The following is a 60,948-nucleotide window of genomic DNA, read 5'->3' as shown; positions in this document are numbered from 1 at the left end:
CCCCTGGGCCTGAGGGGCATCCTTTGAACTTGACCAACCACACGACACCTTGCTGGAATGTTAAGCCTGATTGACAGGACTCACTCAGCATGGGGGCAAGGGGGAAGGGAGAGAGGTATAGGCACACCTGGGGAAGTGACCTGGAAGTCTAAAATGGGACATTACAGCACATCACAACAATATAGGTTTTCAACCTAATTGTTTTGGGGTTTTTTTTGTGTGTTGTCTCTCTTTCATGCATACTCATGCACAACACTCTATGGACAAATGTTTAATGTTGGGAATTCTGGAAATTACATGCTGTGTGAAACTGCTTTGGTTTTCAGGTGATATCTAAGAGAAGAAAATAGTTCCTGACCAGAAAAGACTATCTGGGTTTTTTTTTTTTTGGTTTTGGTTTTTTAAGTCAATTCTGCATATTTTGTACTTACAGAAAGTGCTGTCATCATGTACTTCACAGCAGTTCCCATGGAAACTAGAGTAATTTGTTTCGACATCTTATGTGGTGGAAACAAATTTTAGGGCAAAGTGCATTTACAGATTGAATTTTGGGGTGATAAAAAGGCACTAAATTATTTTTTTTAAGAAAAAAAGGCATTAAATTAAAATTTTAAGAGAAAAATAAAATCCGAAGCAACTCCCAGCAAAGCACTTAACCACTGTTTAGAGTTAGCATTTATTACAATTGCCAGACCATTTGAGTTCCTTGTTAGACAATCAAAACTTTATGCTTTCAATTTTTATGTAACCATTTGCTCTATGTAGATAAAGACATACTGGGATTCATGGTTGTGGAGAGGCAAATAGAATACATGAATTACGAAATAATACCTTTCCCCCAACTATTTACTATATTAGCCCTACTCCTTGTATATAATCTGACAGCTTTGCATGTTATTAATATTTTCCAGAAATATTTGCCATGACTTTGTATTTCTTCAGTACTCCAAAGGCACATAGCTAAAGCAAAAACATTTGGCTTGTTAGACAGTAGTTATCGTTCACCATAAAAGTGCAGATGAAGCACAGAACCAAACCTCTTGTAAGAAATATGCATCTTTAAGAAACTGTCACTAGGAAGATCATACAACTTGCATACTATTTACAGAATTGATAACAGCACCTTTTTCTTTATTTCTTCAAATTGTATGCAGATGATGTCTATCTGCCTCACATTTTACAGAACCTTCCCACAGAAAATAGAAGTGCCGGACTGAAAATGGAAATGCAGTAAAAATGTGAAAAGACAAGCTCATAGCAGTGAAGAAAGGGAAAAGACAGGGCTGTTTTTTTTTTTTCATAATCTAGGTGTTTCAATCTCTTTTAGGGTAAAATGTCTCTGTAGCATCCACAATACATGTCTGTTCTACTGTCATTACCCACTCGTAGGGACAAACGGAGGGTGTCTCTGCTTAGCTAACAATGGAGATTGTATGCAGCACACACATGCAATCCTACAGTCCAGGATGCTAAAATGCATCTATGCCTTAGCAACAAACAGCTCCTACTCCCAGATGTCCAATTCCCCCTTCTATCAAGGATTTAACTTTTAGTTCATATCCATGATAATTTCCTTGTGTTTTAAGAGTCAGGCTTGTAAAACAGCAGAGCCAATCTTAGTAATTGAGAATTAAGGATACCCTATGCAAACTCTTTAAAATCTTCATTTCTATGGACTAATTGCATTGAAAAATACAGGAGGTACCGTGGAATTGTATTTTTTTATGAAGGGGGACTTCTAGCTGATTTCCTGGTTCTCATGCATTCCTGTTAGACTGTGTTTGGTTTTTCTCAACCGCTCTTTCATGACCATTGTTTTTTTTTTCTACAGATTCCATCCACTTTGCTACCTAAGGAATATGTGCAAGAATATATACAGAGGCAGCAGATTTCTTTCTTCTTACATGTGTTCTGGAACAGAAGAAATGGTCTCTTAGACCAATGCTTTGGCTATATACTTTTCACAAAATATTGCTACTGCTAATAATGTAAAGGTTCAAGTGCTCTGAGACTACCTTGTAGGTGTAAGGGTACTGATGATCTTACTGATGTTTTTTTTTAAAGCCTTTCGTTTTCTTTACTGGGTACAGAGTACAGTATCCTATTCAAAATAGATACCTTGATGTATCTCAAAATATTGCAAGGTTCTATGAGGTATCAGGCTAGGAATTTTTTATGGTTTCATAGCTGAAAAAAAAAAAGTAGAAAATAACAAATATATGTGGGTATACAGGTTGTAAGAGAATAGTAGATGTTTCTTTAAAAGTCAGTCCCTCTGGTGGAAATGTTTGCTTGGGTGAAAAACTGTTGGCATATTTTTAAGTACTTCAACAGGATTTTCCTCACACTTAAACTCTGTTACAGTAATTTACTCATGCAATTCTTGGGGAGAGGAAGCAATAAAGGCCTTGAAAGGTATTTACTAAATATTCTTCTGCAACAAGAATGATTTATGGCTTGGTCATTGTTATAAATGATCAATCGAAACCCAAATTATCAAAAATGTGAAAAATTTATTTATCTTTTTTTGAGGACCAAAATACAGTCCTCAAAACCACCAGAGCCAAAGAGACAGCGTTGAGCCCGAGATCGGTGCTGGGTGAACCTGGATCCGACCTCTATCGCATCGAATCCCCCCGTTCACGAGAGTCGCTTCTAGCCATGAGGTTTTATACAGTTTATTGTGCCCAAAGCGAAGGAGCCCCGGTTTCTTTTGTAACTCTTCACATTCATAGTTGGTTCTTACACTGTGCAGAGCTGGACAATTGCCGTCTCCTGGCTGATAGCCAGCGTTGATCGGGTTTGGGGAAGTCATGTATTCGTATGTTCCTGGCATCCCCGTCTATCTCGATTGATGTTATCCACAGGGCCATGATCACTCTTAGGCAGTTTCCGATGACTCGAGATACCAGTGATCGTGGTGCTGGGAGCGTCTATTCTTGCACTAAAGTGTTGATCCTTATCTAGCCGTCTCCGGGAATCTCAGGGTTGGAATAGACGTCCGCTCTCAGGCCGTGTGTGTGGTCAGAGACACACGGATTTCACAATCCTTATAAAATACATTCTTTGATAGCATGAATTATTTCTAACATATATTTCACTCATACATCATTTTTTCAGAGGCAGCTGTGTTAACTGATGCGTCTCACCCAGTGCCAGCTGTGTGTTGCTGCCTCCTGCCAGAGGCTGCCGTGCCCTCAGGTCTGCCAGGGCTCTGCTGCTCAGCTCACTCAGCTCTTCCCTACCCCACTGCAGTCAGAATAAGACAGCAGCAGTTCCCTATTGAAGCTGTTTGCACCCCTTATGGCAGGCTTTTACTTGAAAATGCTGAGCAATGCAACTCGAAGGAAATCACTGGCCTTCAACTGGGAGGAGCTTCAAGGAACTGATCAGTTGCGATGGGCAAATGAAACAGGTTTACATAAGACCTCAGAGGTCCCTTTGAGTTTGATTTTCTACAATCAGGCAGTTCTCAGGTGCAGCAAAACAGAAAAGAATTTGAGATTTAGGTTGACAAGTACAGTGCACAAAGAAATTTTTAAAAATTTCTTAGATTTATATTAAATGAATTGTGTAAATTTTCCATATAAGAATAACCTGAAGATAAAGCAGAACATTCTGCAATGATTGAAGATTTCTATAAATAATCATCATGATTGAAAAATCATAATTTTTCCAATGTTTCTGTTGCAGGTAATACATACACAAGGTGGTGTGTGCATGTACATGAATAGGTGCTGATTTCCATGGCAGTGGTCACAATTCTGTGAAATAATATTTATCAACACTTACAAAAAATGAAAAAGTAAAATTACAGTAAATGAAAAAATATACTCCAGTACTCAAGACATAGCTGAAAACTGTGAAACAAATTCTTATTGCTAGAAAAATTGACATTACTTTTTAAGAAAGGGACTTTTTCCTTCTTTCCATTTATATGTAGCATTCTGAACTATCCAGTTTTATTTGGAAATTCATGTAGCTTTTATTTTAACAGATAAAACAAGATAAGCTAAGATATAATAAATTAAGTTTTGATTAATGTATTTAATTAATTAATATTAATGGAGATATTACAACAACTTTGAATGTGAAACTGAAAATTAATCAACATGTTTTTCAAATTATAGCAAAAAACCTTTGCAAACACATTGAGCAACGGGATTAAAATTCAAACCGATTCTGATAATTGGAGAAGTGAACAAAAATTAACCAAAAGAACTTAAATATATAGAAATACAAAGAACTACACCCAGGAGAATCAGATGAATAAATGCAAAACAGAATGCTTGGAAAGTTAGACAAAAATATTTATATTGCAGTGGAGAAGGGCCAAGCAGAGAACAGCACTGCCATGGGAAAGGGATCTTTTTGGATTGTATTAGGAGGATAAAGAACAAGAAGAGAAATTTTCCTGTTCTACTCAGTAGTGTGGAGACCTCTGTCAGAGTATTGCAGCCATGTATGGAAGAGCCTATTCTGAAATATTTCATTATGAACACACAGAAAATCATATAGAGTTTGTGAAATAAGCTCTTTCTCTATTTCTGGATAGATTATCTTTCTTGAATTCCATTGTTCATGAAGAATAAGAAAATTAGTATCCTTGTTAATTCATGCCTTTAATTTCTTTATTATGAATGCTTGGAAATCAAATATGAAACCCCCCTAAGATTGCTACATTTACACTACAAGAATAAAACAAGAAGAAAAACATGAAAACATTTTTTAAATTTTAGAGGCTGTTATAAAAAAACCTCTCTGCTTGAGTAGATAATATTTTTTTAAATTTTTAATTTTGAGATAAAATTTAGGATACAAAAAACATTTCACCTAAAAGGTCAAAGAACGGAAACGAACCAAGGAAAGGGGTTGAAGAATTTCCTTTATAGTTTCAATTGCATATTGATAAGTATCCACCTTAGGCAACCCTAAACCATCTTTGAACAGGAGGCAGGTTGGATGGCCTTTTGAGTTTCTTCATACGCCTCTGTTTTTTGTTTTTTTTTTTTTTTTTCTTTAACTACATGAATCTGATACAAAATGTTAGAGATCTAAACATCTTTCAGATTCCTGCAGGGTCACAAAAATTACCAAAATTTTAATGAGTTTATATGACTAGAACCTCAGAATTGCCCAAGGCTTAGTTGAGGTTATTAAAGACCAAACTACTGTTTAGCTTCAGAAACAAAAATTATAAGTGAGGTTTTCAAGTGGAACCTTAGTAATTTTTGCCTTGAGTGGGGCCTACAAAAGCAAAGAAAATGAAATGAAAAGAAAGTGTAAGGAAACTCTCTTTAAGTTCAAACAGAAAAGACAAGTTTAACATAGATAATGTCTATGTGTTATATAAACCCTTAAAAATGAGTCTAAATTTAGAATTTAAGCATCTGGCAAATAAATCCTGTAAGAAGAACAAAGGAATGCCAAAATATATGCATTTAATGTAAGGCACAATAGATGTGCTATGTACTAGTGCCCTAGAATAACAAAACTATAGTGTCAAGGCAAAACAAAAAACCAGACCATTGACCCAAAATGTCCGTTTTTCACCCCAAAACCCAACATTGACCCCAAACCCAAACTTTTTGCCCCCAAATCGCCATTTTCAAACCCAAAATTTTGTTTTTTTGCCCCAAAACCCAACGACGACCCCAAAACTCAACATCAATGGATCCCATTGACCCAAAATTGCCGTTTTTGAACCCAAAACCCAACAATGACCCCAAATCCCCATTTTTCACCCCAAAATTGCCATTTTCAAACCCAAAATTTCATTTTTTCGCCCCAAAACCCAACAATGACCCCAAAACTCAACATCAATGGATCCCATTGACCCAAAATTGCCGTTTTTGAACCCAAAACCCAACAATGACCCCAAATCCCCATTTTTCACCCCAAAATTGCCATTTTCAAACCCAAAATTTCATTTTTTCGCCCCAAAACCCAACAATGACCCCAAAACTCAACATCAATGGATCCCATTGACCCAAAATTGCCGTTTTTTGCCCCAAAACCCAACCAAGACCCCAAAACTTCACATTTCTTGATCCCACTGACCCAAAATCTCCGTTTTTGCCCCCAAAACCCAACAGTGACCTCAAAACCCTACGATGACCCCAAACCACCATTTTTGAACCCAAACTCACAGTTTTTCGCCCCAAAACCCAACAGTGACCCCAAAACCCAACCATCAACCCAAATTTTGACATTTTTGGATCCTGTTGACCCTGAAACCCAACAACGGCCACAAAACCCAGCCCAAATGACCCAAAATGGCCATTTTTTCGCCCCAAAACCCACCAGTGACCCTAAATCCCCATTTCTCGCCCCCAAACTCCCAATTTTTGCCCCAAAATGGCCATTTTTTGCCCCAGAAGGCACCAGATGGTGGGCGGGTCGGCGGCACCGATGACAGGGATGCCGTGGAATCTCTGCATGGCCGCCGGCGCTGCCGCCAGTGACGCCGGCGCCGGTAGGGGACGGGCCCGGAGGTCACCAGGGGGGAGGTACCCGTACTGCTGCAGCCAGGCCTGGGGTAAAGAACAGGCATTTGGGGGAAATTAGGGCACTTTGGGGGAGTTTGGGGCATTTTTCCTGATTTTTGGGGGATTTTTTGGGATTTTTTTGCGATTTTTTCCAATTTTTTTGGATCTTTTAGGGATTTTTCCCAATTTTTTGGGATCTTTTAGGGATTTTTCCCGATTTTTTGGGAATTTTTTGGGATTTCTTTTCCCGATTTTTTGGGATTTTTTTGCGATTTTTTTGGGGATTTTTCCCAATCTTTTTTTTATTTTCCCCAATTTTTGGGGGATTTTTTTTTTTAGATTTTCTGGGGATTTTCCCCAATTTTTGGGGGACTTTTCCCAATTTTTTGTGGATTTTTCTCATTTTTTGGGGATTTTTTAGGTATTTTTCCCGGATTTTTCCCGATTATTTGGGGATTTTTTGGGATTTTTCCTGATCTTTATAGAATTTTTTAGGGTTTTTTCCTGATTTTTTTAGGATTTTTTTGCAATATTCTGGGATTTTTTAGGGATTTTTCCCGATTTTTTGTGGACTTTTTGGAACTTTCCCCAATTTTTGGGGGATGTTTTTGCGATTTTTTTGGGATTTTTTCCGATTTTTTTGTGGATTTTTCCAATTTTTTTTTTATTCTTCCCGATTTTTTGGGGATTTTTGGGGATTTTTCCATAATTTTGGGGATTGTTTTGGGATTTTTCCCGATTTCTTGGGATCTTTTAGGGATTTTCCCCCATTTTTGGGGATTTTTTTGGAATCTTTTTGGATTTTTCCTGATTTTTTTTGGGATTTTTCCCAATTTTTTTTTATTTTCTAGGAATTTTCCCGATTTTTTGTGGTTTTTTTGTAATTTTTTAGGGATTTTTCCCGACTTTTTGGGGATTTTTCCCAATTTTTTGGGATTTTTAGGTATTTTTCACGAATTTTTGGAGATTTTTGGGAATTTATTTGGGATTTTTTTGCGATTTTTTGGGGATTTTTCTCGATTTTTTTTAGGATTTTTTAGGGATTTTTCCCGATGTTTTGGGGATTTTTCCTGACTTTTTGGGATTTTTTTGCAATTTTCTGGTATTTTTTAGGGATTTTTCCCGATTTTTTGGGGATTTTTTTGCGATTTTCCCTATTTTTTTGGGATTTTTTGAGGGTTTTTCGCAGGCAGAAAATGTTAGTATGAGGATGGGCAGGATAGTGGAGATTGATGATTGGATTTGGATGGGTCATATGGCTGGGGCCATATATATGGATAGTATCATGCTTTCTAGACGTAGTAGGGCTGAAATGAGGTGGGTTCGGTGGCAAGCTAAGCCTGGGCTGCTTAGGGTGAAGGCTGAGTAGAAGCTTAGGTGGAGGTAAGACATGAAGAAAATTATAGGGTTATAGCTATAATTTGTTGAGCCGAAATCAACCGTCTTGGTTAGACTAACTTTCTGTTACTCTGCTCATTCTGGTCCGCCTTGGATTCATTCGTACACTAGTCCTAAAGTAAGGAGGAGAATGACTGTGGAAGTTCCAGTTAGGGTAGTGATGGGAGAGTGTAGTTGGGTGGCTCATGGTAGGGGGAGGAGTAGTGAGATTTCTAAATCGAACAGGAGGAAAAGGATGGCTACTAGGAAAAAGCGGATTGAGAAGGGGAGTCGAGCGGAGCCTAGGGGGTAGAATCCGCATTCGTATGGGGATAGTTTTTCTGAGTTTGGGGTTGTTTGGGCAAGTCAAAAGTTTAGTGCAGTTAGAAGGATGCTCAGGGTTAGTGATAGGGTTAATATGAGTAAGATTATGTTTATTACTCTTCTGTGGGTTTAAACCAGATTTTAAGGATTGGAAGTCGATTGTAATTCATATACTAGAAGAGTAAGATCCTCATCAGTAGATTGAGATATAGAGGAATAATCATACAACGTCTATGAAGTGTCAGTTATCAGGCGGCTGCTTCAAATCCAAAGTGGTGGTTTGATGTGAAGTGGTATTTCATTAGGCGTAGGAGACATACTAGTAGGAATGTAGAGCCAATAATTACGTGTAGCCCGTGGAATCCAGTGGCGACGAAGAATGTTGAGCCATAGACTCCGTCGGCGATGGAGAAGGGTGTTTCATAGTATTCTATGGCTTGTAGGGCAGTAAAGTAGAATCCTGGGAGAACTGTTAGGGATAGGGCTTGGATTGCTTGTTTTCGGTTGGCTTCTGTGATGCTGTGGTGTGCTCATGTGACAGTGACTCATGAGGCTAGTAGGATGGCAGTGTTTTGGAGTGGGACTTCTATGGGGTTGAGTGGTTTCATTCCAATGGGTGGTCATTGACCTCCTAGTTCGGGTGTGGGGGCTAGGCTTGAGTGGAAGAAAGCTCAGAAAAAGCCTAGGAAGAAGAAGGCTTCTGATGTGATGAATAGGGCTATTCCATAGCGAAGTCCCTTTTGTACAGTGGGAGTGTGGTGGCCTTGGAATGTGCTTTCTCGTACAATGTCACGTTATCATTGGAATATAACTAGGGCGGTAGATAGTAAGCTAGGATGAGGAGTCGGGGGGTTGTAGTGGAATCATATTGTTAGTCCTGAGGTAGTTAGGAGAGCAACGGCTGCTCCTAGAATGGGTCAAGGGCTAGGGTCAGCTATGTGGTAAGAGTGTGCTTGGTGTGCCATTGGAGGTTAGATGTTTTCTTGTAGATAGAGGCTTGGCAGTAGTGCGAAGACGTAAGCTTGGATTATTGCTACTGCCAGCTCTATGATGGTTAGTAAGAAGAGGATTAGGAAGGTTAGGAGTGAAACTATTGGTATTGTGGAGAATAGGGCTGTTGTGGCTGTGGAGATGAGTTGAATGAGTAGGTGGCCTGCTGTGAGGTTGGCTGTTAGGCGCACTCCTAGGGCTAATGGGCGGATAAGTAGGCTTGTTGTTTCAATTAGGATAAGGGCTGGGATTAATAGGGTGGGGGTGCCTTCTGGTAGGTGGTGTGCTAGTGGGGCGGAAGGTTGGTTTCGTAGCCCTGTTAGGAGGGTGGCTAGTCATAGGGGAAAGGCTAGGGCTAGGTTTATGGATAGTTGGGTAGTTGGGGTGAAGGTGTAGGGTAGTAGTCCTAGAAGGTTGATGTGTAGGAGGAAGATTATGAGGGATGTTAAGATTAGCGTCCATTTGTGCCCTTTTTTGTCTATGGGTATTATTAGTTGTTTTGTAAACAGGTTAATGAATCACAGTTGGAGAGTTGAGAGTCTATTGGTGATTCATCGGTTGTCTAGGGATGGTAGTAGGAGGGCTGGAAATGTTATTGAGATGAGGATAAGTGGGATTCCTAGGAAGAATGGGCTTGAGAATTGGTCAAAGAAGCTTACGTTCATGGTCAGGTTCAGGGGGTAGTACTTGGGGCGATGGGTGGTTTGTTGGAAGGGGGGTTTATTGTTACGAATGAGAGAAGTTTGGGCTGGATGACTAGGGAAAAGGTTAGTCATGAAGTGAGCATGATAAAAAATCAGGGGCTAGGGTTTAGTTGAGGCATACCATTAAGGAGGGGGGGGTCCCTCTTTCTTTAGCTTAAAAGGCTAATGCTGATTCATAGCTTCTTAATGATTCAGATGATATTAGGGAGGATCAGCTTTCAAAGTTAGTGAGTGGGGTAGATTCTACAACAATTGGTATAAAGCTGTGGTTGGCTTCGCAGATTTCTGAGCATTGTCCGTAGAAGACACCTGCTCGGGAGGCAAAGAGGGAGGTTTGGTTGAGGCGTCCTGGGATTGCATCAGTTTTTACACCTAGGCTGGGGACAGCTCATGAGTGAAGGACGTCGTCGGCAGTGACGATGACTCGGACAGTGGAGCTTATGGGGATGACAACACGGTGGTCGACTTCTAGTAGGTGGAAGTGTCCTAGGGGTAGGTCTGATGTTGGGATTATGTAGGAGTCGAATGTTAAATCTTTAAGGTCGGTGTATTGGTAGGTTCAGTATCATTGGTGGCCGATGGCTTTTAGGGTCAGGTCAGGTTCATTGATTTCGTCTATCATGTGGAGGATTTGTAGGGATGGGAGGGCGAGCATGACTAGAACTATGGCGGGGAGAATTGTTCAGACAAGTTCGATTACTTGTGCGTTGACTGTGTTTGATGACAGTTTTTCTGTGAGTGTGTGAGTTAGTAGATAGAGGACCAGACTGCAGATTGCTAGTGCAACCATTAGGGCGTGGTCGTGGAATCCTATTAGTTCTTCTATGATAGGTGAGGAGGCGTCTTGAAAATTAAATTGTGAGTGGTTGGCCATATTTGGGTGGAGATGTGCTGGGTTTTCACCTGCAATTTAGTCTTGACAAGGCTATGGAATTATTTTACTAACATCTCTTTATGAGAAAGAAGCATAAGTGGTTTATGCGGTTGGCTTGAAACCAACATATGGGTGTTCGACTCCTTCCTTTCTTGGACTTGGACAAAGGCAGGTTCTTCGAAAGTATGGAATGGGGGTGGGCAGCCATGGATTCATTCAACATTGGTGCTTGTTAGTTCTGGCTGTAGGACTTTACGTTTTGATGCAAAGGCTTCTCAGATGATGAACGCTAGCACGATTACGGCTGTTAAGGAGATGAGCGATCCTACTGAGGAGATGGTGTTTCATAGTGTGTAACCATCTGGGTAATCTGAGTATTGTCGTGGCATGCGGGCTAGGCCTAGGAAATGCTGGGAGAACAAAGTCAGATTTACACCTACGAACATCACACCAAAATGTGTTTTAGCTCATGTTGAATGAAGTGTGTACCCAGTGAATAGGGGTTATCAGTGGGTGAAGCCTGCCAGGATTGCAAATACTGCTCCTATGGATAGTACGCAGTGGAAGTGGGCTACTACATAGTAGGTGTCGTGTAGGGCGATGTCTAGTGAGGAGTTTGCTACGACGATTCCTGTTAGTCCTCCAATGGTAAACAGGAAGATGAAGCCTAGGGTTCATAGCATTGGTGGGTCTCACTTGATTGTGCCTCCATGGAGTGTGGCTAGTCAGCTGAATACTTTAATTCCGGTTGGGATAGCAATGATTATAGTGGCGGATTATTATGGTATATAGGTAGAAGTTGAGAAGAGTGAGTTTGGGGTTGTAGATGATGATAATCGCTATTCAACCTAAGTGGGAAATAGAAGAAAAGGCCAAGATTTTTCGGATTTGTGTTTGGTTAAGGCCTATTCATCCTCCAAGGGCTGCTGAGAGGATGGCTAGGGTGGTTAAGAGTGTGGGGTTGAGTGAGGGGGAAGTTATGTAGTGTGATTGGGGGAAGTTTTATGAGGGTGGATAGGAGGAGGCCGGTAGTGAGAGGGGAGCCTTGGAGTACTTCTGGGAATCAGAAGTGGAATGGCACTAGTCCTAATTTTATTGCTACTGCGGAAGTTAGAATTAGGCAGGATATTGGGTGAGTAAGTTGGGTGATGTCCCACTGTCCGGTGTATCACGCATTAGTTATGCTAGAGAATAAGACTAGGGCAGAAGCAGCTGCTTGGGTGAGGAAATATTTAGTGGCAGCTTCGATGGCTCGTGGGTGATGGGATTTTGAAATTAGTGGGAGGATAGCAAGTGTATTAATTTCGAGGCCTATTCAGGCTATGATTCAGTGGTTGCTTGAGATGGTGATAGTTGTTCCTAGGAGTAGGCTGGTGATGAAGATTAAGTTTGCTTGGGGGTTCATTAGCAGGGGAAGGGGTTAAACCATCATTTTCGGGGTATGGGCCCGATAGCTTGTTTAGCTGACCCTACTAGAAAGTAATATAATGGGAGTATGGAGGGTTTTGATCCCTCTAGTGTAGGTTCGATTCCTGCTTTTCTAAGTATTAGGAAATGAGAGGGCTGGTATACCTCCATACTCACTTTATCATAGTGATCCTTAGTATTCAGGCACATTTCCGGTAGGGTCTTATATAGGGAGGTAGGCCCGGGTAGCAAATTGGTATGCTGGTGTGTCAGAGGCATAGGGTTAATGTGAGTGGCAGGAAGATTTTTCGTAGTAGGTGTATTAATTGGTCATATCGAAATCATGGGTAGGAAGTGCGGATTCATAGGAATCCTGCTGATAGGAGCGGGACTTTTGTAGCTAGGATGACTGGGAACAGTTCTTGGGGAGGATTGAGAAAGCTTGGGTTAAAGAATAGAATTGTGGTTAGTATGTTCATGAATATAATATTGGCGTATTCGGCTAGGAAAAAGAGTGCAAAGGGGCCTGCTGCATATTCTATGTTGAACCCAGATACTAGTTCAGACTCTCCTTCTTTCAGATCAAAGGGGGCGCGGTTGGTTTCAGTGAGTGTAGATGTATCATATTATGGCAAGGGGTCAGCAGGAGAAGATGAGGTATAGGGGTTCTTGAGTGGTTGCGAGGGTGTTGAGGGTATAGTTGCCGCTGAGGAGAATGATGGAGAGGAGGTTAATAGCCAAGGTGACTTCATAGGAGATTGTTTGAGCTACTGCTCGTAATGCTCCAATTAGAGCATATTTAGAGTTGGAAGCTCAGCCTGACCATGAGATGGAGTATACTGCTAGGCTTGATATGGCCAGTAGGAAGAGTAGGCCTAAGTTAAGGTCTGCTAAGGAGAATGGGAGGGGTAGTGGGGTTCAGATAGAGATTGCTAAGAGTAAGGCTAGTATTGGGGTTGCGATGAATAGGGCTGGGGAGCATGTTGATGGTTGGATAGGCTCTTTAATGAATAGTTTCACACCATCTGCTAGGGGTTGGAGGAGTCCAAAAGGGCCAACAACGTTTGGGCCTTTTCGGCCTTGCATATAGCTTAAGATTTTGCGCTCTACTAGTGTAAGGAAGGCTACTGCGATTAGGATGGGGAGGGCATAGGAGAGGGCTATGATGAGGTTGATTAAGAGGGGGTAGTTGGTCATTTGGGGTGGTTTAGGTTAAGCTAGGGAGAGGATTTGAACCTCTGAGTTAAAGGACTTAAGCCTTTTGCATTTTCCGAGCTCTGCCACGCTAGCTGGTCCTTTTCTTGGACGTGATGTGGTGCAATAGCCTTTTGTAATTTAATTGGTTTCATTACTTAAGGTGAAGGCTTGCTTGTGGTATTGGCCTCACTTTTCCTATCCTTTCGTACTGGGAAGAGTTCATCATAGATAGAAACCGACCTGGATTGCTCCAGTCTGAACTCAGATCACGTAGGACTGTTAATCGTTGAACAAACAAACCCTTAGTAGCGGCTGCACCACTACGATGTCCTGATCCAACATTGAGGTCGTAAACCTCCTCGTCGATACGGACTCTCGGAGGACATTGCGCTGTTATCCCCGGGGTAGCTTGGTCCATCGATCAACTGTATTGGGTCTGGATGCTATTAGCACGTTGAGGGATTGCTCTTAGTCTAGAGGTGTGGTCTAATTTTTGGAGGTTTTGTTTTGCTCCAAGGTCGCCCCAACCAAAAAACGCAGACCAGAATCTTATGTGTCAGTGAACCCAGTAGGTGAGTATGTGTTTTAAGGTGGTTGCTGGTTTTGAAGTTCCACAGGGTCTTCTTGTCTTACAGGTTTATCCCTGCTTTTGTACAGGGAGATCAATTTCACTGATTGCCGGTAAGAGACAGTTAAGACCTCGTTTAGCCATTCATACTAGTCTCGATTTGTGGGACAATTGATTCCGCTACCTTTGCACGGTTAGGATACCGTGGCTGTTGAACATGAGTCACCGGGCAGGCATCACCTTCAAAACTTGTTTTGGATTTGCTGAAGGCTATGCTTTTGGTAAACAGTCGGGCCTTGACGGGTTTGCCTAGTTCCTTTTACAGGTTTTAATCTTTCTTAATGGACGCTCCTCTGTCAGGTTAACAAGATACTTAATACTGTGCTTGTTTGATTTGTCGTATATTGGCATCTTGTTCATAATGTACAGATGTAAGCTTGCGTCGTAGAGGGAGGACCCTGGTTACTCATTCTAGCATTGTTTCTCCTATTTGAATATAGGTCAGCCTGTTAATGGGGAGGGAGTCATTGGGTTCTTATATTTTTGTAATGTAGAGCTTTAACGCACTCTTTGTTGATGGCTGCTTGAGGGCCCACAATGCAGTTGGAAAGGTTATTATTTATCCGCTCGTAGAGATTGTATTCTTTTTTAAAGGAGCTGTACCTCCTTTAAATAGCTCTTAATTCGCTTCATTAGGGTTTGTGGATTTTCCTTGGAGAAGAATTAAGAGTGGACTTAGATTCATTTCACAGGCAAGCAACTATCAGCCAGCTTGATTGGCTTTTCACCTCTACTGACAAGTCATCTCACTCTTTTGCCACAGAGACGGGTTCGCTCAATAATAGCTGCTCATAAGTAGCTCGCTTGGGTTTTGGGATGGCAAACTTAAATTCATTTTGCTTGGTTTTACTTGCTAGACCATGATGCAAAAGGTACAAGGGTTGATCTTTGCTGTTTATAGCTTAGTTTTCATTATTATTTCATCTTTCCCTTACGGTACGTGGTCTCTATCACGCCAATGGTGTCTTTTCTATCACCTATACTAGGACTAGTAAATGCTTTAGTTAGATGTGGGGGGAGTAGCTTTGTTATTCCAGATCATGTCAATTGGGCTAGAGTTTGGCATCACGACAATCTGGTGTTAGCAGACATTTTTCAGGTGTAAGTTCAATGCTTTTGTTTAAGCTATGCCTTGGTAGCCTAAGTGCACCTTCTGGTCCACTTCCCTTGTTACGACTTACCTCATCTTTGGCTGAGTAGCTTATTAGTTTGGGGGGGGGGGGGAAATTTTGGGAATTTTTGGGATTTTTTGGGATTTTTCCCAATTGTTTTAGGATTTTTTAGGGATTTTTCCAGGATTTTTTCTCAATATTTTGGGATCTTTTTGGGATTTTTCCCGATTTTTTTGCAATATTTTTTGCAATATTTTTTGCAATATTTTTTGCAATTTTTTTTGCAATTTTTTTGCTATTTTGGATGTATCCCGATTTTTTTGAGATTTTTCAGGATTTTTTTTGCGATTTTCCCGATTTTTTGGGGATTTTTTTGGGATTTTTTTTGGGTTTTTTTGTGTTTTTTTTTGTTGTTTTTTTTTTTTTTGCGATTTTTTTTAGGGATTTTTCCCAATTTTTTTGCGATTTTTTGCGTTTTTTTCCTGATTTAAGATTTTTTTGCAATTTTCTGGGATTTTTAGGGGTAGTTCTCGATTTTTTTGGGATTTTTTCCGGACTTTTTTGGGGATTTTTGGGATTTTTTCTGTGATTTTTCCTGATATTTTTTTTTTTTATTCTTTACAATTTTTTTTTTTTTGTTGCCAATTTTTGGGGATTTTTCCCGATTTTTTGTTTGGATTTTTTTTTTTTTTTTGCGATGTTTTAGGGGATTTTTCCCGAATTTTGGGGATTTTTTAAGGAATTTTTCCTGATTTTTGGGGGTTTTTTTGCCTCTTTTTGGTGGGTTTTTTCGTTGGTTTTCTTTTGAGTTTTGGAAATTTTTCTGGGGCTAATTTTGGGGAATTTTGGGGATTTTTTCTGATTTTTTGGGGATTTTTTAGGGTTTCTTTTGCATTTTTTTGGTGTTTTTTTTTAGTTTTGGAAATTTCTGGGGTGACTCCTTTTATTTTTGGACTTCTGGGGATTTTTTATATTTTTCTGGATTTTTTAAAGTATTTCTTGATTTTTTTTTTTCAGCATGTTTTGAGGTTTTTACCCATTTTTGGAGTATCTTTTGGGTGGGTTTTTAAGATTTTGGGAATTTTGGGGAGTTTTCCCTTTTTTCCTGATTTTTTTGTGGAATTTTTTGGGGCTTTTTTGAGGAGTTTGGGGTGGTTTTTTTGCATTTTTTGACCTTTTTTTGGCTTTTTTTTTTTTTTTTTTCATTTTTCCCAATTTTTTGAGCCTTTTTTGGGTATTTTTTTTTTTCATTTTTGGGGCTTCTTGAATTCTGGAGATTTTTTTCAAGTTGTTTTTGGGGATTCTTGGAGAGTTTGGGATTTTTTGAGGATTTTTTGTTTTTTTCACCTTTATTTGAGTCTTTCTTGCATAATTCTGGGCTTTTTTACCTTTTTTTTCAGATTTTTTTACCATTTCTGGAGCCTTTTTGGGGGGTTTTGGGTCAATTTTGGGCTTTTTTGGGGCAATTTCTGTTGAATTTTGGGGCTCCTGAATAAAAATTTGGGGATCCTGGATGAAATTTTGGGGGATTTTGGGTGAATTTTGGGTCATTTTGGGGCAATTTTGGGGCTTATGGATCAAATTTGGGGTTCTCAGGTGGAATTTTGGGGATCCTGGGTGAATTTTGGGCTTTTTTGGGTCAATTTTGGGGCTTTTTGCTCAAATTTGGGGTTCCCAGGTGGAATTTAGGGGGTTTTGTGTGGTAGTCAGGGAGAGGCGCTGCGGAAGATTGTCGCGATGTTACGGAAAGGCAGGACCCTCTGTTTCCCGTAGATAAGACCCTCAGTTACTCATAGATAAGAAACTAACAATATGAATGTGGCCCCACTAACAATAGGAATGTTGCCCCACTGAAGTCAGCAACTTTCTACTCCCTACCCAGTACTTTTCCATTCCCTACTAACCATAGGTAAGAAGGACAAACCCCTTTTTGACGTAGAGACCCCTTAGACTATAAGACCCCATGGGAAGAAGTAATAAACGCCTTTTGACCGTCCATCATATTGATGTCTGCGTGTGTCATTGGCCCGAACGGCCCTGGAGAGTGGGCCGTTGAGCTGTTCCTCAGAACCAGGTCGCCTGCCTTGATATAGAAGGCAACATTTTGGTGCCGGTACCCGGGAAAGCGGCTTGCGCCCGGCGAACGGGGATTCTCCTGGAAAGAGGACGGCGGCTGTGGCAGCAGGTCTGACCACAGCGGGGGGGGACGCCCCCCGGACCAGCGTGGACAATGGAATCCACAGCGAAGGTCGTAAGTCAGGCTCATGAGCAATGGGGAATTAAAGGTGAGCTCAGGAACTCTAATCTTGCTATTGCAAGGCTCCTAGAGCTGGGGACGATCGAACGTCCGGTAAATATATTATATTCGGAAGCGCGGGAGAAGTGCACTGCCGCCTCAGCAGAGGACTCTAAGTCCGCAGGCAGTGGTAAAAACCTCAAAGCGTGGGGGAAAGTAGAAGAGGCCCTACGCAAGACGTTAGAAGAACAGGAGACGTGGGAAGCCGCGCATATACGTTTATTAGCTACACCAAAGCCGGGGGTGGGGGCCGCGATGCAGACCGCCTCTGAGAGCGATCGGATTGAAGGCGAGAATATGCGGGGGCCGGGCGCGTTCCACCCCTTCCCGAGCCCGAGTCCAGACCCCCCAGAGCCCCCAGGAGACCCCCTGGAACCCCCAGGGGACCCCCCGACCTTCCCGCGGAGCCCGCCGGGTCCCAGCCCCCCCGCGGAACCGTCCGGAAAATCCGCGGTTTCTCTATCCGTCTCTTCCCCGCCGGCCGCCGGTCCGGCGCAAGAAGCAGAGCAGCGCGCGCGATGCTTCTGGCAGGGACTCGTGGAGGAGGTGCAGAACAAGGCCGGATTGTCGGACCCCGCCGGGATCGGTAAAAACTCGCCCCCGCCATGTGTGTTTAAAAATGGCGCCGAACCACATGGCGAGGGCGGAAGGGAGGAGGCGGGGGGCGGAAATGGAGTCAGCCTGCTTAACAACGCATGCGCAGGCGAGCGGGGAGACGGGGCGGCCCCCGCGGTAGAGTGCAAAACCAATCAGAGCACTCTATTCAAATTAGGTCCTTATAGGGTAAGGACCTCCCCTGGCAGGAGGCGGGGGGACCCCAGGGGGAGGGAGCAGCACCACCCCCGAAGGGAGGAGCGAGGTCAAAGCCGAACAAAACGGCACGGAGCGCCGGAAGTGTACCGGCAGTCAGCTTCCGCCTCAGAGTCAAGTAACAGCAGCTCAGACAGCTCGGAAGAGCCGACCGAGTCCGGCTGGAATTCGGAAACCGAGAGAGCAGAATTAATGTGGTTTCGAGTGAAACCGAATAAAGCTTTAAACAATATCGGGAAACAATCGCAACACAAACTCACCGATTGGGGAAAAATAAAAGCAGCCTGTGGGGACCGGGCACCGGCAGCCTCCATGCACGCTTTCCCGGGGGGGGTTGCCGGAGCGCGGGGGAACCAACAAAGGGCATATACCCCAGTTAACCCAAAAGAAGCCAAAGCGATTTCAGAAATAGGGATCAACTCAGCTGTAGTACCCACTCTCGAGGACGACCTTTCTAGCAATAACGATCTGCTCACTTTTGATATTACGCAAATAAGCCGCATGCATTTTCATGGGGCGGGGCGGATTGTATTTAAGCAGGAATGGCAGGATGACTGCGTTAGCCCAGGCTTCCGGGGAAGGGCAGCAACTCAGCGAGCTGTCCCCAGCCGGCACAGCTTTCCCTGGAAGCACCCTCACTCCAAGCATCCCGGCACCGGGGAAACGGGACGTCCTTTCCATGCTCGGATTTCGGATTACAAATTTATCCTGAGGACCACTGCCGTACACCCTCCGCTGCCAATCAAATTGACTTGGAAATCATCAGACCCTGTATGGGTTGAGCAGGGGCCCCTGACAGAGCCTCGAATGGCAGCCTTGCTGGAACTGGTCGACCGCAAACTGCAAAAGGGTCACATAGAGCCCTCCATCAGCCCACAGAACACCCCTGTATTTGTGATCCCCAAAAGGTCCGGAGAAGGCTATCGCCTCGTCCACGACCTGAGAGAGGTGATCAAGACGATCCGAGCCCTGGTTCCAGTCCAGACGCTGCTACCCGCGAACTCAGCCATTCCCACAGGGCAGCCGTGCGCAGTACTGGATATCGAGGACAGTTTCTTTTCAATACCCCTGCACCCTGAGGACAGAGAACGATTCGCCTTTTCCGTGGCATTTCGAAACGGCGAGCGGCCCAACCTTCGCTTCCAATGGAGAGTGCTTCCACAAGGCCTGGTCGACAGCCCGACCATATACCAGATCACCGTGGACAAAGCACTGATGCCAGTCCGACACTCCAATCCCACCGCAACCATCATCCAGTACATGGACGACATCCTGGTCGCAGCACCATCGACAAGCCAAAGTAGATCACCTGGTGTCCACAATCACAGAGACCCTTCAGGCCAACGGCTTCGAGATCGCGAGCGCAAAGATCAAGAGAGGACCCTGCGTGACCTTCCTGGGAGTAGGGATCACAAGCTCCTACGTGACACCCCCCGAGATGAAGGTCAACCGAGAAGTCGAGACGCTCCACGACGTGCAACGCCTGGTGGGATCGCTGCAGTGGCTTTGCAACATTGTCCTGATTCCTCCCGAGGTCATGGACCCTCTGTACGACCTCCTGAAAGGAAAGAACCCCTGGGATCCCAAGGAGCTGACGCCGCAAGCAACGAGCTCCCTCGACTTCATCGAAAGCCAGATGTCCACTGGCACACTTGCCAGGTGGAACCCAGCCATGCCACTGGACCTGTACGTCCACTTTACACCGAAGGGGGGAGTGGGAGCACTTGGCTCAAGGACTCGCTGAAAAGGCCCGACCGATCCAATGGGTGGTCCTCGGAAGACGCACTTGTGCATTCTCCCCAGGAATCGAATGCATCGCTAGCCTCATCATGAAAGGCAGGAGACTCGCCTTGAAACACCTAGGGACAGAGCCGACAAGCATCCACCTTCCGTTTCGCAAGCAGCCGACCTCGGAGTCGGCCACAATATCGGAGTATCTGGCCCTTGCTCTCTCCGGCTTCGGAGGAGAAATCTCCTATTCCGCCAGACCACCCTGGACTCAGCTGCTGACCGTAGTCGACATGGACATGCCGCCAAAGGTCAAGGACAGACCGCAGCCAGGACCAACGGTCTTCACAGACGCTTCCTCCATGACTTCAACCGCAGCAGCAGTGTGGCAGGCAGGAGAGCAATGGCACTGCGTCAAAGCGTGTGACCCCACACTGTCAGTGCAACAACTGGAGGCAGCAGCAGTGGTTTTGGCGTGCGGACTCTTCCAAGACAAACACCTCAACATTGTAACAGACTCTATATTCGTGGCAAGGCTCTGCCTAGCCATGGCAGGACCAGGAGTGTCAACATCAGCAGCAGCCCTAATGCTGGAAGAAGCGCTCTCCTCGCGACAGGGCACCGTGTCAGTCATCCACATCAACAGCCATGACCCAGTCAAAGGTTACTTCCAGATTGGCAATGACAAAGCGGACGCCGCAGTGAAAGGCGTTTGGACCCTGCAAAGAGCTCGTCAACTGCACGAGTCGCTCCACATCGGAGCCAAAGCACTGGCGAAGAGATGCGGAATCTCGACGGCGGACGCAAAACATGTGGTAGCCACCTGCCCTTATTGCCAGAAGTCACCCCTTTGGACCTGCGGGGTCAACCCGAGAGGTCTCAAGCCCTCAGAAATCTGGCAGTCAGACTTCACCTTATGTCAACTGCTGAAGCCCCGAGCATGGCTTGCAGTGACAGTGGACACTTATAGCGGAACGATCATAGCCACACAGCACCCCAAAACTAACTCCAAAGCCACAATTCAGCACTGGCTGACAGCCATGGCTTGGCTTGGTATCCCCAAGCAGATCAAAACGGACAACGGCTCCAATTTCACCTCCAAACAAGTACAGGCATTCGCCTCGAAATGGGGCATCACGTTAGTGCAAGGCATCCCATATAACAGTACCGGGCAGGCCATAGTTGAGAGAGCAAACCAAACCCTGAAAACCAAGATAGAAGTGTTGGCAAAAGCAGAGGGCTTTGCCAATGCCATTCCCCCAGGAGATCAGGCACGTATGCTGGCAACCGCTTTGCTGGCACTGGCACTGAATCAATTCCCTAGGGGAGATGAAACAAACAGTCCCGTCCAAAAACACTGGGCCAACCGAGCGCTAGAAGAGGGCCCACAGGTGGTAATCAGAAACGAGCTAGGCGAGTGGGAATGGGGTTGGAAGCTGATGCTCACGGCGCGAGGGTACGCGGCTGTCAAAAAGGACGGCAAAATCAGGTGGTGTCCACTTAAGTCGATTAAACCGGACCTTCATAGCGAGCAGAATGAGACTGACGAGAATTGCGAGTCTTTGTTTACAGGACCTGCTCGTGGGACGTGCTCGTGACGCGCACATCCCGGTTCCAGACGAAAGTGACAGACCACCAAGCCGTCAGGCAGCACCCGAGAGACCCGCACGGGTGAGACCCAAGCACCAAGGGTGCTTCTGTGTGATTTTGCTGTTGGGGCTTGTCGCCAGAGGGCAAGCCAGCCCAGACCACTACCCCCATCGGCCCTTCAGGTGGGTCATGCGACACCTTAGTAGTGGCAAAGCACTCAGAGAAATCACCACACCAAACACCCCATCCTTCGGGCTCCGCATCACCGACCGGTTTCCAGGACAGCCAAGGGTAAACCCTTATTCCCCACACGTCACACACTCGTACCTATCCTACTGGTGCCCAGCTTCAAACCCTGGGAAAAGCTACTGCAATCACCCAGGGTGGGGATATTGTGGGCACTGGGGCTGCGAAACCATAGTTACAGATGCCAGACCGTCGGGGCCTGGGTGGGATCCACAAGAGCCTGACAAATTCTTACAGTTCACCTGGGCACCCAGCGGCTGCAAAACACCCTTCTTCTTTCACGAAAACTTCCATCGAAACCAACATAAAATCCCTGGATTTCGGGCATGCACTGATTACAACATGACGGTCTTGCAGCCAGATCACCCTAGCTGGGCCACAGGCAAGATGTGGACAGTAGTCCTTCAAGGGTCAAAAGAGAGGGCGAACGTGCAAATTATCAGGCTCCAGCCGTCGGCACCCCGAGCGGTCGGACCCAACAAAGCGATTAAAAGCGTGCCGAAAGGGAGAAATGTAACCTACCACAAAACCTTACCCACAGGAGTCAGCAATGTCCCGACCGGTCAAGCGGAAACCTTTCAGATGAGCCGCTTAACCAAGTCAGACTCAGACCCAATCCTTCGTATGTTAGAAGCTACCTTTGTATCCCTGAACGAATCCAACCCTAACCTAACCGAATCCTGCTGGCTTTGTTACGCTGTCAAACCCCCCTTTTACGAAGGAGTCGCTCTAAACACTCCCTTCAGTTACTCCTCAGCCGACGCCCCTCACCAGTGCAGATGGGATACCCCTCGCAAGGGAATCACCCTGAGTCAAGTCACAGGCCGAGGCAGATGCTTTGGCAATGCAACCCTAGCTAAGCGGAAAGGGGACGTCTGCACCAAAATTGTCAAGCCTAACAGGAAAAACAATAAGTGGGCAGTCCCATCCACATCGAGGATGTGGGTTTGCCAGCGATCCAGAGTGAGTCCTTGTGTGTTCCTTCCCAAATTCAATGACTCTAACGACTTCTGTGTCCAAGTTCTGATTGTTTCTAGGGTCCTGTACCACTCAGACGAAGAAATGTACCATCTTCTTGAGGGACCCAGCCGGATCCACAAAAGAGAAATAATGACAGGTATAACTATCGCAATGCTGCTTGGCCTGGGAGCAGCAGGAACGGCCACGGGTGTCTCAGCCCTAGCGACCCAGCACCAAGGACTGTCACAGCTGCAACAGACGATCGACGAGGACCTGCAGAGGATCGAGAAATCCATCTCCTTCCTAGAGAAGTCGGTCTCCTCACTCTCAGAAGAGGTCTTGCAGAACAGGTGAGGCCTGGACCTCCTGTTCGTGCAGCAAGGGGGCCTGTGTGCCGCCTTGAAAGGGTTTCTATGCAGACCACACGGGAGTCGTGAGAGACTCCATGGCAGAACTCCGGAACCGACTGGCTCAGAGGCAGAAAGACAGGGAAGCCCAACAGGGCTGGTACGAGTCCTGGTTCAATCAATCACCATGGCTAACCACTCTGATTTCTGCCCTGATAGGTCCATTGGCGATGCTGTTTCTAACAGTCACCTTCGGACCATGCCTGCTGAACAAGCTGGTCTCGTTCTTCCAGAGCCGCCTGGAACAGACCAGCATCCTGTTTGTAGGGCGACGACAATTGCTGTGAATTCAACCAGGGAATTCAACCAAGGAACACTGCCAGTCACAAGATTTTCTAAACTTGTCTGGCAAAAGCTTACTCAGGTTTCCCAAAATCCCTTTCCCTTGTCAAGCTACAACCTTATACCTCATTTCAGTACCTACATACATGACTACCTCATTCATTTGTGAAAAGGGGGGGGGAGATGTGGTAGTCAGGGAGAGGCGCTGCGGAAGATCTCGCGATGTCACGGAAAGGCAGGACCCTCTGTTTCCCGTAAATAAGACCCTCAGTTACTCATAGATAAGAAACTAACAATATGAATGTGGCCCCACTAACAATAGGAATGTTGCCCCACTCAAGTCAGCAACTTTCTACTCCCTACCCAGTACTTTTCCATTCCCTACTAACCATAGATAAGAAGGACAAACCCCTTTTTGACGTAGAGACCCCTTAGACTATAAGACCCCATGGGAAGAAGTAATAAACGCCTTTTGACCGTCCATCATATTGATGTCTGCGTGTGTCATTGGCCCGAACGGCCCTGGAGAGTGGGCTGTCGAGCTGTACCTCAGAACCAGGTCGCCTGCCTTGATATAGAAGGCAACAGGTTTTGGGTGAATTTTGGGCTCTTTTGTGGCAATTTTGGGGCTCCCAAATCCAGTTTGGGGTCCCCCCCCATCCCCACCCGCATTTTGGGACTTTTTGGGATTTTTGGGGATTTTTTTCTTTTTTTTCCGCGATTTTTTGGGGGGGAATTTTGGGTGTGGCCGCCCCTCCCCCCCTTTCCCAAAATATTTTTTATTTTTTAGCGAAATTTGAGCGAAAAAGCCACGAATTTGAACGGAAAATTTGGGGTGGGGGAGGGGAAGCGGCGGCCGTGTCTCGCCCCTCCCCCACCCGCGCGGGATTTTGGGGGATTTTTTGGGGAAAAACCGCGGAAAAAAGGGGAAAAAAGTGAAAAAAAAAAAAGCGGGAAAAAGGGGGGGGGAAACGCGGCAAAAAACAACAGGAAAAAAAGCAGGAAAAAAAGCAGGAAAAAAGCGGGAAAAAGGGGGAAAAAGTTGAAAAAAAAGGGCGAAAAGGGGAGAAAAAGGGGAAAAAAGGGGGAAAAAAAGCGGCAAAAAGGGGAAAAAAAAAGTGGAAAAAATGGGGAAAAGCAGAAAAAAAGAGGGGGGAAAGAAAAGCGGAAAAAAGGGGTAAAAAAAGGGGGGAAAAAGCAGGGAAAAAACGGAAAAAAGGAAAAAACCCGAAAAAACAACAACAAAAAAAAAGGGTGGGGGAGGGGCGAAAGGGAGATGTGGTGGGGGGGGAGGGGACAGGAATTGGGGATTTTGACCCAAAATCTGGGGTCTGGAGTGGAATTTTGGGGGGGTTTGAGGTGAAATTTGGGGATTTGAATCCGAATTTCGGGGGTCCCAGATTGAAATTTGGGGATTTCGACCCAAAAATTTGGGGGTTTGACCCAAAATTTGGGTTCCCGAGCTGAAATTTGGGGATTCTGGAGAGAAATTTGGGGATTTCAACCCAAAATTTGGGGATTTGACCCAAAATTTGGGTTCCCGAGCCGAAATTTGGGGATTCTAGAGAGAAATTTGGGGATTTCAACCCAAAATTTGGGGTTTCTGCTCCCAAATTTGAAGATTTTAACCCAAAGTTTGAGGATTTTATCCCAAATTTTGGGGGGCCCGAGCCGAAATTTGGGGTGAAACTGGCGGATTTTGGGGGTTTTGGGTCAAAACGTTGGGATTTTGGGGCTTTGATTTGGGTAAAAATTCCGGATTTGGGGTTTTTTGGGGTAAAATTGGAAGAATTTGGGGGGTTTTGGGTAAAAATTCCGGATTTGGGGTTTTAGGGGGGAAACTTTGTGATTTTGGGGTGATTTTGGGTGAAAATCGCCGGATTTGGGTTTTTTTTGGGTTAAACTCAGTAGAATTTGGGGGTTTTTAGGATTAAAATTGTGGATTTGGGGTTAAAATCGATGGATTTGGGGGTTTTTTGAGTTAAAATTGCCCAATTTTGGTTTTGGCCTTAATGCCCCAGATTTTTTGGCATTTTTTAAGGTTAAAATTGCGGATTTTGGGATAAATCCGCCGGATTTGGGGGTTTTTTAGGGTAAAAGTTTGTTAATTTTGGGGGTTTTGGGGCAAACCCGCCAAATTTTCAGCGATTTTTGGGTTAAAACCGCCGTGTTTGGGTTTTTTTGGGTTAAAATCGCCGAATTTTGGGGTGTTTTTGGACCTAAACTCATCGGATTTTCCGGGTTTTGTTTGGATAAAAATTCCGGATTTTGGGGCAAAATCGCCGGATTTGGAAGTTTTGGCATAAAAGCGCCAAAGCTTGGGGGAAAACCGCCCGATTTTGTCGTTTTTTAGGCTGAAACTGCCGGAATTTGAGGATTTTTTTAGGGGAAAAGTGCCGGATTTTCAGGGGTTTTACGGTAAAAATTCCCGATTTGGGGAGTTTTGGGGTAAACCCGCCGGATTTGGGGTTTTTTTGGGGGGAAAAATCTCAATTTTTGGATTTTTTGGGGTAGACCCACCGCATTCGGGACTTTTAGGATAAAACCGCCGGATTTGGATTTTTTGGGGTTTAAATCACCGGATTTTGGGGTTTTTTTGGCGCAGAACCGCTGATTTTTGGGGTTTCTTGGGGTAAACCCACTGGATTTTCTTTTTTTTTTTTCCCCAAAAACTCCGGATTTGGGAGTTTTGGGGTAAAACCGCGGGATTTTGGGATAAACACCCAGATTTTGGCGTTTTTTGGGACAGGATTTTGGGTTTTTTGGGGGGTAAAACCGCCATATTTGGGGGAGGGGGTTGGCTAAAATTGCCGAATTTTCGCTGTTTTTTTTTGGTGGGGGGGTCCCAGGGTTCTCACCTCGGGCGAGAAGCGGGGCTGGGGGGCGGCGGGGGGGGCCAGGACCCCCCAAAAAATCAGGAGCCCCACGAGCATCTCCGGGAGCGGCCGCTGCTGATTGGGGCTGGGGGCGGGGGGGAAAAATTCCCAACAAAAAACCAGGAAGGGGGAGGGGCCAGAGGGGGCGGGGCCAGAGGGGGCGGGGTTTAGGGCGGGGAAAAAAAAATAAACGAAAATTTTGGGGTTTTTTTGGGTTTTTTTTACCAAATAAAGTTGGGGGGTGGGGACCGCAGGTGGCACCCCCTGGCGGATGGGAGGAGCAAAGGGGGGGGGCCCCCCAAAAAAAAATTTTGGGAGTTTTTGGGGAAGTTTTTTTGGGGGGTGGGGGAGGGGCACGATGTGGTCAACCCCTCCCCCACCCTCCCCCGGTCAGGTGACTCAGCGGACGCCGGCGGTGACGTCAACACGGGAAAGCGGGGGGGGGGGGGGGTGTCCCGGAGGAATTTTGGGGAAGTTTAAGGGGGTCCCGGATGGAAATTTTGGGGAATTTTTGGGGGTCCCCGGTGGGAATTTCGGGAGTTTTGGGGGCTCCGAGCAGATTTTTGGGGTGTCCCGGCAGAATTTTGGGAATTTTTTGTGGTGGTGGGGGGTGGGGGTTGGGAAACTTTTGGGATCCGCAGGAAGGAATTTTGGGGCCCCTCCCGGACGTTTTTTTTGGAGTTCGTTTGTGCCGCTATTTACGGGCGGGGGGCGTGGCCACGCTAATTAATCCCAGAAATGGGCGGGGGCTTCATTGCGCTTTTAAGGCGGCGTTGCCCTTTTAAGAAAGCATTGCCCTTTTCAGCAATCGGTGCCTTTTTAAGAAGGCGTCACCCCTTTAGGAAAACGTTGCCCTTTTAAGAAGGCGTTGCCCTTTTAAGAACACGTTGCCGCTTTAAGAGGGCGCTGCCGCTTTAAGGCTGCTCCCGATGGGCCCCACCCGAGGCTTAAAGGCTCCGTCCCCTCCCAGTTCAGCCCAGTTCATCCCAGTAACCCCAAATCCCATCCCAGTCCATCCCAGTCTCCTCCCAGTCCATCCCAGTCCTCTCTCTGTACTGGTTTGTACTGGGAGCCTTTGGGGCGCAGGGTGGGGGTCAGGACGCGGCACTGGCAGTTACTGGGAGGGACTGGGAGTCACTGGGTTCAACTGGGAGGGCACTGGGCCATACTGGGATGAACTGGGAGACGCTGGGCCGGCTTTTCCCCGCCTCCTGCTTACCATTGGTCGCTCTCTCGCACTCCCGCGATTCTATTGGTTACGAGCGCTGTCACTCATCTCATCATTCCCGCCTCTCTTCTTTTCCCGCCCCTCGCTTCTATCGCCGGCGATTCTCCCGCCCCGCGTTTTCATTGGCTCGCTGTTTTCCCGCCCCGCGCTCCCATTGGCTGGCGCTGTGGGCGGGGGCGTGTCCAGGCGAGGAGCGGCGGGAATCCGGTGAGGGGAGGCGGCGGCCGGGGCGGAATTTTGGGGCAAAATTTGGGAAAAACAGGGCCGGGAACGCTGCGAAGGAGCCGGGAAAGGCTCCCGAGGGCTCCCGGTGGATTTTGGGGCGCTTTTGGGGCGAACTCAGCGGTTTCGGGGCGGTTCTGAGGGAGAGCCGGGGGATGTGCGGGGGCTCCGCGCTCCCTGAGGGGATTCGCGCTCCTGAGGGAGATTTGGGGGGTCCTGAGGGGAATTTGGGGGTCCCTGAGGGGATTTGGGGATTTTGTGTGATTTTTGGGGGTCCCTGAGGGAATTTGGGGGTTCCTGAGGGGATTTGGGGGATCCTTGAGGGGATTTTGGGGATCCTTGAGGGGACTTGGGGTCCTGAGCGGTATTTGGGGGTTCTGTGGGATTTTTGGGGATCCTTGAGGGAATTTTGGGGTTCCCTGATGAAATTTTGGGGCCTCTAATTAAAAACTTGGAGTCCTTGATTGAATTTTGGGGTTCCCAAATTGAAATATAAATTAATTAAAAAAAAAAAAAGTAAAAATTCAAATTGAATTTGAATATTAGTTATCACTAATTGAAGTTTGGGCTTCCCTAATTAAATTTTGGGGGTCCCTAATTAAATTTTTGAGATTTCCTAATTAAAATTTGGGGGTTTTGGGGGGATTTTTTGGGGGGTTTAGGGTTTTTTTGGACGATTTTTTGGGGGTTTTTGGGGATTTTTTGGGGTTTATTTTTTTGGGGTTTTGGGGAATTAAATCTTAGTGGTCCCTAATTAAAGTCTTGCTGCTCCTAATTAAATGTGAAGAGCCCTAATTAACCTTTCTGCTCCCTAATTACATTTTTAGGCTTTTTTGAGGGTGCCTCCCCCCCCAAAACCCCCAACCATAGCTCAGGGGGGGCTCCTGGATCTGCTGCTGCCTCCAGGTGAGAAACCCCTAAAAAATCCCCAAAAACTCCCCAAAAAATTCCCCAAAAAAAACCAAAAAAAAACCCAAAAGTCCCCAAAAAAAACAAAAAAATCCCCCAAAAAAATCCCCAGAATCCCCAAACCGCCCCCAAAAATCCACAAAAAAATCCCAAAAAACCCCAAAATCCCCAAAAATCCCCCAAAATTCTCAAAAAATCCCCCCAAAAATCCCAAAAAATCCTCCAAAAATCCCCCCAAAAAACCCAAAAACCCCAAAAAATTCCCCAAAGTCCCCAAAACCCCCCCAAAAATCCCCCAAAACCCCCATAAAAACCCCAAAAAATCCCAAAGAAACCCAAAAAAAACCCCCAAAATCCCACAAAAAATCTCAAAAACATCTCCAAAAAATTCCCAAAGAACTCCAAAAAAATCCCCCTAAAAAAAACCCCAAAAAATCCCAAAAAACCCCACCAAGAAATAAAAAAAAATCGCAAAAAAAATCTCCAAAAAGTCCCCGGAAATCCCTAAGAAATCCCAAAAAACCCCCCCAAAAATCCCAAAAAATTCCCCCAAAAAACCCAAAAAAAATCTCCAAAAAATCCTCAGGAAACCCTAAAAAAACCCCTCAAAAAATCCCACAGAACACCCCCAAATCCCCCCCAAAAAACCTCAAACCCCAAAAAGCTCCCCAAAAGCACCCCTAAAAATCCCCAACAATCCCCCCAAAAAACCCCAAAAATTCCAAAAAACCCCCCCAAAAATTCTCCTAAAAAATCCCCAAACCCCCCCCCAAAAAAAACCCAAAAAATTCCCCCAAAAAACCCCAAATAATTCCCCAAAAACACCCTCAAAAATCCCCAAAAACCCCAAAAAAACCCAAATAATTCCCCAAAAATTCCCAGAAATCCCCAAAAATTCCCCAAAAAATTCCCCAAAATCCCCAAGAAAACCCCCTAAAAAAACCCCAAAAACCCCAAGAACTTCCCAAAATTTGAATTTTTTTTGTTTTTTCTCCCAGATCCAGGTGAGGACCTCCCAGATTGGGTGAGCCCAAATTGGGACCTCCCCCCAGGCCTGGCCCGGCTGCTGCAGGACCTGGGGGGGGCTCCTGGGGGGGGATGGGCTGAGCTCCCCCGTGAGGCTGCAGCTGCACCAGGGGAGGATTGGGCTGACCCCAAAAATTCGTCAAAATTTTCCTTAAAAAACCCCAAAAGTTCGCCAACTATTCTCCAAAAAATCCCCAAAAATTTGCCCAAAATTTCCCCAAAAATTCCCCAAACATCCCCAAAAACCCAAAAAAATCCCAAAAAATCGCCAAAAATCCCCCCAAAAAATCCCCCAAAAAATCACTAAAATTCCCCAAAAATCCCCAAATAATTCCCTAAAAAAGTCCCCAAAAATCTCAAAAAATCCCCCAAGATTTCCCAAAAATTCCTTAAAAATATCCCCCCAAAATCCCTAAAATAATCCCCAAAAATTTGCCAAAAAACCCCCGAAATTCCCTGTCCTGGTTTAGGGCAAATTTGTTAAAGAATCTGCAAAGGAGGGCCCCTCCAGAAAGCAAAACCCACACGGCCCCTCCCCCCAACCGGTTCAGGAAAAAATTCCTTGGAGAGAGGTGGAAAGAACCTGTTTATTTGACTGGCACAGCACCCCCCAGCACACAAAATGAACAATACCAGCTGACACCGCTCTGAGAAAGGTGACAAAATCAGAAAGTCTCTTTCGGGGGTGGTTGCTCTGTTCTCAGTCCCTCTGGTACTGGGGCAGCTGCTGCAGCCGAACGGTGTGAATCCTCGGTGTTCCCAGTCCCAGTCCAGAGCAGGTTCGAGATGGTCACAGAAACAGGAGAGGAGAAACAGTCCAGGAAGGAATGTGGACTGTTTAGCTAGAACTAGCTAATAAGCAGAGGCCAAAGCAGAGCAGAAGCAAGAGCAGAAAAGAGAGCAAGCAAAGCAGCAAGCTGAAAGCAAGAAGCCAAATCAGCCCTATGTACTGCCCGTCTCTGTGTCCCTGATAAGAGAAACCCAAACAAAACTTCCACTCTTCAGAGCCGGTCTTAAAGGCACAGAACATATGAATGGGGATACAAGCATCATAACGTCACCCCAGGACAATCCCAGTCTGTGTGGGCCTGCACACACTCCCAGGGTCTGGAATTCCAGTCCCCAGCCAGGAAAAAATGTTCCTGCCCTTGAACTTCCTTCCTTTCATCTTAAAAATTAGAATGAAATTATAAATAAATAAATAATTATTAAAATGAAATAATTATAATGAAAATGAAATATAGCAATTTCAACTCTTACTTAGAATACTCCCATAATTATTCAAGCCAAAAAAAACAATAACTATTACTTTAACATTACCAATAAATATAAATAAAGTTTGGGGGTCTCGGGGGGTCCCAGGCCCACCCTGAACCAGGGTCTGGGGGAGGGGGCACAGCAGGGGTTCCCCCCCCCATTTTTGGGGGTCTCCCATGGTGCCCTCTCCCCAAAAAGCTCCGAGGGCCCCTGAAGTGGCTCCTGTTCCACCGGCCGGGGCCCCCTGATCCAGGATGGCCCCACTGATTCTGGGGGGATTTTGGGGTTTTGAGAGGGTTTTTGGGGATTTTGGGGTGGCTTTTTTGGGCTTTGGTGGATTTTATTGTGAGTTCAGGAGAAAGGTTGAGAGGGGTTTCTTGGGGGAGGATTTGTTGTAATTTTTGGGAGTTTTTTAAAATTTTGGTGAGTTCCACTGGGATTTTGGGAGATTCTCTGAGGGTTTTGAGGGTTTTTTTGTAATTTTGGAGGATTTTGTGGTCTTTTAGTGGAATTTTAGAGGGGCTTTGGGGCATTTCCTTCGTGTCAGATAAGCTGACAGGCACCTAAATCTCCTTAAAAGCCCCAGAAGTCCCAATAAACCCCACTAAATCCCAATTAAATCTCTCAAAATCCCATTAGAACACCCTAGAATCCCAATAAAAGCCCACAAAATCCTTTGAAATCCCAATCACCCCAAAAATCCTGATTAAACTCAGCAAATCTCTCCAAAATGTCCCCAAAACCATAAAAAGTCGCACAAAATCTCCCCCAAGATCCAAAGAAATCCTGGCAACACTCAAAAAACCCTACAAATCCCCACAAATCCCACCAAAAATCCCCAAATCGCCAATGAATCCCACTAAATGCCACCACAATTCCAATAAAATGCCCCAAAATCTCCTAAAAATCCCAATACAACCCCCAGAATTTCTGAGAATCCCAAAAAATCCCAACAAAATCCCAGTAAAACCCCCAAAATTCAAAAAAAGCCGCAAAAATTTCAATAAACCCCCAAACACCCCCAGAAAAACTCCCCCTCAAAATGCCAAGAAAGTCCCCCAAAACCCAAACCCCCCAAAATCCACAAAACCAGCCACTCCCAGTCAATCCCAGTATGATTCCAGTCGCTCTCAATGAGGTCCCAGTGTAACCCAGCATGGACTCAGCTGCTCTCACTGTGATCCCAGTGTGATCCCAGTTGCTCCCAGCATAATTCCAGATGTTCCCAGTTCCTCCCATTATGATCCCAGTTGCCCCAAGAACAGTCCCAGTCCCTCCCAGCAGGGTCCCAGTCGTGCCCAGTTGCCTCCAGGGTAGATTCAGTTTCCCCCAGCATCGTCCCAGTTGCTCTCAGCATGTTCCCAGCTGTTCCCAGTGTGGTTCCAGTCCCCCCAGTATGGTTAGAGACACTCCCAGTATGTTTTAGTAACCTCAGAATCCCAGATCTCAGTCTTTCCCAGTTACTCCCAGTTTCCTCTAGCATAATCCCAGTTTCTCTCTGTTGCTCAAAGGGTGGCCCCAGTTGCTCCCAGTATGATCCCAGTTGCCCCAGTTGTGGTCTCAGTCCTCTCAGCACAGTTCCAGTACCTTCCAGCCGATCCCAGTTGCTCCCAGTGTGTCACTTTTTCCTGCCAGCATGGGCCCAGTACCTCCCAGTAACCCCCAGTCAGGTTCCATTCACTCCCAGTATAATCCCAGTATGAGTGTAGCCACTCCCAGTATGATCCCAGCCACTTGCAGTCTAATCCCAGTGTCTCCCAGTCACTCCCATTCTGATGCCAGTGCCCCCAGTCTGATCCCAGTTGCTCCCAGCATGGGCCCAGCTGTTCCCAGTGTGCTTCCATCACTCCCCTGTGGTTACAGACACTCCCAGTATGGTCCCAGTAGATCCCAGTATAAGCCGAGTTGCTTCCAATCACCTCCAGCATGTTCCCAGTCCCTCCCAGTATCTCCCAGTGTATCCCAGTTCCCTCCAGCATGTTCCCAGTCACTCCCAGTATCTCCCAGTTGGCTTTTTGGGGGGATGTTTGGAGAATGAAGAAGTCCAAGGCTGAGCGGAAAAGGCCCCTTGGGGGGACATCGGGGGGTGCTGGTGGCGGCTGCCGGCAGAGGCAGCCTGGAGGAGCAGAGCCCTGTGTGCCCCAGGAGCCCAAAGTGGGGAGCCCAGAGAGGGGGGAGCGCCGCCATGGGCGGGAGCCTCAAGAGCCTGGAGAGGGGCAGGGGGGACTCCTTGGAGCCGCTGCAGCCCAGAGCAGAGAACGAGGGGAGAAGGGAGCCCGGGAGCCCAAACAGCCCCGGCATCCCGAAATGGGGAGAGCGAAGAGGGGGGAGCTTTTGGCATTGCTGGGACTGCCAGCAGCCTGGGCAGGGCGGGCACTGAGCACAAGGGGGACCCTCAATCCAAGCGTGACCCCAGCAGCTGGGACAGGGGGGAACCCTGAACACCAGAGGGGAGGGACCAGGGATGGGGAACTCCTGGGAGGCTTTTCCAGGGCTGTATCTTGGTGTTTGGGAGGAATTTATCGAGCCCAGATAACCAGTGACTTGTAGAGATGGACTCTGGCAGAGGGACCTTCAAACTCAACGTGCTCATCCCTTGTTTTCCCCTAACCAGGATTTCCCATTGCCAACCCCTGGGAGGCTTCGAGGAAGAGGAAGATGCCCCGGGACACTGAGGCAGGTGAGGAGGAAGTCAGTGCCTCTTTCCCCTCTGTGCTGCTCCCTCTCCCAGCCCAGCACGGCCCCGGCTGCAGCACAGCCCTGGGGGGATCTCCTTGCCCTTGCCTATGGCACGGAGGCAAATCCCATCCTGTCCTTGTCCTTCCTCCCCCAGAGCAGGAGCTGAGCATGGAGAGCAGGGAGGACAAATGCCCGCGTCAGAACCTGGTGGAAGAGGCCATTTTGAGCGGCTCCACGGCACAGGAAGCCAACGGGGAGGAAAAGGCATGGAGATGCCGCACGAGGAGGGGCTGCAAACGCAGCTGGCGGGGATCTGAGGGGGAAAGAGCCAGCCTGGGCCGGGAAGGCGGCCGGAGATGGAGCCAGAGCTCGGAGCTGGTGCTCCATGAGCAGCTCCATGATGGGGAGAAGCCCCACACGTGCGTAGAGTGTGGGAAGAGCTTCAGCTGCAGCTCCAACCTGATCCAGCACCAGAGGATCCACACTGGGGAGAGGCCCTACGAGTGTGATAAATGCAGAAAGAGGTTTCTGACCAGCACCTATCTCCTCAAGCACTATTGGAGTCACAGAGAGGAGAGGCCCTTCCAATGCCCTGAGTGTGGGAAGGGATTCAAGTACAACTCCCACCTCATCATCCACCAGCGCATCCACACTGGGGAGAGGCCCTACGAGTGTGATAAATGCAGGAAGAGGTTTCCGACCAGCTCCCATCTCCTCCGGCACTATCGGATTCACACAGAGGAGAGGCCCTTCCGCTGCCCCGACTGTGGGAAAGGATTCAAGCAAAACTCCACCCTCATCAGACACCAGCGCATCCACACTGGGGAGAGGCTCTACGAGTGTCCCCAGTGTGGGAAGAGCTTCTCCAGCAGCTCCAACTTGACCCGACACCAACGGAGGCGTGAGTGCCCCGAGTGCAGGAAGAGCTTCGTGCGCTGCTCCAGCTCCATCCCCCACCGGAGGAGGCACTTTGGACACAGCCCTGGTCACTCACTCGTTCCCTGTGATCCATGTTGGGAACACACCTGGCTGCTTCTCCTTTTGGTTTGGCCTTAATTTTCTTCTGATTTTGTCTTCATCCCTTAGAAACTTCCAAAACAGGGTTAAGTGCCGTCCCCTCTCCGTCCTGTGTCCTCCTTCTCCCCCGTCTTTCCATGTCCCCCCTTCCCTGCCCATCACCGTTGAGTCAGAAACGACACGGATAAATGAGTGACACACTCCATGCATCTTCAGAAGGCCAATAATCATCTTCATTAGGAAACCCATTTTTTTATACTCGGTCCCGATACAGGTGGACCTGATTGGATATTTTACATTTCACATGATTGGCTAATTAAGAAAACACGCCTTGGGGTAAACAATCCATGAGGAAAACAATTGTCACAAACACCACCTGCGAGGTTGTTCAGAATTCTTCATCTCCAGCTCCCTGATGTTTCCCAGGCTGATCCATGGGAAATCTTACCTGGATTGTGCATCCACACCTGCCCGGGAAGGTGACGGCCACGCCGTCCCAGGCCCTCCCTCTAGAAATGGCGCTCACCACGCTGTTTAAGGTTCCCCTTTTTCCTGCCTAAGTCCTTCTTTTCCTGTCCCCAACCTCCCCTTCCCCCCTGCTGTTGGACCCCAGGGCACAGGGAGTGTCTCCCTGCCTGTCCTGAGAAGTCCTGATCCCCAGGAGAACACTGCTTTTGACCTTTGTCCATGGAGAAAGCTTCCAAGGCTTTGGGATGAACTGGAATCTACTAGTGTGTGAAATAGATAGAAGTGTAGTTTATCACAGGGCGAAAAACTGAGAGCTTTGCGATTTTAGTATGAGGGTGGATAGAAGACAGGATGGAGGATTTTAGGCATTGTCTGATGTCCTTGCTCTTCATCTACTCCATTTTCTGCTGTGTTGGGAGCACAGAGTGATTGGTTGGAAAGAGCTGCAATGCAGATGCTGAGTGGCAGACAAAGAATTAGTTACTGGTAGAAAGGTAGAAATAAAATGCATTCTAAGAGTTAATTGGACAAAGTCATTTTAAAAGACCTTGAACCTGTGTGTCTTGTGACTTTTGGTGCCTTCTCTTTGTACGCTAAGTCTGGTGTAGAACTGTTGGTAAGAGAAAAAAAAACAACTAAAGACCAAAAAATCCAAAAGTCCCGTTCGTTTCTCAGTCCTGGCACAGAACTTTTCAGGGGTGTCCCCATTGGGGGATCCTCGGGGGGGTTTCACACCTCCCTCCCTGCCCCCCTTCCTGCCCCGCTGCTCAGCCCCTTCCAAGCCCTGCACCCGGGGCCCTCGCGCTTCACAAAAGGACCCAAAATTATCCTAAATCCACCCAAAATTACCTCAGAACCCATCCTGAGGGGCTCTGGGGGAAATTTGAGGGGTGATTTGAGGGCATCTGTGGGGATTTTGGCTGGGTTTGAATCCTTCGTCTACTTGGGCATCCACAAGGCACAAAAATCACCCAAATTTACCCCAAGTCCACCCAAAATCTGTCCCCAGGGAGTTGGGAGAAATTTGGGGGGTCTTGAGGGGTTTTGGGGGTTTTAGGGGGGATTTCAGGGAGGTTTTTGGCAGTCATCATCATCCAAAAAACAGCACCCCATGCCAAAGCCAAGACCAAACCCTAAGGACTGTGCCCCTCGTGAAGAGGAGATCAAAGAACTGCACCCTTCTGGGGAGGAGATCAAAAGCCAGAGGAGATTGAACTATTAACTCATTAAGTAAAAATGTAATAATTTAATCAAGTATCATCATTTCTGTTACTTTATCCTTTGTGATTAAGTCTGGAATGCTTTTCTATTCCTTGTTAATTTAGCTGAATAATATTCATTTTGGTTGTGTAAACGATTAAGTCATATTCCTGATGTTATATATGAGGTCCCATATGTCTAATTTAATAAACCACACACTTAAAATTTAGTAGCAGTTTTACTGAGATAAAATAATACAATCAAATAGGATCCAGTAGTTACAAAAAGAAATTTGGCAGTGGTTCAGATGTAGCATAAGCAAAACCGATCGATCGGGGTACGGGGAGGGCTTCCCACCCTGCCTCACGTGCAAAAGGCAAAAGGATCCAGACACAACTGATATACTGTGTGCTAATACATATTCATCAATATTTTCCTGTCAATCTCCTCCTGTTTCCGATTCCTGAAATCTGCATCACCACACACACAGCGCATGGGGCTAAGGGGGCTTCTGGCTCTTTGGTGCTCTTCTTGGAGGAAGGCCGACAGTCTTCCTCGCTGTCCTCTGAATAACCTGGCAGGTTGTGCCTGTGCCCCAAGTCCTGTGTTATGTAAGTAAGCACTAAGCTCCAATTAAGCCTCATTATTTTATAGATAAGAGCACTATTTTAGACTCCCTGTCTGGAATCGTCCCAGCGTTATTCATGTCACGGCCGATCCTGTCCTGGGAGTTGTCTTAACTTTGTCTTGATGCCAATTGTGACTTGGGAGTCTTCCTAAATTTTGTTCATCAAGGCCAATTCAAATCTCCTGTATCCTGTTTCCCACATGTATCATCTACAAAGAAACCCATTTGTTTCATAACGTTAATCACATATACCTTTCCAATTATTTTCCAAAAATATTGAAATAATTACAATTTTGTTAGAACTAATCACATCCATTTATCACAGGAGGCCAAAAGCTTGGAAAAGGATGAAAGAAATGCTCCGAGGGTGACGATGACAAAAAAACCCCAATTTATTTTTGACAGCAAATGAACACCGGCCGCCCTCCAGCCCTCCCAGCCTGGCAGGCCGAGCGGGGCCGTTCCCATGGCATGAGGTGCTGGCAGCCTGCGGAGAGAAACCAGAGAGCCACAGTCAGTCGCAGCAGGCTCCTGTCCCCCTGTCCCACCATGGCTGTGCCCGGGCCAGGCTGCTGGCTGTGCTCAGAGCCCAAACCTCCCGACCCATTCTCTGTTTTTAGAGAAGGGCAGTGGGGCAGCCACGTTCCACTCCTCTGCTTAATCAGGGCACAGCAACCTCCTCAGCAGCTGCAGGAGCAGGATGCCCGTGTGCCCACTGCCGCCTGCCCGGAGCCCTTCTGCCAGCCCAGCTGTGGAGCCAGGTGCCCACCTCTGGAGAGCTGCTGCCAGGAGAGGAGCCCATCCCACACCAGGTCCTCGTCTCCTCGTCCTTCTGGAAGGGGCTGTCCCCGCATACCATGGCCCCTGGGGCAGCGCTGGCACTGGATGCGCTCCCCGGACGCTGCAGGCGCTTCCCCGTCCGGTCCGGGCACCAGGTGTAATCCTCCTGGGAAAAACAAAGAACAATTTCAGGAAAGTCAATTCAAAACGAGACCTGGAAACAAGAAAAAGCACAAAGCTGTCACCGTTTCACGGGCCTGAGGAGGGTCTGACCACTCCATGCAAGAACTAAACCTGTCCACGGGGGGGGGGGGGGGGGGGGGGGGAAATCCCCACCTTTCCCGCCCGTAAACGCACGCCTTCCTCAAGGGCCTGCAGAGCAGACCAGATGGGGCACGGCTTTGGAACCCATCCCCCTCTGCCACCCCCCCATCCACATGGATGGATGCTTTTGTCAGGCTGGCTGCCCCCGCCTCAGCCCGTGCCAGGCTGCAGGCAGAAGCTGTCAGCAAGGCCAGGAGCCGGCTCCCCTTCCACAACATCCATCCCCTGTCCCGCCAAAAAGCAGCTCGGCGGCTGGCAGAAAAATTAATATTCCCCAGCGCCGCCGAGCGGGGAACCTCCGGCACGTGGCCAGGCCGAGCCCTGCTGTGCCTGGGAGCACCAGCATCCCCCCGTCCCTGCGCCAGCTGGGGACTCATATTGATTCCATTGGGGCGCAGAGCGTGTCCTCCAGGCAGGGGCCACAGCCAAAGCCAATGGGCTCTGCCCCGCCAGCGGCCAGCTACAGGATGGTGTTCCCAGCTCCACGTCGTGCTCCAGAAGAACACGTCAGCTGTGCCTCGGCTTGTGGGGACATCACGATGCCATTGAGCTGCAGGGGGAGGTTTCCCCTGTCCCAGTCCGTGGCACCTTCACCGCACTGCCACTACTTCTCCAATGGGACGGGCAGCACGGAGCCGCTCCCTCCACAGCTCGCGGGGACCAGCGGAAGCATCTCCTCGGCTGCGCTCTCTCCTCCGCGCCACGGCCGCAGGGAAACGCTCTGGGGTTTTCTTCCAGCGCCACGAGACGCGTTCTGCTGCTACTTGCTGGGCTCCTGGATCCTACTGTGCACAGGGATGCATCTCTGCTGTCTCCTGGGCCAGGCAGGGCTCCTGCAGCCAAGAATGCTCAGAAACGGCTGGGAGAGGTGGAACACGGACGACACAGCTCGGGACAGGACGCGACTGGAGTCGAGTGAATGTGAGAGTGAGAAGGGGATGGGGAGCGAGGGAAAAGTCGAGCGGAAAACCGATCGAGAGAAGCGCTGCTGCTGCTGCGGCTGCTGCTGCTGCTGCTGCTGCTGCTGCAGAGCCACCGGAGCTCGCGGCCATTCCTCCGTTGCCCCCGCGAACCCAACAGAGGAGCCGCCATGCGCCCCAAGGAACGAGAGAAACAAACAAATCACACCCCAAAGTCATTCCTATTAGAGAAGTAACCAAAGAAAACAATGTAGCAATAAAGAAGAGTGTTGGCTTGAGGCTTCTTCTTTGCATGAGATGAAGCATTTCATGGGGAAGAATTGCCTCTTGTGACAATTTTGCCAGAGTGGACAGGAGCAGAGCATTTAATTTTCAAGTAGAAAAGGGAAATCGTGTCAGTAATGTCATCACTTTTCATCCTCTGTTGACACAGTTGCAGGCTGCCAAAAGACATGGTCTGCAGTGCGGAACTTGGGGCCAAGTTTTATTTTCTGGCAGAGGATGAGGAGGGGAAGAATTCCAGAATCATGGAGTTGTGGCATGGTTTGGCTTGGAAGGGATCTGAAAAATCCCATGGCTGCAACCCACCTGCAGTGGCTGGGGACCCCTTGCACTAGACCGACTTGTCTAGAGCTCCATGCAGCCAGGCCTTGAACACTGTCAGGGACGGGACATGCACACCTTCTCTGGGCAACCTGTTCCAGGAGTCTTTTTTCTGAATCCCTTACCTAAACCGACTCTCTCTCCATTTGGATCCGTGCTCCCTTGTCCTGTCCTTGCCTGCCCTCGTACAAAGTCCCTGTCCAGCTTTCTTGTAGGTTGCCTCAGGTACTGTAAGGCCACAGCTGGATCAAGGCTCGGTCTCTTTGCCAGGCTGCAGAAGCCGAGCTGTGTCAGCCTTTCCTTGCAGGAGAGGAGCTGCAGCCCTGGTACCATCTGGGTGTCCCTGCTGGGCCCCTGCTGCAGCGTGTCCACGTCCTTGCCGTCCGTGCCGGGGAGCCCGGCAGAGCCGGCGGCAGCGCGGCAGGTGCAGGGTCAGCGGCGGGGAGGAGACACGGCCCTGCAGCGGCTGCGGGAGCAGCGATTGGCGCTGGGCCGCCCGCACTGCAGAGAGCCGGGGCCCTTGTGCCCGCCCTTGTGCCCAGGGCGCCTTTCCCCGCCGCTCGCCCGCCCGCCCGCTCGGGGGAAACGCCCCCTTGTGCCGCCCTCAGGGCCGCCCCTCGCCGCTGCCCCGGGGGCTCCCGGCGCCAGCTGGAGGGGCCCAGGCTTCGGCCTCAGCCTGCTCAGCCCGAGGCCTGGAAAAGCACATTCAAACACCCACCCAGAAAGTGCCCCAGGATTCCAATCTTTTCTCTACAGCACGGGTTTGCTATCAGAGTCTGCACGGGATTATAAAATCACCAGGAGAAAAGAGCATGAATAAGTTCTGCTTTGGCAGTACCTCAAGGCTTTGAGGGAGAGGGTTTGCGGGGCTTACTTGCTCACAGGCATGCACAGAAAGTGTTGAAATGGTAAAAATAGTCCAAACTCCTTAGAACTTGGAAGGAAAACCTGAGGCACTGGAAGCTAGCACCTCAGAAACACCTGGCTTTTGCTCCTCTCTTGCACCTGAGAGCTTCCTGGGCAGGGGCAATTCTTCCAATTGTATCAGCGTGGCCATGGCTAGAAAGGGCCGATGGATTTAGCAGATGGATTTAGCTTCTCCTGCCAGCCCTGAAATGCCAGTTGTCATTTGTGTGCACTGAGGATTCCGTTTCAGACTCTGAACTGGAGCAGCTGCTCCTTGGCGCTGCTCGCATGCAGGCGCAGCGGTGCTGCAGCAGCTGTCCCGCACACAGGGAGGGCTCTGGAGCCTTCCCGGGGCCACCAAGGAGCGCAGGAGGGAACGTGCTCGGGATCTGGTGCAGAATCGTGGCGTTGGGGGGATCCTTCGGTCTCTTTGATGGGGGAGGGAGCGGGGCAGATGGAATCAAGATGAGACAGGGATCAGACAGCCCCACACCAGGAAGCGTTTTCTCCTCTGACACCTCCTCTGAGCTGAGTGAGCTGGTGAAGCCTGTGGAGCAAATGAGACCCAGGAGTGAGGGAAGGCTGGCTGGGAAGGAGTCAGATAAAGCCTGTGTGGGCATTTCTCTTTCCAAGGGGCTTCTGGGAGACAAAGGAGACAAGAAGGATGTCCCATCCCACGACATTTCCTGGGATATGCTTTGGTGGTGGCCTTGGCAGTGTTAGTGGTCTCAGGTTATTGGGAGGACTCTATGATCTTAAAGGTCTTTTCCAATGGAAACAGTTCTGCAATTCTAAACCTCCATTCCTGCTTTTGAAGGATGCAGTCCCAAATAGACCCACATTTGTGTTTTTAAGGAATTGAGCATCTACCTTTCCTTGAAAGTAATAGGAATCAGGCTTTAAATGCTCTCAAAATACTTGAATTCCTTGATCTTAAGCTGTGTTTGAATTGAGGTGCTTTTGTACAGAAAGGTTTGACCATGGGATAAATGCAGGCAATTCAGCCACAATGGCACTTGTTTCATCTGCTTTTCTTCTTCCTTTCCCCATGGGTGGCCGATTTAGGAGTATTTGTCTTGTCGTTTGAGTTCTGGCTCAGACTTGCTCATGCATGTGCTGTAAAATCTTATCTACCCCTTTCTGCTGAAAAATGCTTGCAGACTGGTGGGAATTGCTAGAGACAAGGCTTACAAACCAGTCCCCAGTAGGATTAGCCCAGTGTCCCTGCTTAAATCCAGGTATGCTTGTATTAAAAAGGAATGAGCTATTCTAACTCACTTGCCCCCTCCCCCACCTATTACCGCGCCTGAGTGGGTGCAGCTGGTGAGAGACGGTGAATCTTGTTTCTTGAATCAGCAGGCTTGATTTATTAATATAAGATATAATACATTATAGTTATACTAGAAAGAATAAGGAGAGAGGTTTTGCAGAGCAGCTAGGCTAGCTAGGAAGAGATAGAAAAGAATCCACAACAAAGCTGTGGCCAAGGACTCAGTCCCCTGGCTTGCACTGGTGATTGGCCCTTAATTATAAACATAAAACATGAACCAATCACCAATCAAAATAGGTGCCCCTGTTGCATTCCCCAGCAGCTGATAATAATTGTTTACCTTGTCTTCGGAGGCCTCTGGCCTCCCGAAGACACAGAAATCCGAAAGAAAGGATTTCTGTGGAGAAATGTCTGCGACACCCACCCTTTTTTTTTTTTTTTTTTTTTTTTTTTTTTTAGCTCTTGGGACAGTCCTGTGTGCCATTCCAACTCTTTGCTATCAAATGTGTGAAGGCATGGTGCTGCTGTAGCTGCAGCCTGAGTTCAGTGGGAACATGTCCCAAGCACTGGGTCCCACAGCAGAGGGCACAGTGAGAGACTTGCCTCTGCTGCCATGGCCATGCAGCCTCGGGAGAGCAGCTGCTGGGGCTGCCCCCATCCTGCCAAGAGCAGTCTGCCTCCAGCATGTGGCCTGTATGGTCATGACTTTGACAGAACGTGGAAAATGCATTGTTTGAATGTATTTTGATGGTGTCTGACATCACCTGACTGGAGCAGTTTGGTGGGCAGGACGCCCTGTGGGCAGGGCCATGGCAGGGATGGGTGGCTGGCCCTGGCACTGGCAGTGTTATTTTCCCAGACAGGCTCCTGGTACAGCTGTGGGGGAGGGCACTAGCAGCTGTAGCAGCCCAGTGAGCAGCAGCACATGGAGGAGACCCTCATCTGCAAAGAGCCCCTCACCCCCTTTGCTCCCCCATGGCAGCACAAGATGATTCCGCTGCAGCTGCAGGCTGGAGACTCCTGCAGCCAGGCCTTGTTGCAATCTCCTTGCTGCAGCTGTGCCTGGAGGCCATCCTGTTGCCTTCTATACTAAGGCAGGCGACCTGGTTCTGAGGTACAGCTCGACAGCCCACTCTCCAGGGCCGTTCGGGTCAATGACACACGCAGACACCAATGTGGTGGACGGTCAAAAGGTGTTTATTACTTCTTCTCGTGGGGTCTTATAGTCTTGGGGGTCTCTACATCAAAAAGGGGTTTGTCCTTCTTACCTATGGTTAGTAGGGAATGGAAAAGTACTGGGTAAGGAGTGGAAAGTTACTGGATTCAGTGGGGCAACATTCCTACTGTTAGTGGGACCACATTCCTATGTTAATTTCTTATCTATGAGTAACTGAGGGTCTTATCTATGGGGAACAGAGGGTCCTGGCTTTCCGTGACATCGTGACATCTTCCGCAGCGCCTCTCCCTGACTACCACACCATCCCAAATGCATTCTGCCCCCTGAGCCTAGATTGTACTTCAGAGCAACAGCCTCTGCAGCAGACATGGAGCTGCCACCCAAACCTGCAGTCCAAATGGAGCCACAGCTGGGTGGGAAAAGTGCCGGGCTGGTGAGCCGTGGTTAGCAGGGGCTCCTGCATCAAATTGCTCCCTGACAGGTGTGGGATGCTGTGTGTGTGTGTGTGTGTGCCCAACAGCTGGCAACAGCAGGCTGGCCCAGATGTGGGAAAAGGCCAAGGAGGCAGCACAGTGGGAATGGGGCTCTGCAGGAGGCCCTGGTGTTTGCACACATGTCGCAGACATTTCTCCACAGAAATCCTTTCTTTCGGATTTCTGCATCTTCGGGAGGCCAGAGGCCCCTGAAGAGAAGGTAAACAATTATTATCAGCTGCTGGGGAATGCAACAGGAACACCTTGATTGGCTCATTTTCTATGTTTATAATTAAGAGCCAATCACCAGTGCAAGCCAGGGGACTGAGTCCTTGGCCACAGCTTTGTTGTGGATTCTTTTCTATCTATTCTTAGCTAGCTAGCTGCTCGGCAAAACCTCTCTCTATATTCTATTTAGTATAGTCATAATGTATTATATATAATATATTAATAAATCAAGCCTTCTGATTCAAGAAACAAGATTCACCGTCTCTCTCTCACCAGCTGCGACCCACACAGGCCCGGTAATATCTGGTGACCCCTCGTGTCAGAGCAAAAATTAATCTGATAAGACCAGAGGAGCAAAATTGCTGCACTGGGTAAAAATCCTGTATGTGTAGCATTTGATGGTTGCTCTGAAGTGATCAGAAAGTGGATTCAAGCCAGGAGCTGAAGAACTGAAGATTTGGACAGAGTTCACAGCCAAGGCTGACCACAAAGAGAACTTTCTTCTGGAAAACCATCAGGAAAGATGATGGAAAAGAGCAGCAGACCTGTGGAGCTGGCCAGAGCAAGCTGGACTCTTTCAAAAGGTACTGTGGGCTTTTCTATCCCTGATGAACCAGCCCTTCGTAGCTTGTGGCTGTTCGTATGGCAGACACATGCCTTGCCAGAAGAGATTCAATTCTCCCCTTCAGAGGAAAAGCTTATTGCCCTCTGGAAATATTGGGGCAGAGAAGACGGTTTCCTTTTGTCAGAAACAGATATCTATGAATTCTTTCGATGGGCAAAGCTTTTTGGGTTCTTTGCTGATGTCTTATATGCTTTAGATGTTTTTGTCTGGGAGTGCATGGACTCCATTATCCAGTGCGTCTACATTGAGGGACGCGTGTTGCCTTCTATCTACCCAGCATTTATAAAGCTTTTCCCTGTCCTGAAACGCAGAGAAGCTTGTTTTCAATGGATCTCTAATTGTTATGGCCAGGCTCCGTTTCCACCGCCCTTGGCAGAAGACCCGGTGGGTGATGACTTTGGGTTTTTTTCCCCCCCCTGCTTCGCGGCGGGGGGGGCTGAAACTTCGCGGCCCGAAGAAGATTTTTTTTTACTCTTTCTCCGGAGCATGCTCAGATGGAGCCTTCTCCTCCCCCCCCCTTCTCTCTCTCCGGGGGGATGGGAGCGACCGCTCAAGCCAGTGCCTGCCTCTCAGACTCCGCCTTCAGACATGGGGGCGGCACCGGTCTCTGAGGCTTCCTCCATGCCCCTGCAAGAGCCTGCGTCGGAGACTGAAGAAGCACTTCCAGTCCCTGAGCTGTTGCTAGGCGACGAGGATGCGTCTCCAGCTTCCGGCTCAGCGTCGGAGAAGGCAGAAGAGACAGCACTTTCGCTGATTGACCTGTTGCTAAGCAACAGCGATGCTCCGCCGCTCCTCGCGGCTCCACTGCTGCCCGGGCCGTGCCTGCCGCCGCTTTCAGAGCCAAGGGACGCAGCAACAGCGTGTTCCTGCGCGTCCCCGCCTCCTCCAGCCGAGACAGTTCCTGTTCAGGATGGGGCTGAAAACGGAGCTGAACCTGCGGGACTCTCGGAGCAGCCTGCGGCTGATCCCACGATCAGCGTGATTCCCTCCTCGGCCGGCTCCTCCGCGGCCAGAGTCACTGCTGCGTTCCAGGCCAGCCCCAGCGTCACCCACAGCCCCGCGGGCCCCTACCCCGGCCCGGCGCCCCCCATGGCCGGCCCGCCGGCCCTGGGCCCGCCCCAGGAAGCGGCCCCGGAGGCTGGTCTCTCCTTCAGTGGCACGGGGGCTGCCCGCCAGCTGACTCTTGCGGCAGTCCAGCTGCCGGCTTTCAAGCTCGGCGGTTTGTGGGGTGGTGTTTCGGTTGCTGTCCCATGGAGGCTGCCATCTCTGCCGCCCCTCTTGTGCCCTAGCGGCGAGGGGGAGGGGGCTCCCGAAAGTTTTGCCTTTGGTCCCCAGCCCAGTGGGGGTGGTGCCGTGATGCTGTGGGATACAAACATTCCCAGACCCGAGATGAAGATTCTCGGGGCAGCTTCTATTTCCCTGCTGCTGGCATGCCTCAGTGGTTTAGGGGAAAGGAAGTGTCTCACTACCCGTGCTGCCATTGTGCTGGCAGCAGGGTTCAGGCCTGCGGATATGCAGAGCCTTCCTTATGGGTTTGGCCTGGGATGCTGGGCTCAGGAGGTTCCTGGGCCAGGGCCATCACTTGGCCTCCTTATGTTTTTGGGGATTCTGGTTTGTCCTACCGGTCCAGGTCCCCCTGTGTGAGCCAGTTTTGGGGTTCCTGGTCCAGTATGGGCCAGGGCCCCCAGGGCCTTTCCTTCTCTGGCACTGCTCTGGTCGGCAGCTGCTTCTTTTGCTTTTCGATCAAAAAAAAAAAAAAAAAATTAAAAATTAAATAAAAAAAGATTGAAAATAGAGGGCAGCAGCTCTGAAGCGCTGAAGCACTGAAAGGCCAGAAAGGACATTTCAAAATTGTTCAAATTGTTTTAAATTGTTTAAAATTGTGTTATGACTGTCAATGGTTTTTTGATACCTATTGATGGGATTCCTTTTGCAGCAAGTTGTTTTCAGGACCAAAAGGACTCTCAGATGTCCAAAAGAAACAACTTCAGCTGATGGACTGTTCCTGAAACTCAGCTGCATGGACTCAAATTCTCTTTACATTGTATTTTCCAATTTTCTTATATTGTAGGATTGTTTTAGTGAATTGTAAGTCTTCTATATTTTATAGGTGAAGGAATTTCCTGTTCATTCCACATCAGCATTTTTCTTTTATTTTTATACAATTTAGAAAGGTGAGATGTCGCAGACATTTCTCCACAGAAATCCTTTCTTTTGGATTTCTGCATCTTCGGGAGGCCAGAGGCCCCTGAAGAGAAGGTAAACAATTATTATCAGCTGCTGGGGAATGCAACAAGAACACCTTGATTGGCTCATTTTCTATGTTTATAATTAAGAGCCAATCACCAGTGCAAGCCAGGGGACTGAGTCCTTGGCCACAACTTTGTTGTGGATTCTTTTCTATCTATTCTTAGCTAGCTAGCTGCTCGGCAAAACCTCTCTCTATATTCTATTTAGTATAGTCATAATGTATTATATATAATATATTAATAAATCAAGCCTTCTGATTCAAGAAACAAGATTCACCGTCTCTCTCTCACCAGCTGCGACCCACACAGGCCCGGTAATACACACACCCGTGGGGGATGAGGCTGGCTCAGATGGTCCCTGGGGCTCTGGGCTGAAAAGGGGGGAAAAGAGAAGCAGGGAGGAAGGGCCAGATGCCGCTATGAGAATGCCATTCCATCCCACAGGTGACATAGTGAGAGGAGGGTTGGAACCAAATGGTGATTGCTGCTGATCACCCTGACATCTCCAAGACAAGAGGCCCAGAAAGGACTGCACATCTGCCTCCTAGTGTTGTCCTGAATGGGAGCTCATCTCCTGGCGTTCATTACCCGCAAGTCTCGCAGCTGCCCATGGGCATTCCACGCTTCAGGCAAGCAAAACTGCTTACCTCACTATGTTCTTTGGGCCTCTGAAAGGGACTGTCCCCTTAGCTACAGCCTGGCGAGGAAGGAAGTCTTACGACACTCTGGATATTTTAGACTTTTATTGGCACTCGGGCTGAAACAAACTATCCCCTTGCTACTTCTCCATCTTCATCCTTCTGTCCTGCAGGTGGCCTGTTCAGGCTGACAGCTTGGAGTGCCTGCAGGCTCCAGTTCTGCTGCAGCCCAGCTTTTCCTCTCACAGCTTAATTCTTATTATGACAATTCTTTCATTTCTACTTAAAAGCTTCCCTAAATTAACAACACTCTATTCTAAGCTAAACAATCCTCTATTATCTAAGCTATCTATGTTCCATAGTCTTTAAAAGTTGATCCCTATATTTCCTAATTTTTTTTAACGTTCATCTTTTTGAGAAAGAAAAAACAACAGAGCTTTAAATTGAACCTAACACACACCTAACCTAAACTGACCTAACCAGACCTAACCTGACACCTAAACTGAGCAAATATGAAAACTATCACATTTCCTGTCTACAGCACAGCTCCTCTTAATACTCGGGGGATGGCTGGAGCTCTGCCTAAAGATGACACATCCCCTTTTCCCTCCTCTCGGCTGGCGGGGCATAAGGGCCTCCTCAGGCGCAGGTGTCTCCTCTCCAGTCTTCCTGCCCTTGCTTGGCTGAGATGATCAGAGCATCCAGGCTGGAGGCAGGATGGCCTGAGGTCACAAAGGGATGCTGCCCAGAGGATAAAGAACAAAGAAAGGAACTCTTACTTTCCAGGATCCCATCCTCACGGGCTCAAGCAGGATTCCCTGGCTACCAGGAAGACACACAAAGAGCACCAAGGGCAGCGTGTCCCCCTGCACCTTCCTGTCCTGGGAGCTGTGTGCGCCACGTGGCCCACACTCCTCCTCATCCCTTCATGCAGGTGTCCTCAGCTGACAGGGCTTTTTGCCCCTTTGCTTTTTCTTACCTGCAGGAGTTCCAGGGCAGACCAGCGCCTGTCCTCGTCTGCCTGCAGGCAGCAGCGGAGGAAGTTGTGCAGGAGAGCCGAGTGGTGCCTGGGGTTCTGCGTTTTGGGGGCCCGTTCCTTTCTATCCGTTCAAAAACCTACAGCACAAGGATGCAAGAGGACACTGCACCTGCTCCTTTGCTAGCCACATCAGCTCTCTCCACACAGAGCCCTCTTGCTAAGCTGCACCTTACCCTGAGACGGGCTTCCCCCTTGTAAGGAGCTTCCCCTTCCACCATTTCCAGCCCCATGATCCCCAGGGACCAGATGTCCACTTTGGGGCCATAGGCTTCTCCTCTCACCACCTCCGGTGCCATCCAGCTGGGAGTGCCGACGCTGGAGCTGCGCTTGCTGCACTCAGGGCTGAGCTGAGCACAGAGGCCAAAGCCACCTGAGGACAGAAACAAAGCCTGTCAAAGCCAGCTACCATTGGCAAAGCGGCCAAAACCATTGCCCACTCCAAGCCTGACCAGGCCATGCTGAATCAAGCTGAAAAAGCAGCTGAGCTCTCCTTCTGTGTGCCCAGAGCCAGGCAAATAAGGCATTGGCCACTTCCAAAACACCCTCACCATTCACTCACTGGCCAAGCGGCGCTTCTGCCCAAGTGGGACTCACCAAAATGAAAGCACACAGTGTGTGCTGGAAATGCTGCAGCCCAGCAGGGATACCTACCCAGCTTGACAGATCCATCCATGCCCACAAGGATGTTGTTGCTTTTGTGTCTCTGTGGATGACTTGGCAGGAATGAAGGAAATGCAGTCCTTGCGGGCACTGAGAGAGAAAAAGGAGGGAGGGAAAGTGAATGTGCAAGATCTGATTTCATCCCACCAGAAAGGAAAGAGCTCGACGGCATTGACGGGTTTCTCAGGCAATTGTGAGCAAGGGCGGAGCATCATGGTGCTGTCACCAAGAAGAGCTTGCTGCTTCAACACTCTTGGAAGTTTTTTCTCGATTTCCAAGCAAAGGCATCTGGGCTTCCAAAAGTTCCACTGGCCTTTGGTAGGAAGCGCATCACCTTTGGCTGGGAGGCAGCATGGCAAAGATTTTTGGGGAAGCCTAGTGGCAGCAGAGGAGGAAGCAGCACCTTAGAGCTGTTCCAGAATCCGTCGCCATCCGGGCTGCGATGCTATCCTTTGAAGCTGAGGACGGCTCTTTGCCCTTAGCTTGAAATTCTGCCACCCGCATGCTGCCTTCCAGTGGCAAGGAATGTGGGACAGACAGACAGGCTCCAGGCAAACATTGCCAGGCAAAGCTGAGAAGAGGAAGCAAGTGAAACCAAGCGAGTGAGCGAGCACCAGCGCTGGAGGACAGACAGGATGGAAGAGTGCAAGAACAGAGCCTGAGGAGTGCGGGGACAGCGGCAGGCAGTTCACTTCCCATGCTCTTCCTTCTCCCGTGTGTCGTGACAGCAGCAGCAGCAGCAAAAGAAAGGTGAGAGCAAGAAATCTCGGCTCTCCTTAACCTCCAGCAGGCAAGCAGCATCCTGGGCAGGCTCGGGGAAGCACAAGCGGGATCCCTCACCTCCTGACAGACAGCGCCTATCTGTCCTTCCTCCAGGCACACTGTCCCGAGCACATCAAACAAGGTGTCGCCCTCCATGAACTCCATGGCCAGCCAGAGCTCCGCATCCACCAGGTAGCTGAAAGAAGAAAATCTTGGCATGGAGAGACAGCAATGGGCACAGCCTCAGTCACCCCAGGGCCTGAGCCAGGTTTTTGCAACTGCTCTCCAAGCTACATGTGCCACAAGAGATTACTGAACACCAGTCCACCTCCTCCCACGCTCTGGAGACCAGCAGAGAAATCATCACCAGCTCCCTTCTCTGCCAGTGACCAAAGGACATCGTCTCTTGGGGCTTGCACTAACTAAAGCTACATTGACACGAGAATACGCCAACCTGTCTAAGTAGGTAACGATATTGGGACTCCTGTTGTCCCTCATGGCCAGGATTTCATTGGCAGCCATCTCCTCGGACATCTCCTCCTCAAATGACATGATCTTGATTGCCACCTGAAATGACCTTGGCCACCATTCCCATGAGAAGACACACCCTGCTCGAGATCACAAGGAGCACGGAGCGAGTGCTGGTGCAATGAGGCAGCACGCTGGGCCAAAGTGCCTTGTCACTAGACAGCAGAGCTTAGCAGAGGCACCAAAGGCCATCCCAAATGCATTCTGCCCCCTGAGCCTAGATTGTACTTCAGAGGAACAGCCTCTGCTGCAGACATGGAGCTGCCACCCAAACCTCCAGGCAGAGCTCACAGCAGCAGGGAAAGGGCTCCAGAGTTGCAACATGGCATGGGGCTGTTGGCACTTTACCTGTTGTCCGCTGCTGGTGTCAAGGGCTTTATAAACAGCTCCAAAGCCCCTGGAAAGACAAAAGCAGCAGAAAGAGCCCTTTAGCCCTTGGCACTGAAATCAAGCCTAGGCAGCAGATCTCCCCAGGCTGCCTGCATGTCTTCCTTAGGAAATGCCTGGCTGCAGCATCTCTTCGGCCAACAGCACGTCAGCCCGTGAGCCCTCTGCCGTGTGGGGCAGCCTGTCCAAGGGAACACTAAGGTGTAGCATGAAGACCAAGGGCCGCTGGAAATCTCCAAGGCTCATGCCCAGCCAGGTCATTTCCAAACCTAAGGGGAACTCTCCTCCTTGTGCGGGTGTGCATGCATGTGTGTGTCAAAATAGTGAGAACAATTAGAGTCAGAAGACTGTCCTTGAGAATCTGACATTTCTTGAATGGCAAGGTGCTCTTTCAGGCCAGAAAGCTGCAGGGCCAGGGGGTTTCCCAGCTCCTGCTCCTCATTGCTGCAAGCAAGACAATGCCAGCATCAACTTGTCTTTGATGAGGCCTTCGGATTGCTCCCACCGAGCAGCCCAGGCAGGCAACAGGAGGTCAAGCCAGAGCCTGACCGTGATTGGAGCTTGCCTGACTTCACACTTGATATTGCACCAGCCAAAGACCTGGCCCACACTTTTGTAAAAGGAGCCAACGCCACGCTTACCCTCGTCCCAGTTCTTCAAATGCCGTGTATTTGCTCGTTGGCTGGCCCAGACTCACAATGCTCCCTGAAAGACAAAAGCAGCGCAGGGCGCTCACTTGCACACACAGACACCTCTGCCCAGAGCCTCCCAAAGGCAGCCCTGCTGCCGGCAGCTCTGGGCCCTTTGCGGTCCCTCGGCTTCTAGCTGCTGAGACCAGCAAGTGGGAGGGCCATCTTCTCCACCTTTCATCAGGTGGCCTTTCCAAGAAGGCCTTGATTTCTTTCAAGCGCTGCATGCCATGCCATAAGCCAAAATGAGGAGCCCTTAAGAAGGGGGCCCTAAGAGGTCACCAAGGGCCTTTGCAGCCTCTGCAGTCACTCCCACCATCACTGGCAGGTCCACTGCCAGGGGCACAAAGTGTCTGAGCCGGAGGAGGAGTAAGAACGGGAGCCCGAAAACAGCTGGGGCCAGAGAGCTCCCTGGGGCCCAGACACTTGCCAGGTGCCAGCCTTCTGCTCAAGCAGAAACAATCTCTGCTTTTGTCTTTGGCACAGAAGGCAGCCCAGGCAGAGCCAAGCCAGGCCCAGCCGCCCTCACTGGCAGCAGGGACTCCCTGAGCGCTGCCGCACTGCCTCAAAGCACAACAACAGGTTCTGCAGAGAGGCCTAAGTGCCTCTGAGACCGAGGGGCAGCTTCTGGCGCAGCCTACACCCAGACATGCACACAACACACTGCTCTAGCAGACAAGAAATGCACCCAACTTACTCAGTGTCCTCAGGCCCTGCTCCTCCCTCATCTCGGGCTGCTGGGCTGCGCTACTGCTGTCAGTGCCAGCAGCAGGGGGGCGAGCTGGCTGCTGCAGGCCACGCTGCTCCAGCGGCACCAGGTTGAATGGCAGAGCCTGTGTTGAGCTGGGACAAGGAAGGATTGCCCGTCAGAAGGGCGGCTGGCACACATGCCCCGCGCAGCGCACGGCCAGAGCAAGGCCTTGGCAAGGTGCTGTCAGCCACCCCCAGGCCTCTACAGCTGGGGCGTTTCCCATGTCCCCTTCTCAAAGGCAACTTTGGGAAAAGCCCAAAGGCTACTTGGATCCAGTCCCTCACGGCCACCTCCGCGCTCCATGTTTGCAGCTTTTCTGCAAGACACTGGCAACAAGGTAGCCATGGGGCTGCCAAGATGCAGAAAGAGATCAGAGCAGGGCCCCAGAGCCTCGTTACTTTCCTCCTCCTGTCTTTTCCTGGCCAATGAAATCAGCCCGGAGGTGGCATGCAGTGGTCTGCTCAGAAGCCCGCAGCATGTCTCTTCTCTGATCTGTTTCACGGATTTCCCCTCTCCATGGCAGCCCTTAGGGAGCGGCCCTTGGGAGACGCCTTCCAGCCCTGCCCAGACCCACCCGCCCTTTACAATGTAGGGCTGCCAAGGATTCTCCGCTCCAAACTCGGCTCTGAGCGGCTGGAAGTGAAGCACAGCCTGAAGCTAATTAGTCCATGGAAACACCAGGTCCCTTCCAGGGGCCAGTGTCTCCCAGGTCCCCTGCAAGGCTGTCAACTGCATCTTTGGGCCGCTCTGTCTGCTCACCACAGGCAGCCTGCACTGACAATGGGCACAAGGGGCTGAATCCTACACTGAGAATCATTGAATGCTGCCTCCTGTCTGATGCTCAGCATCCCAGCTTAAATATCCAACTTCAGAACCCATTGGCCAGGGCTGCCCGGCTTGCCTGAAGCAGCACTACGTCACGGCAGGCACACAGCCGCCAGCATCTTCAGCCACCAGTGTTGTAGGGTGTTCATTAAGTTCATTTAATTCCTCCCCCATTTTAGGTATCTGCTCCCCCCCATTTTGTGTAAAATGGTTCTGCCGTCCTCAGTTTTCCCGCCACAGCCCTGCCAGTTCTATTGTCAATCAGTTAGGTTATATAATTCCTCCTCCCCATTTTCCCTTATATGTATGCTTTTTCTCCTCCCTGGGACCAGTCAATCACCCCCCACTCCACCTAGTATTCCAGAAGCTTCTCCTCTTTGGGGGTTGTGGTTGGCTGTGGTCCCGAGGCCCCTCCCATACCTGGTACCTATTAGGCTCTCCACTATGTCATTTGTATTAAGTTCATCCCCTCTTCTCCCCCTATTGGTCTTCTGTAAACCCCTCCCAGGTCCACTCCTTCCCTTTATAACCCCTAAGCACCCTTTGTTCTTGGTCATTCGCTGGGACATCGTGGGCTTTCCAATAAACCAAGTTTAGCCCCCCGGCGAGTGTCCAGCTCCTTCCTTCTCATCGTTTAGCAGCGATCCAGTCCACAACCAGCACAGCCCGAGGCCTTACGACGCCGAGGGGCGCTGGCAGGTTATGCAGCGAGGTGTCAGCCTTAACCTCAGCTAGCTGGACTCTGACCTTCTCTGCTCTAGAAGGCTAGACACTCGTCGCTGCACAAAAAATCAGGAAAAATCCCCAAAAATCTGGAAAAATCCCCCAAAAATGGCAAAAAAAAAATTTGCGAAGAATAAAAAAAAATCAGGGAAAAATCACAAAAAAAATCCCAAAAATCCCCAAAAAAGTCAGGAAAAAATCCCCAAAAAATCGAGAACAAGCCCTAAAAAATCCCAGAAAATTGCAAAAAAATCTTAAAGAAATCGGGAAAAATCCCTGAAAAATCGCAAAAAAAGAAAAAAAACAACCAAAAAATCCCCAAAAAATTGGGAAAAATCGCAAAAAAAAAAACAAAAAACAAAAAAAACCAAAAAATCGGGAAAAAAACCTAAAAAATCCCAAAAATTTGGGGAAAATCCACAAAAAATTGGGAAAAATCCCCCAAAAATCGGGAAACATCCAAAATAATTACAAAAAAATTGCAAAAAAAAAAGAAAATCGGGAAAAATCCCCAAAAGATCAGAAAAAAATCGGGGACAATCAAAAAAAAATTGGGAAAAATCCACAAAAAATTTGGAAAAAAATCCCTAAAAAATTACAAAAAAACCCCAAAAAATCGGGAAAAATTCAAAGAAAATCCAAAAAAATTGGGAAAAATCCCCCAAAAAATTGGGAAAAATCCCAAAAAATCGGGAATAATTCCAAAAAATCGCAAAAAAATTCCAAAAAATGGGGTAAAATCCCTAAAAGATCCCCAAAAATTGGGGAAAATCTTAAAGAATCGCAAAAATCCCAAAAAATGGGGAAAAATCCCGTAAATCGCAAAAAAATCCCAAAAAATCGGGAAAATTGCAAAAAAAAATCCCAAAAATTGGGGAAAATCCCCGGAAATCCCCAAAAAGTTGGGAAAAATACTTTAAAAATCTCAAAAAATTGGGGAAAATCCACAAAAATAATGGGAAAAATCCCCCAAAAATCGGAAAAAATCCCTAAAAAATTAAAAAAAAAAAACCCCAAAAATAGGGAAAAATTCCTAGAAAATAAAAAAAAAATGGGAAAAATCCCCAAAAAATCGCAAAAAAAAATCCAAAAAAAATCCCTAAAAAATCAGGAAAAATCCCCCAAAAATCCCACGAAATTGGAAAAATCCTAATAATAATAAATAAATAAATAAAGGAGTAAATCAAGGAATAAATCAAGGAATAAAAGGAATAAACCCATTCTGTGGAGTGAAAGAAGTATCCAAGTACTGGCAATTTCCAATGACTATCAGTGATGCTTTTTGGAAAGCTCCAGAAAACCTGGTTTGGATATGTGGGAATGTGGCTTACACTGAATTACCGGGGGAGTGGAGCAGCACTTGCACTATCGGAATTATTAAACCGTCATTTTCCTTACTCCCAAAAGAGTCTGGATCAAACCTAGGGGTCCCAGTATATGATGATTTGAACAGATCTAGCTGACCAAAAAGAAACTTAATTAAAATTAGAGGAACCCAGACACGGAAAAACACAGTATGGACCCCCCAGGAAATAATTTGCACTTATGGACCGGCGACCTGGGCTCAAGATGGGTCCTGGGGACACCGGACCCCAATTTATACGGGGTTAAATCGGATTCTGAGATTACAAGCAGCACTCGAGATGGTATCGAACCGAGCCTGTCTAGCTTTAGACCACATAAATGACCAACTATCCCAGACTAGAGCTGTGGTGTATCAAATCAGACTAGCAGTAGATTATTTATTAGCTGATGATGGAAGCACATGTGGAAAATTTAACTCCTCTGAGTGCTCTTAGAAATAGATGACTGCAATGAAGTCATTAGAAATATCTCAAAAGAAATCTGGAAGTTAGCTTATGTTGGAACACAAGAGTGGACCCCTACATTCGATACCAGCTGGTGGGACAATTTCTGGTCATTAAAAGGAAACTGGTGGGAAAAAACAGCCTTTTTCATCTTATGTGAAATTGCTGGTTTGATCCTCCTACCTTGCATGCTCCCCTGTATAATCCAAGTTGTAGCATCTGCTGTACAAGCAAGTGTAATGATACCAAAAGAGCTTAATAAGAAAGAAGTAAAAGTAATCATGATAATGAATGATCAAGAACGTGAAGATGCCAAGCAAATTTACAACCAATATTAAAAATTGTACTTTCAAGAAGAAGTAATTGCTAATTGATGCAGGCTTGAGCCCAATGGAACCATTAGAGGGGGAAATTGTAGAGAATACTTTGTTAAAAGAGTTGATATAAAGTTCATTGTTAAAGGAGTTAATATAAAGTTCCAATGTTAGTTATAGATTGTTTGTTGAATGTTTAATAGTTATGTCAAGTTCCAATGCCAGTTAAAGGATTTATAATTATGTAAATCCCCTCACTGTCAGGTGTTCCCCCCACTGCTCCTTTCAGCGTTCAGAAGCGCATAATCACGAGAATGATTCTATGCAGGTGCTTTTATTGATGAGCTCTGGGTGTCAGGGGTACAAACCCAAATCTGTCTCCGACATGGGTTCGGGATGAACATGGTTTTATAGTCAATCCTTATATAACTTTCATGTTAATTATTAAACTTATATTGTTCTATTGGCTACATAGATTTCATCCAAGCATGGGCTCCTCGTGACCCCCCCCTCAAACATCTAACATAGTTTCTCAGGATTCTTCTTATGATTATACAATAATTATATTTAATTACTAAACAATCATCACATTGAAGAGTTATATCATTTATCGTATACTGCTTAAGTAAATGCAATTTCACATGATCTGGCAAACACAAAGTCTAACATTTTTAGAGTCCATTTTTAACATTTTTCCAGGGCCCCACTAAGTCTAGCTTCTTTCTAATTCCCTGAATTTTATGATTTTAAAACCTTTCACTATCACTCCCACTCTCATCTAAGATGGCGAACCACCCGACACCATAAAGAAGAGGATTATGTCATAATAACCAAATATGAAAATCCCATAAGACCAGGAAGAAAAGAATGAGCTAACGAAAACCCCTAGAACAACAAGCCACCACGCAAATGAAGAATTAAAATAACACCTCTAACCAGAGAAAACATAAGACAACATCAGGACCATGGTCAGAGCTTTTTGCCTTCGTCACCCTAACCAGAGCCGGCCAAGAGCAGCACAGGGACCATGGACCTGAAACCAACAGGGTCTACCCAGAGACTCTTGAAAGGAGAGAAAACCCAGCCAAGCCAGGCCTTGCTCAGCATTGCAGTTCCCTGCCCAGAGCCTTGGGCTCCCTGCAATCCTGCCCTCAAGGATCTGCTCTCACCAGGCCCTGGGCAGCCTTTGGCACTCCCTGCCCTCACTGGGGCCCAGCCATGCTCTAAGGCACTTGGAGTTTTGCTGCTGACTCCTTGAGCAGCTTCTGCATCCTTCTCTGTATGCCTGAGGCTCCTGGAGCCAGCCCCAAATCCAGCGTGGGGCAGATTAAAATACAGAAAGCCCTCAGGAGCTCTTTGTCTCCCTTCCATTGTCTTTGAGACTCCAGGGCTTGTGCAGGGATTGGAGTCAGTTTGGAGTTCTCTTCAGGAGGATGATTTCAAAGCGCACCTCATGGTTTTTAGTTTTTTAATCATGAGTATTGTTTTTTATTTTTCAGTTCAGAGAAAAGGTAACTGAAGCTTTCCCCAAGTGATCTTGATGCTGAATGTCTCCTTAGGAGGTCTGGGCAGGGAGAAGAATGAGCCCCTTGCAGGCTGACCCTGTTTGGACAAGCTGCTCCTCACCCCCAGCCTCACCATGTCTGACATCATCCACCTGGGACTGACATCCCAAAACATTAAAAAAAACTCTGCATTTTACTTGAAAATTAGAATATAATAATTACTAAAATTATAGTAATATTTATTTTATTTATAATATTATTATTCAATATTTTTATTACCCAATTTCTAAAGTAATATGAAAAATCAATGCATTTTTAGCAACCAAAAAAATTATTCCTCATTCGTTCTAAGTAACAAAATTCCCTTCATTAATTGACAACTATCAGCTATTGATTTCTCCTTCTTTATTCAAATAATTTAGCACTCTTGTTATCTTTTGTCTTATTTTCTCACACAGGGTCAAAGGGGCCACTTCGAGATCCCTGGAGACATTTCTGGGGCACATTCGGGGCAGTTTTGGGTCTGGGGAGGGAATTCAGAGAGAACTTGAGGGTCTGCAGGACACTTGGGGGAGCTGGGTGGGCACTTGGAGGGGCACTCAGGGATTCTGAGGGACAGTTCGGGGTCCGGAACAGCACTTGGGGGTCCAGGGGGGCCCTTGGAGGTCAGGGAGGGGAATTTGGGGCCCTTTGGGGTCCGGGCGGGCCCTTGGGGGGCACTGACGGGGCTCTCTGGGGCGCGGGGGGTGATGGGAGTTGTAGGCGCGGGTCTAATACAGTTTAACGGGGCCGCGGAGCATCACAGGAGTTCGAGGCGCAGCTGCAATGGCTCTCAGTGGGGCGCGGGGCATGACGGGAGATGAAGTCCCGGCTAAAACAGCGCTGGACATGGGATATTTTTGGGGTTTATTGTGGGCATTTCTGGGGTATCTTTTTGTATTTTTGGGGGTTTTTTTTTGAGTTTTTTTGATGCATTTTTTTTGGTATTTTTGGGGTGGTTTTGAGTTATTTTTTGAGTGTGTTTGGGTTATTTTTGGGATGGTTTTTGGGGCTGTTTTGGGGCATTTTGGGGGTGTTGGGATATTTTGGGGCATATTTGGGCTTGGTTTTGGGGTGTTTATGGGGTATTTTTTGGGTATTATGGGGGTGATTTTTGAGTGATTTTGGGGTATTTTTGAGGTGGTTTGAGGCTATTTTTTGGGTATTTTGGGGGTGTTTTTGAGGAAAATTTTGACGTATTTTTTAAGTGTTTCTGGGGGTATTTTGGGATAATTTGGGTGTGGGGTTTTGAGGTGTTTTGGGGGTGATTAGGGGATATTTTTGGGGTGTTTGGGGGGAATTTTGGGAGTATTTTGGGGGAGGTTTTAGGTTGTTTTTTGGATTTTTTTTCTCAATGTTTTTGGGGTGGTTTTGGGTAATTATTTGAGTGCATTGGGGTGGTTTTGGGGTATTTGGGGGTGTTTTGGGGTATTTGGGGGAAATTTGGGGTATTTTGGGGGTGATTTTGCAGTATTTGTGGGGCACTGTTGGGGGTGGTTTTAGGGGTATTTTTAGGGGTATTTTGGAGGAATTTGGGGGGTATTTTTAGTAATTTTGTGGTTGTTTTGGGGATATTCAGGGGTTATTTGTGGTTGGTTTTGGGGTATTTGTGGGGCATTTTTGGGGCTCTTTTTAGGGGTGGTTTTGGGTATTTTTGGAGGATTTTTGGAGTATTTTTTAGTATTTTTTGGGTGTTTTTTTGGGATATTTTGGGGGATATTTTGGGTTGATTTGGGGGCAGTTTTGGGCTGTTTCTGGAGTATCATTTGTATTTTTGGGGTGTTTTCAGTATTTTAGGGTCCTTTGGGGAATTGTGGGGCCTTTTGGGGGGTATTTGGGGTTGGTTTTGAGGTGGTTTTTTGGAGTGTAATTGGGGTATTTTGGGTCTTTTTTGGGGGGCTGTTTTGAGGGTATTTTTGGGAGTTTTTTGGAGTGGTTTTTGGGGATATTATGGGGTATTTTGGGGCTTATTTGGGGTTGGTTTTGGGGTGGTTTGGGGGAATTTTTGGGGCATTTTTGGGGTGTACTTAGGGTAGTGTGGGGGTACTTTATTGGTATTTTGGGGGGTATTTGGGGTTGGTTTTGGGGTCATTTGAGGTATTTTTAGGTATGTTTTTGGGGTGGTTTGGGGGCTATTTTTGGAGTGTGTTTAGGCTATTTTGGGGTCGGTTTTTGGCGCTGGTTTTGGGCTATTTTGGGGGGTATTTGGGGTTGGTTTGGGGGTGTTTTGGGGTATTTTGGGGGCATTTTTTTGGGGTGTGTTTGGGCTGGTTTTGAGGTATTTTTTAGTATTTTGGGGTGGTTTTTTGGGGTATTTTGGGGCTTTTTTGGGGGGTATTTTGGGGTTTATCTGGGATTGTGTTTGGGTGCATTTTGGGGTATTTTTGGGGTGGTTTTGGGGTGTTTTTTGAGATATTCTCGGGTATTTTCTGGGGTATTTGGGATTGGTTTTGGGGTGTTTTTTAAGGGTATTTGAGGGTGTTTTGGAGGAATTTTTGGGGCTTTTTTGGGGTAATTTGGGGTTTATCTGGGATCAGTTCTGGGTGCTTTTGGTGTTTCTTGGGGGTGGTTTTGGGGCAATTTTTGGGGTACTTGGGGGCAATTTTTGGCCAGTTTTGGGATATTTTGGGCTAATTTGGTGTGTTTTTTGGGGTATTTTTGGGGTTTATTTTGGGCATTTCTGGGGTATTTTTTGTATTTTTGGGGTGGTTTGGGGGGGATTTTTGGAGGTTTTTGATGCATTTTTTGGGTATTTTTGGGGTGGTTTTGAGTTATTTTTTGAGTGTGTTTGGGTTATTTTTGGGGTGGTTTTGGGGGCTGTTTTGGGGCATTTTGGGGGTGTTTTTTGGGGTATTTGGGGTTGGTTTTCGGGTGGTTTTTGTGGCTGTTTTCGGGTATTTTGGGGGAATTTTTGCGGTGTTTTCTGGGATATTCTGGGGGATTTTGAGGGGTATTTGGGATTGGGGTTTGGGTATTTTTCACTGTTCTGGGGCATTTTTGGGGTGGTTTTGGGGTATTTATGGAGCATTTTTGGGGTGGTTTGGGGATATTTTTGAGGGTTTTTTTTGTATTTTTGGAGGGAATTTTGGCGTATTTTTTTGTATTTTTGGGGTGTTTTGGGGGATATTTTTGAGGTATTTTTAGGTGTTTTTGGGGGTATTTTGGGATAGTTTGAGTGTGGGTTTTTGGGGAACATTTTTTGGGGTATTTTTGGGGTATTTTTGGCGGTTTTTGGGGTTTCTCTGGGATTAGTTTTGGGTGGGTTTTGGGGTATTTTTGGGGTAGTTTTAGGGGTGTTCTCAGGGAGGTTTGGGGGTACTTTCAGGGTATTTTGGGGTATTTTTGGGATATCTGTGGGGCATTTTCAGGGGTGTTTTTGGGGTGGTTTCAGGCTGTTTCTGGGGTATTTTTGGGGGGTTTTTTTGTGTTTTTGTGGTGTTTTTTGGGGAATTTGGGGTTATTTTTGAGGTGTTTTTAGGGTGTTTTGAGTTTATTTTTGGGGTGTTTTTGAGGAATTTGGGGTTATTTTTGGGGTGTTTTGAGTTTCTTTTTGGGGTGTTTTTTGGGGAATTTTGGGGTATTTTTGGGGTGCTTTGGGGCTGTTTTTGGGGAGGTGTTTGGGGCAGCTTTTGGGGTTCTTTGGGGGTATTTGGGGTGGGGTTTTGGGGATATTCTAGGGTATTTTGAGGTATTTTTGGGGTGGTTTTGGGGGAATTTTTGGGGGCGTTTTTGGGGTGGTTTCACGTTTTTTGGAGGTATCTTTTTGGGTATTTTTAGGATGGATTAGGGGATGTT

The 60,948-nt window shown here is 47.7% G+C and overlaps 2 protein-coding genes and 1 pseudogene across 2 annotated transcripts; 1 reads left to right on the top strand and 2 right to left on the bottom strand.

The window, feature by feature from the left end:
• Positions 1 to 6,311: 6,311 nt before the first annotated feature.
• Positions 6,312 to 26,382, bottom strand: LOC132086148 (matrix metalloproteinase-14-like). The gene is made up of 2 exons (XM_059491615.1): positions 26,279 to 26,382; positions 6,312 to 6,533 (listed from the first exon to the last, which is right to left on the bottom strand). The coding sequence occupies exons 1-2, from the start codon at positions 26,351 to 26,353 to the stop codon at positions 6,312 to 6,314; spliced, it is 297 nt and encodes a 98-aa protein (XP_059347598.1). The 5' UTR covers positions 26,354 to 26,382.
• Positions 8,372 to 12,177, bottom strand: LOC132086115 (NADH-ubiquinone oxidoreductase chain 2-like; annotated as a pseudogene).
• A 272-nt stretch (positions 26,383 to 26,654) lies between the features above and the next one.
• On the top strand, positions 26,655 to 36,089 carry LOC132086147 (zinc finger protein 774-like). The gene is made up of 4 exons (XM_059491614.1): positions 26,655 to 26,711; positions 28,574 to 28,652; positions 33,553 to 33,618; positions 33,772 to 36,089. The coding sequence occupies exons 1-4, from the start codon at positions 26,655 to 26,657 to the stop codon at positions 34,671 to 34,673; spliced, it is 1,104 nt and encodes a 367-aa protein (XP_059347597.1). The 3' UTR covers positions 34,674 to 36,089.
• Positions 36,090 to 60,948: the final 24,859 nt, after the last annotated feature.

The sequence above is a fragment of the Ammospiza nelsoni genome, chromosome W (genome assembly GCF_027579445.1).
Source record: "Ammospiza nelsoni isolate bAmmNel1 chromosome W, bAmmNel1.pri, whole genome shotgun sequence".
NCBI classification, from domain to species: domain Eukaryota; kingdom Metazoa; phylum Chordata; class Aves; order Passeriformes; family Passerellidae; genus Ammospiza; species Ammospiza nelsoni.
This window is presented reverse-complemented; position numbering and strand designations above follow the sequence as displayed.

Excerpts from the sequence above, each read along its gene's own strand:
- LOC132086148 (XM_059491615.1), bottom strand. The coding sequence starts at position 26,353 with ATGCTCGTGGGGCTCCTGATTTTTTGGGGGGTCCTGGCCCCCCCCGCC. Across the intron at positions 6,534-26,278 it reads AGCCCCGCTTCTCGCCCGAG|GCCTGGCTGCAGCAGTACGG; the intron begins GTGAGAACCCTG and ends TCTTTACCCCAG.
- LOC132086147 (XM_059491614.1), top strand. The coding sequence starts at position 26,655 with ATGTGGTCAACCCCTCCCCCACCCTCCCCCGGTCAGGTGACTCAGCGG. Across the intron at positions 26,712-28,573 it reads TGACTCAGCGGACGCCGGCG|GCTTTTTTGAGGGTGCCTCC; the intron begins GTGACGTCAACA and ends TTACATTTTTAG. Across the intron at positions 33,619-33,771 it reads GCCCCGGGACACTGAGGCAG|AGCAGGAGCTGAGCATGGAG; the intron begins GTGAGGAGGAAG and ends TTCCTCCCCCAG.